Source organism: Panicum virgatum, chromosome 2N (genome assembly GCF_016808335.1).
Source record: "Panicum virgatum strain AP13 chromosome 2N, P.virgatum_v5, whole genome shotgun sequence".
NCBI classification, from domain to species: Eukaryota; Viridiplantae; Streptophyta; class Magnoliopsida; order Poales; family Poaceae; genus Panicum; species Panicum virgatum.
In genome coordinates, this window is record NC_053146.1 from 59,842,653 (window position 1) to 59,904,149 (window position 61,497).

Genomic DNA, 61,497 nt, shown 5'->3' on the forward strand with positions numbered 1-61,497 from the left:
TTGTTGTAAATCGCGAGACGAATCTAATGAGTCTACTTAATCCATGATTTGCAACAGTGATGCTACAGTAACAAACTGCTAATTATTGATTAATCATGGATTAATTAGCATCATTAGATTCGTCTCGCGATTTACAACTCATCCATGCAAAAAATTTTATAAATAGACTTTATTTACTACTTCAAATTGGAAAGATTCCGACGCAAAATTTTTTTACCTTTACAGGCCCGACGAACTAAACACGGCTAAACACACCCATAAAAAAGTGTAAAACTGACGCGGTATACGCCGTGCACGGTAGTCGGGTGGCCAGAGCCCGTCCGTACCCGTCGGATGGATCGAGTCATGGAAAAGCCCGAGGCGAGCCACCGGCGGCTCCTTCCAGAGCACACCTCCCCGCTGACCGGGTCGGGCCTCCTTCCCCTGCAAGTTCCCGCCAATTCGCCTCCCCCCAAAACCTAATCTGACAACCCCCCCAACCCACCCCTCCATTTGCCCGCGACTCCTAACCACCAGCCGCCCAGGGTCCTTTCCTCCCGCGCCGCCGCCTTCTAGTTCTCGCCGCCATGCCGCGCGAAGACGGGAACGCCCCCTCCGGTGAGTCGCCGCCGGACCCAAAATCCCCCTCGCGACCCTAACCTAATCTGACTCCCCCGGAACCCTAACCCCCCTGTCCCCCCCCCCCCCCCGTTTCCTTCGCAGGGTCTAGCCGCCGCCGCCGCCGCCGCCGCGACGAGGAGGAGGACGGGGACGAGGACGAGCTCCCCTCCGACAACACCTCCGACTCCGACTTCGTCGCCGACTCCGAGGATGAGGTGGGAGACGAGGGGTTCGCGCCCGATGAGGACGCCCCTCCCGCGCCAGCGCCCGCGATGGCAGCGACGCCGCCGCCGCCGCCGATGCCGAATCGGGCGCGGAACCGGGGTGGGAGGAGGAGGGGGAAGAAGGCGAGGGACGAGGACCTGCCGCCTCTGCCGTGGCAGGTGTGGGAGGCGGCCAACGAAAAGTGGCTCGACGAGCGGGGGAAGGACGGCGGCCACGGCGAGGTCGCGGACGACGCCGGGGCCGCGGCGGCCGTGCCCACCGCGGACCCGGCCCCGGAGGTGGTGCTCCCGCTCCTTCGCTTCCAGAAGGAGTGGCTCGCGTGGGCGCTGGCGCAGGAGGCCTCCGCCTCGCGGGGCGGCATCCTCGCTGACGAGATGGGGATGGGCAAGACCATCCAGGCCATCTCGCTCGTCCTCACCGCGCGCCACCTCCGCCCCCCTCGCCACCACCACTCCGCGGCATCATCCTCATCCTCAGCGGGGAGCCCGTTGCGCCAGGTCGGGTGCACGCTGGTCGTCTGCCCGGTTGTGGCCGTCATCCAGTGGACCGAGGAGATTGAGCGGCACACTGCCAGTGGCAGCGCGCGCGTGCTAATCTACCATGGCGCCAAGCGGGGCACGCATAAGTTCGACTTCAACAACTATGACTTCGTCGTCACCACCTACTCCACCATCGAGGCGGACTACCGGAAGCACATCATGCCACCCAAGATCCGGTGCCAATACTGCAACAAATTGTTTTACCCCAACAAGCTGAACGTGCACTTGAAGTATTTCTGTGGACCTGATGCCGTGCGCACGGAAAAGCAGGCGAAGCAGCAGAGCAAGAAGTGGGGCGGCAGCAGGGGGAAGGGAACGAGAAGGGGTCATAAGAAGGATGGTGATGAGGAGAATGAGGATTTTGACGAATTGGCTGATGAACCAGTCAGCCAGTCAAGGGGTCAGTCACCTCTGCACTCTGTGCGGTGGGAGCGGATCATCTTGGATGAGGTGATTTATATACCTGTCATGCTTAATTTTAATGTTTTTAGTCGTATAATTTATAGTTGCATTTGGAAAATCTCGTGAAGGGATCAATTTAGCAATGTGGATACGGCGACAATTGCAAACTAGTGAACTGTTTCTTCGATTTGTTTTCTGGAATATGCTAATTGATTAGTTGCCTTAGTACAAGTTACCTACTGATCAGTAGAAAATGGAGGTGACTTTCTACTATTTGATCTGAGGAAAATTCAAATGGTAGCCTCCATGTAAATTTGATATTATAGATCAGGTCAGAAAATGTCACCTTCATAGTATTCACAAGCTATCTGCAACTTACTATTTGTGTGGTTAAGAGTATCTAGTGCTTAGGAGTTAGGAGCCCAGAGCAGTTATTCCAAGTTTCACCAATGCTCAAAAAGTTGGAACATTTGTGTGTGTGACCATAGTACCTAACTCAATTCAGTTATGCTTCCTAACTGGCAATTGTTGGCCCTTTTTTCCTAACTTACTGTCAATCATGCTTTACTGTTATTGTGATGACAAGTGTCGTTTGCCTGCTATAATAACCAATGATTTTCTAGTATGTTTGGATGCCCTGCCCTGTTTCTTTGGAGTTGACATATCCAATAATCCAAACATTTCAGTTTGAATATTTGATTACTGGTTAGATTCAAAAAAATATTATGCGAAAGGTTTTTTTGGCTCATAACACTGTAGCGTACCAAACACATCACATTGCAGGCGTACGGTAATTTCTGCTTGTATGTATTTGTTTGTTAATGTTTGCTGCACCATTTAGATAATGCAGATCAAGAAAATTGAGAAGTTAGTTATGCAAAACCCATAGATTTTCTAGCTCTGCATTTGTCTCCCATGTTTTCTTGTTGCGTCGTTGCTTTATGATGTTATTGAATATCGTTGTCATGTCAACATTTCTTAATACTAGACCAATAGCCTGGTGTCAGATCTAACCATCCATTGGACGTTATCCATAGCCTGGTGTCAGGTCTAACCATTTGTATTCTTTTTTTGAGCATTATGCCTGGTATGGTATACTACCTCTGTTTTTAAATACAAATGACCTGTAGGACAAGCTAATTAGTTCATCTATTACTCAATGTTTGGGGTTAAGTAGTAGTTAACAAACATAATAGATTCTATTGAGTGGAAGTGGATATTTTCAAGTGGGTTCCATTTACTCAATGTTTTTGAAAAAAAATGTACAAATGTTTGTGTTTGAGAAATACACTTTTGTTATAACTCCAGCAGGACATAATATGCTGGCATATTTCTTTAGATGTGTATATCAATATTCTGTATTTATTAATAATTGAACACCTAATGATCCTAATCCTTTTCTTAATGAATTGCTCTTTCTTTCCATTTTGTATGTTCAGGCTCACTTCATAAAAGATAGGCGGTGTAATACTGCAAGGGCTATTTTTGCATTAGAGTCAGAATACAAGTGGGCTCTGAGCGGGACACCTTTGCAGAATCGCGTTGGAGAACTTTACTCACTTGTGCGTACTAATATCTGAACAAACTATAATACCTTCTAGATTATTTGTTCTTACACTCTGCTTTCTCAGATACGCTTCTTGCAAATCTTCCCCTATTCGAACTATTTCTGCAAGGACTGCAACTGTGAGATATTAGATACCAGGTAAGATGTTCAAAGTCTTACTACTTTTCACTAATCTCTTCCAGTGAAGCTAACTACTTTTCACTAATCTCTTCCAGTGAAGCTAACCCCCATGTCATTACCTTTATACAAGTTACGGCAATCATATAATTTAGGAAGAAAGTAGAAAATAAATGTTATTTTCTTGCAGTTATATTGCATAGGCTATGAGCTTTCACTGTCCCCCTTGTTTGTTCCTTTGGATTGAAGACCTGATCATCGACCTACATTCTCCTGCAGTATGAAGAAACAGTGCGACTGTGGTCACTCATCTGTTAGGCATTTCTGCTGGTGGAATAAGGTGAGCTACAGGGTCCGGTAATGTCACCTTAGATTTGTGCGTTATTTGTTGGTCATGTCAGTGTGCTGACAGAAAGCAAATATTTAATAGTACATAGCGAGGCCAATACAATTGGATTCAGCAAGTGATGAAGGCAAAAGAGCCATGATGCTTCTGAAGGAGAAAGTTCTGAAAGGCATAGTGTTAAGGCGCACCAAAAAAGGCCGGGCTGCAGATCTTGCTATTCCACCAAAGATTGTGAGTGCGCAGTTGCTCACATCTTCATTGTTATACCCTTTTATTTTCCTCATTTGCATTCCCTTTATAAGCATTTAAATTTTTACATGATAGGTGACATTGAGGCGGGACTCTTTTGATAAAAACGAAATGGAATTCTATGAAGCTTTGTATACTCAAAGTGTCACACAGTTTGATTCGTAAGTTGTCCCTTCCTACTTGTGCATACAGAGTTACAGACTTAGCAATCATATTTATGTGGTTATAATGGAGATGGTCTTCGAAAATGGGATATTCAATTTGCTCTGAGCAATCATATTTTCGTAAGTTTGATTTTTGCTCTTAAGTCGTCTGTTGATTCAAGCGATCTTTTCCTCCACTTGCTTTTCCATGCAAAAATTAGTGAATTTTTACCTTTACACTTCTTTTCTGCAGATATGTAGTTGCTGGAACACTGATGAACAACTATGCTCATATCTTCGATCTTCTCACGAGGTTGAGACAGGTGAGTTGTACTGAGTACAGGGGTTGTCTAACCTCTGTACTCATTCCTTTCTTCTATCTTAAATGAAATGACGTGCAGTCCTCCTGTGCTGTTCGAGGAAAAAAAGTTGTTAACATTTCTTTATGGACAGGCAAATCTCCTTAAACTCAGAATCCCATGTCCACGCCTCATTCATGTAGAATTGCACCTTTGACTATTTTGATTTTGGAAAGTAACATGTTGCTTGTCCTGGCAAAATTGTAGGCTGTTGATCATCCCTACCTTGTAGCATATTCTAAGACAGCAGGACCTCGTGAAGGATTTAAAAATGAAGGAAATGAGTCCATGGAAAGCCAATGTGGTATATGTCATAATGTGGCTGAAGATGTCGTGGTTAGTAGATTGCCCCTAAAAAATGAGAATAATTAGCAAAGCATATACGCTATTCATTCTTGTTTCGCACTGATCAGAAGCTGACTTTCAGTCTTTCACGCGTTTACTTTTTTTGGTGAAGGTTACCTCTTGCGATCATGCATTCTGCAAGACTTGTTTGATGGACTACTCTGCAACTTTGGGGAGTGTTTCATGTCCATCCTGTTCAGTACCTCTTACTGTTGACTTAACAACAAAAGGTTCAGTTGAAAAAGTAACTCCTAGCGTCAAGCGTCTCAAACGCTCTGGAATACTGAGCAGACTAGCAAGCCTTGAGGATTTTAAGACGAGTACAAAAATTGATGCCTTGGTAAGTTAGACAACTTGCTATTGTATTTTTTGTTCTTTCTACTTGGTTGTATTATGATGCCATGTTTTTATATACGACTCACTGAAGAAACCAAAATATGGTTAGGCATGGCGTAAGCTATGCTCTGTAAGAACTTTGCAGACCTAAAATTTCACTAAATTTGGATCGAGTAGCCACATAGGGAATCACAAGTATACATGATTCTGCAGTTATGACTCAATTAATGGAGTGATTAGTCCGACAATTTTGGTGGTTGTATATTTATGTCTCTTTGGAGTTTAGATGTCATGGGAGCATACAACCTCGAAGTCACTACGGACCTGGAAGTCTACACAGCACATTTTGGCATAATGTAATGGAACTTAGGCTTAATCTCCCTTAGATCTACTACCAATAAATCACTGCTGTGGCTGTTTCTTGCCTCATGGCTCACCAGCAGAGCACTGTAGTGTACCAATCTATGAGTATTACACCAATCACGAGCATGGTATCTTAGTTACTTATTACTGTTTCCATTCACATAAGTTTCTTATCACTGACCTTTTCGTGCAATTATGCAGAGAGAGGAGGTACGAAACATGATTGAGCGTGATGGCTCTGCCAAAGGGATTGTGTTCAGCCAGTTCACATCATTCTTGGATCTGATTCAATTCTCCTTGGAGAAGGTAAGTATTGATAATTTGCATCACAGTCTAAACCCTTGCGGTCTTTTCCATCGACAGTTGAAAATAGTTTAAGATGATTTGGCAGTCTGGCATCAAGTGTGTCCAGCTGAATGGGGCCATGAACATTACCGAGAAGGGAAGAGCCATAGACACCTTCACCAATGACCCAGACTGCAGGATCTTCCTGATGAGCCTGAAAGCTGGAGGAGTAGCTCTGAATCTCACTGTTGCATCTCATGTGAGCTTAGTCAATTCTTTCCCCCTCATTACTTTAAGTTAGCATAGTTCCAAACAGAATTCGGTGCGCCTGTTGTTTTTCTTTTGGTTTTCTGATAGTGGATTTATACCATGCGGATAGGTTTTCCTGATGGACCCTTGGTGGAATCCAGCGGTGGAAAGCCAAGCCCAGGATCGCATCCACCGAATTGGACAGTTCAAGCCAATCAAGTTCAGTAGCATTATCTTTCAATGCTGATTAATTGAATCATTGGTCATGTTTTCTCTGGGCCATATCCAATCTGTGTTTTATAACTACCTTGTGGTTGTGGTACGGCAGGAGCACGAGGTTTGTGATCAAGGACACTGTCGAAGAGCGTATACTGCAACTGCAAGAGAAGAAGCAGCTGGTGTTCGAAGGGTAACAACTAAATCCCTCTTTCCCGTTCAGCATCGCGTACTAATGTTTCTGCAGCCTGCCTGCTGATGTCGGTGATGTCCTTTGTCCTCTCTCTCTGCTGCAGCACCGTGGGCGACTCACCAGATGCCATGTCAAAGCTCACGGTGGCCGACCTCAAGTTTCTGTTCCAGATCTAACCGCCGCTGGACATGAGTAGCGTAGCGTACCCTAGGATCACCGACGTGTTGGAACCCTGAGACCATCCAACGGCAGGGTGGCGTCGGCGCAGGTCGACTGTTAGCATAGCTTGTCGACTGTGAAACTTCAGTGTAACAACTGACAATGGTTAGCGAGCCATCCCCAACAGGCGGGCCAGAGTAACCTTGAGTTTTGGAACCTGGACGGTGGTCGTAGTACCCCTGATCATTGCGCGTACAAGTGGAACGTGCTTGGAGCAGAGCCTGTTGAACCCGTTTGGGAAAGAAGAGGGTGTTATTTGGCCAGATCCTGTGTGCAGGTCGCGATGCCGCTTGCCATTTGCCAGTCCAGTTAAGAGCCGGTGGCGGTGGGGGCATATGTGTTCGGTGCCGCGTGGATCGTGCGTAATCGTGTGCGCTGAGGAGCACCTGAGACCCGCGGGTGCTGTCCGGCGATTGCGATGCAGTACCTGCCTCGCGCAGGCGGGTGCCAGCGTCGCATCAGCCGGCACCCGGCAGGTGATTTGTAGCAGGCGGGCAGACCGGTATCGTGGGGAGCAGCAGTGGGCTGGCCGGAGCTGCCCTGGACCATCGCCTCAAGGCGCGAGACCTGGATGACTCTCTGACTGATACCCGAATCGTTTGCTTGCTCGTCCTCTCCTTTCCTTTGACGGTGGAGGCCGCGAGAGCAGTGGATGTACAGGTGAGGTTAGTACTAGCAGTCTCACAGTCACGCCAGCTCGGCAGCAGGGCTCTTGTCTGCAGACTGCCATGGCAGCCTGAGCAGCCCCTCTGCAGTTTTAGGACGGTGTGGATGGACCTCACAGTCGCTGTGTTTAGATTCGTAAAATGATGGTAAAAAGGATAACATCGGATAATGTAGCACACTGTAGCATTTTCGTTTGTCTGTGATAATTGTTGTCCCACCATGACCTAACTAGGTTCAAAAAATTCATCTCGTCGTGTACATCAAAACTATACAATTAGTTTTTTTATTTACCTACATTTAATGCTGCATGCACGAGGTAAGAGATTTGATGTAATAGGTGAATAGTTGTGGCAGAATCGCCCGACATAAACCGGCTTAAGTGCGCTAACCATCACCGAAACAGTAATTAGGGTTAACACGCACTTAAAACGGAGTAATCCGGCAGTGCTGTCGGGTAAAATCCCGATTAAACCACTTGAAACAAGATCGACAAAGCAGTCCAGAGAATGCAACATTCCACAAATTTTACAACACTGAGTATGAAATTGAATTAATATTACAAACCAAGTTTGAATTTATAAAAGACAACAGAGTTCAAGTTTGACGAAAAACGAACGATAGTCTAACGTCGAAACCAGACGTCATGATGAAGCCCGTACATGACGTCGGCCACATCCTCAGATGTACCACCTGAAAAACAAAGCCACAAGCAAGGTTGAGTATACTAATACTCAGCAAGGCTTACCCGACTAAGGGTATACTTAGCCCTTTATCTAGACATGCAAGGCTTTTGGCTTAAGGGGTTTGTTTGCCGAAAAGCAGTAAAGAGTAGATCCTTAATTTTAGGTTTTAGCTTCCAAATTCTAGTTCCATTAATCATTCTAGGTGAGCATCTATCCAATAGCATACATGGTGGAAACAATTATCTTTCATCAATCAAACATATTCATCATTATCATCAAGTTCCACTTCTTACTCTATGTAGCAGAAGAGTTAAGCAGTCCCATTATCCGTGAGAGACAGACGATTCGAATCGAATTTGTTAACCTTGCAAGGCAGACCTAAACACACGTCACGTGGTTACTCCCAGAGTCACACGTGCAACATTTCCCCTTTCTTTCCGGGTTGTGGATCAGGGTCACCGTCCTCGACTACAGAGTACGACGACTATGCACCCGCATGTGCGCGCATGAGAAACGACGTTCAAAGAAGGTGAGGGAAAAGTCCACTCGCCGGGCCAATCAGGTACTTAAGCTTACCGATTACCATATTCTCAGCATGTGTTTAGTACTTTCAAACGCTTAACTACCACTACCACACACTGCGGCCTTATCAAATTTCACTAAACAAACGGGGCATCACAAGTACCACAGCCCCGCCCGTAGGTCTTATAGTTGTAGCAGGTAGTAAACATCCAACTCCTATAATTCTCGCGAGTGACAGGAAATCACTCTACTTATACCGAACATTAGCATAGCCAACTAGCGACCTACACATACTAGTGTTCAAACATCGGTACCTAGGATTATGCAACTAAGATTCCAGTCAACTCTTGTAAACTTAAATGCACAAATAGATAGGAACAATAATAAGTTGCATAAATTTAAAATAGTAGGACATGCTCCGGGGCTTGCCTGGAAATAACACTAGGTCAGTGTTAGTTAGAGAAAACTCGCTCGGCGAACATCTTCCTTCGGTCGTGCACATCGGGATCCATCCGTCCATCTTCTAGACGTGTCCACCATTCATCGTCTTCCGGCTCGTCTCCGATATCACGTCATTCACGCGGTTCTTCTATCGTACCTAAATGAAATGCGACAATGCATATGTATGAATGCACAGTTTCGAGTTGCTCAACAATGTAGATGTCATTATTTTTCCTTCACGATAAAGTTGTAGTCCAACATGATGTGAGTTTGGAGAGGAAACTTATCAATTAATATTTCCTGGGCAGTCATTTATAGAGTAGTTATTTAACACAACTTAGTTCATAAAATCAAAGTGGGGTTTTCATTATATACCAAAACATACAAAAGTTATTTCTTCTAACAAAACTAAAGATAACATGCTTTGTCCAAAACTATAATTACCCATAGCTCGTGGGGTTGAAATTTTGATGCAAGGAACAAAACTAAAGTACGAACTTACAATAAAATTTTCAGCTATTTTCATGAAGCAGATTAAACATGAACAATAAGTTAAACAACTTTTGCTAGGATAAAGATCTATTTTTACAGGACAAAGTAGGAAGTTATTGATTCTCAAAATTGGCATGCATGTTTATCTACTCAGAACCAAGCTCTAGTAAAACTATGAGATTTTTCTAATGAAGGAAACTAGGGTTTTTGATTTACAAAGTTTATTCATGAATAAAACAAAAGAACTAATTATACATTACTAAAAAAATCCCAAACTTTTTATATAGAATATAAAAACAAAGATAAGACTGCTGTAAAAATTTCAGCTCAAGAAAACTGATATAGAACCATGTGGATTTAATTCTATTTAACATAGGCATAAACCAAGATTTAATGAAACCTATAGCTAGAGTTGTCAAAATGTTCTAAAATTTTTACAGTAAGCTATTCATATAAGGTGTAGCACACTGTCCAAAAACTAGAATTAGTTCATGACTACAAAAGGAGATACATTTGTGTGCTATTTAATCTAATCTTTATCCTAGATTAAAATAGAAGCATAATATGAACATGTGACTGTAACAAAAGTTGTAGGTTTTGATCTAAGGATTCCAAAACATTTTAGTTTGCATTTTTATGATTTTTATAAGATTTTATACGAATTTTTAAAGTTCACTGCTTTGGAAAAGAAAAAGGAAAAATGATCTCTTTTTGCGCAGAGGCCCTGAACTTCTGTTTCTTCTAACTAGAGGTCCCTGGCGGACATTGGAGAACAGAGGAGAGTTTGCGCGGTGTTTTCCGGCGAGGAGAGGCACCGGCGGTGGGGGCTAGGTTGGGGAAAAGGTAGAGGGGACTGAGCCGCACCTCTGGGTACCCGGGATTGGGGTTGGGGCGGCCTGCGTCGGCGTGCCCGCGGAGAAGCAGAGGCGGCGGCGGGTCTGGACCGCGGCGGCGGCGCTCCGGTAGGCCTGGACGGAGGCAAGCGGGCCGGGGAGCTTCGTTGGGGTGAGGTGAAGCCGTTCCCGCGGTCGGTTGGAGCCAAGGAAAAGCGGAGGTGGGAGCTCGATGGTGGCCTATGGGTGGCGGCGGCCCTGCTCACCGACGGCAGCGTTCCGGCGCGAGGGGGCGGTGATGGATGGGCTCGGAAGCTTCACGGGAATAAGAGGGTTTCGTTCCCGGGGTCAGCTCGGGGCGTGGATGGCCGGAGGTGGGGTCTCCGCGGTGAGCCCGAGCTCCGCGGCAGCAATAGCGGCGGCCATGGTCGTGCTTCTGGGCGAACTCGGCTCGGTTTGCTTGAGCCAGAGAGGGAGGGTGGAGAGGGAGGGCGGGAACGCGTGCTGCGCGAGCTCAAGGGAGAGAAGAGGGCCGAGAGCGCAGGGGAGATGGAGAAGTGGCGCACGGCACGGCTCGACGCATCGTCGCCGTGGCGCGTCGAGCGGCCGTCCTCGACGTGCGTGCAGGGAGGTGGCGCCGCGTGGAGGGGCCGAGAGGCTTCGGGAGAACCCAAGGACGGGGAGGGCTGGGGGCGCGACGCGGGAGCGGCGCGTGGCCGACGGCGAGACGGCGACGCCGTCACGGCGGACAATAGAGCAAGGAGATGGACTGAGGGCAAAATAGTAAATAAAACGAAGTTTCAAAACTCCAGTTTATAAACTCAATTTTTCTCCCTATTCTAAAGGTCAAATGAAAAACTTTTGAATACCAAACTTGCTCAAAATTCCGAGATCTACAACTTTCGTTTTAGGCAAAAGTTCATTTGAGGTTTCGTTTAAAAGATAAAAATTGAAACTTGAATGCATTTGGAAATGTCGTATACGCTTCGGAAATCAACTTTTTCTCCCATTTTTGTGTAGAAACTCGCAAAACTTTGAACACGAAAGTTGTTCGTCTTTTGAAAACCTAAAACTTTGGTTTTGGACAAAAATTCATTTGGGCTTTATTTTAGGAATTATTTTTAAAGCATATTTGTTTAAAATTTGCAAGATTATTTAAAACCTCGAATAATATGGTTCATTTGACCTATCATTTTATGTGCAAAAATTTCATATACACATAAACACACATACATACACATGCATGCACACATAAATGTATTCGATTTCAAATTTTCTTGGTTGATTATGCATAAAATCATATTTAATATTTCTTGCTTAGTTTTTAAAACTCTAGGACGTCACAATAGTGAAGTTTGAAGATTGAAATTTTGGAAGTAAACACAGCCACAGTCTCACAGATGTACATTGCGCCGCGTAGGTACGGGTGAGGGCGACAGGCGCGAGCTGCCACCGAAAGGCCGCCGCCGCCCAATCCAGGCAGACCGACCGTGTGTCGAAACGCAGCCAGGCCGCCAGCGGTCTGTTGCTGCGGCGTCCAGAGTCCAGTACTAGCGCTGAAACGGATCCGCGTCCAAACAGCGGCGTCGCATGTTGGCTGTTTCCATCGTACTACCGCAGAGCGGAGCGGAGGCAGGCGACAGCGACAAGCCTGGCCGTCGGCGTCCCGCGTAGAGTACGTCGGGTAGACACAAGACAACGAGTCAGCGAGACACAGACGCCTGCGGCCTGCCTGATCAGATCTCTCTTTGCTTTGACTCGGGTGGGCAGGGCAGTGTTTCGTCGTCCGTAGTGACCAGTGGCGCCCTCGTTGCCCGTCGGCACCGGCACCGGCACTGGCGCGCAGACCGGCAGGCACAAAAAGCACCTCACGTGGACGAGGACGAGCGACTTGTCGAGCCATTTCCGACGACGCAGCGGCTAGGCTGCTCGAGCCGATGCCCACCCACCCCCGTACCCCTTTCGTCTCGCGGCATAAACGCCGGCACCCTGCCAAACAAGAAGCAACATCATTACTGTATAATATATATTATGTTGTATACTACTATATATCCAAGGTGAGTTGAGTTAAATTAATAATTAATTTAATCCCACGGACGGGCCCATCAAGGCGCTCAATTATCGGCGAGGGCGAGTTGCGTGGCGGTGGCGCCGAGCACACCCCCTGCAGTGAAGCGATCGCTCCAAACAAACCAAGTACATACACTCTATACACTGCGTTCGGCTGGTCGCATCCCCTCCCGCGCTACAGTAATTTCCTCTCACGTTACTCCAGCCACCAGCTTCAGCTCCAACCAGCCCAACAATATTTTTCTCTCACAACATTCCAGCTCCAGCCTGCTGAACGCGGTGTATATAAATAATGGCCGGCTGGCCTGCCTAATTAACCGCCGCTCGCGTGAGGCGGAAGGGACCGGCCTGGTGTTGGTTGCTGGGACTGGGAGGAGGCGCGCGCGGAGCCCACGGCGTGTCGCCGTCCCCGCGGCGATTTGTTTTACGAGACGCCGCGGTGGGCACGGTGCGTGTCATCGTTGTTGCTACTGGTACTACTGGGTCTGGGGCTCCCAACTTTTGGGTTCGAGTCCTTCCAGCCCGAACAAAATCCTCGAAACGTTTGGTGATCATCACATCAGATTCCCAGATTCTCGTGATCGGCCTCATCGTCGTCTGAACCCGCCGTCAGATCACCACGCCTCTCCGGCCGCGGCCGGCTCGGCATCCGCCGTGCCGCGTCGCCCTCCGATTCCTCACGCAAGAATCGCGCCCCCACCCCAAGCTCGATCACCACGCTAGATCTGGAGCAACCACAGCATTTTCCTTCTCCGTGTGGGGCCCGGCCTACGGCACCCTATCCATGCATGCATGCAGGTGGTCGGACCGGCGGAGCACTGAGAGTCTGATTACGGTAGGTACGCTTGCCATCAGCCGACGAGCATGGTTGCATGCACGACGCTAGGTGCTCCGTGTCCTTCCTTCAAAAAAAAAAGCTTCTCCGTGTCCGACAAAAAAAATTGCTGTTGTCTTGCGACACAGTGACAGCCTCTCTCTCTGCTCCACCGGCGATTAAAGTGCCGGTGGGCGCCGTCCTTTTCTCCTCGAGCCCTTATTTAGTTGAATCCAAAATTCCAAAATTTTATAAGATTCCTCGTCATATCGAATCTTTGAACGCATACATAAAGTATTAAATGTATCTAGACAAAATAACTAATTACACAGTTTGTCTGTAATTTACGAGACGAATCTTTTGAGCCTAGTTAACACATGATCGAATAATAATTATCAAATACAAACGAAAATACTACAGTATCAAAATTCCAAAAGTTTTTGCAACTAAACAAGACAAGTTTTGGCACGCCCCAGCCGGCCAGAGCGGCGGCGTCCCGTCCAGCCGACGCCACCCTTTCCCGAAAAGGACCCTGACGGTTCCCTTCGGCTTTTCTCCTTACTCCTACCTGCCTTCCGGATTCGGAAAGAAAGGCGGCGAAAACAGCCTAGCAGCCTAGTCAAACCCATATCGACCTCCAGTGCATTATTGTAGTGCTAGTACAGTTCCCGGTCGATGCAAAAGGATATGCTTGCTCATGCCTCATGGTAGAGATGGAGCGTTTCAGGCTTGTAAATTTGTAGCTTCGATCTCCAGCAATTTGTTTCCAACAATGAGTTTCATTTATCCTCGCGATTCTTCCCTGAAGAAGTGATGTATCCAATTAAACTCAGCATGCATACTCTCCAAATTACTAGTATGTAACTTATATCTCTAAAAGAATCATTATTTTGTAATTGTATACGATCTTACTTTTTTCTCTAAAAAATGTTTCTACTCAGTCCCATAGCTAGTCCTTATTAATAGCAAGTTCAACCTACAAAGAAAGCAGCGAGAGGTTTCTTCCCTTCTACTTTTCACTCAAAATTTTTACACCAATTGTAATTGTGGGCCTATAAACAAATATCATAAACTTAAAATGTGATCTAGCAAATTTAAGCAATGCAAGTGCCCGGGCATCTCTTCATTAATGGAAACATTGAAAAGTAGTTTTGATATCCTTCCTAAGAAAACTTTCCATCCACAAATAAATGGATGCCAGCTTTGACTTTTCATCATCTAGAAGATCCTCGAGTAACGCTACGACCACACACTAAAGTTTAAAGCTACGCTTGCTAAAGATTCTATTACACAACTTTTCACTACCACTCTCCTGTATTTCAAGAGGCACGAGCCCAAAATTTTCACGGGTGCAGGGTGGATCCAGCGGTGGGGAGGAAGAGGCTGTAGCACCCTCATGCCAATCACCATCGGACCCATGGAACTCCCCTACATTTTTTTTGTCATGGATGCATTGCTAGGAGATGATAAAGTTGTCTAGAGATGAAAGGAAATCTCTCCTAACAATTATCCTGGATCCGCCACTGCCAAACAACTACCTAAATTTTTTCACATGCTATAGAAACAAATGCCATTTTCTTTATAAATTACTCCCTCCTTCCCCGTTTATAAGGCATGGTGGAACATGACACGGTCTTCTAAACAACACTTTGACCATTTATTTATCATATATTATATCACTTTTGATTATAAACTTATAATCATTGTAAAATATATTTGATTATGAATCCAATCATATGAAATTTGCATTATAAAAATAAAAATTTAATAGTCAAATTATTGGTCAAAGATGACAAGGTTTGAATCTTGATATACGTGTATGCCTTATAAACAGGGAAGGAGGGAGTAGGTTTTCTAACAATTATTTGATGACAGGTTTGTGATATCAAAACTTTCAGATTCGTTTTTGAACTTAGAAGTAGATCCTAAATGGCAGCACCAAATCGACGCTCTCCGCGCACGAACAAGCCCCATGATCCACGCTCATTACTTGGATCTGAAACCCCATTCCATCCAACAACCAGCCGGGACGCGCCCGTGGCCGTGGCCTGCTGCCGTGCTGCGACAGTACCAGAAAAACACCGGCACGCCACCACCCAATGGCCATCCCGACAGGTGGCGCCTGGGCCCCACCGCTGACACGGCCCTGACAGCATGGAGCTAATAATTATTGCAAACTTTTCACCGCAATTTAATGCAATAATGATGATTTGCCAGTGATGCGCAGTAACATTCTGATCGTCGCAAGACTCATTAGGTTCGTCTCGGAAGTAGAAGACGGCGTGGAGTTAGTTTGTACCTTACTTTGATTTAGTATTCTAATTATAGTCAAATTATTGTACTACTGGCTAACTAAACCAAACAAGGCCCGGCGCCAAGCGCGTTTCCGGGGACCCCTGCCATACTCTCCCTCCTCTCCCCTCTCTGGCTCTGCTGCTGCGCTCCCCGGACATGGATTGGAGTACCAGCGATGGATCCATGTCGCACGGAAATCCCCCCGTATGAATCCTAGCAGTGCCAGTGCTCCATGTCGCAGATCTACGCAGGCAGAGGCAGTGGCCCGGGAGCGGGAGCCAATGATTAGCCTCCGCCGGGCCGCTCATCTTTCACGCGCATGCAGAAACTTTTGACATCGATCATCAGGTGTGGTAAAAAAAAACACTGCGACGCTGATGACCATGAGGCCCTGATTGAGCATTCACCGCGCGTGCAAAACTGCAAAGGCATGTCCTCTCCTGGCTCGCGCTGCAGTTTCAGTGAGTGGCCGAAGAGGAGGGGAATAGAGACCAGGCGTTGCAACCAAGCTGCAGCCAGCCCCTGCATTTCCATTTCCACGGTGATAATTGCTGGGGCCAAATGCTCGTGTGTCTGTTTCATTTGGCAAGATGTTGAGATGTACTGGCTTTTTTTTTAATCTCTGGTGATTCTTTTTATAAGAACTACGGCAGTTTCTCTGATATTTGTTTATCGATAATACACGGAGTTACCGGTGTGTTGCACCCTTCTTTGGCACACTGAAACTACTTGGAAATGGATAGCAAAAACCACCGTGTCAAAGTCAATTGCAAGCTCTCCTACGATCTGAATTCCCTAATAATTGGGCTGAGAGGTGCCGCCCACTTGCCAGTTTTTGCACACCAACCAAAGCCTTTCCTGTCACGAGATGGAGGAAGGAGTAATGTAGCTCACCTGCTTGAGCCAAAAATGACAAGAGTAGCTAAAGAGGAATGCTGCATGGCTCTAAACTAGTGCTCCTACTTAAACTGATCACAACTACCAATCCTACCCTCCTGCCAATAGTTAATTGTATTATTCCATCATTTTTCCTCTCTGGATTAGGTATATGACAGTATGACACTTAGTTTGGAAACAAACGTTTTTACAGCTTGTGGAGGTGATTCTCATAGCTAGTTATAACATCCCCCACTGGCTTGAAGTTAACACTCATGCATATAATGCAAATGGAGGCACTTAATAATGAAGTGCACACGTTCCCTAACAGAACGAAGCATGATGGGCCTTGTCTCAAAAAAAAAAAAACAAAGCACGATGGGCCCACCCGAATATCATGCTCGAGTGCTCGACATCTCTTAATCTCTCTCGCTTTTCATCTTTTTTCTCAAATCTTAACCATCATCTCATCTATCTTTCTTAATCATAGCTTCACATTGCCATCACTGCTGCAAATGCTCGTGTAACTCTTGCACTGTCCAACATGATTCAAACACCGGCCTTGTTTATGAATCTCACAACCTACTATTGTAAGGGCCACGACCACTCTAGAAGCACTATATATACCCAATTGTTGGTATGGCTTGTTCCATGGAGCTATACCTGATGTGTTCATTAACAAACAAACTAGAAATGTGGCAATATCTTTACTTTTATATCAAGCATATTTGATGTTTTTTGTTGTTTCTAGATAAGAATTTTTTTTCAATAATTTGTGTATACCTATGTATGCCAGAGGACCTTCTACTTTTACCTATATGGTTCCTTTATGCTTTAATTTTTCATGCAATTTCTAATCATAATTAGTATTTAGAAAAAAATGAGTACCTTTGTTACAACTTATTGTCAAACAATCTTGATTGATGAAATTTTTATGCCAATATTACGACCAAGTTGCCTTAGACGCTACACTAGGGGCACCCTAATTTATCATCAATTGTACCTCAGTGTTACCTTGAACAACTTTAGCTAACACAAAGCTTTGCCATAAACCACACATTGAATCTCATCGCCAGGTTTGCTAGACCAGCATGAATATTAGTATTTACATCGATCTAACCTAGTACTAGACTTGTAATCACTTTATTATACAAATCTTTGCGAAAAATCAAGTTCACTAAAAAAATATTGGCATGAGCATATAAATTGTCGCGCCTTTGTGCCTGGAAATTGACAACCGACATCATGTGCTCGCTAGTCAACAAAAGATTAAAGAAAACGCGATATAAAATCCAAGGAGCCCATACGAAATTTCCTGGTGTAAAGTAAAGCGTGTGCCCCTAGCAGGGCATGTGGGAAAGGAAAAACTGGACCCCGGCAAAGACGGGAATGGATTTATATCGTCGAATAAAAAAGGGCCAGAAATTGTCGTGGTGTCAGAAAAGATCGAAAGCAGGGAGAAAAATAACAGGAGAGAGAAAATGTGAAAGCGACGCGGTCCAGCACCCATGTAGACCTTGCCCATGGACCAAAACCCAAGAAAACACCCTTCAGATCTCTCGTCTCGAGTCCAGGCCTCTTTGGCGCCAAACGGGCTGCTCAAAAACTTGGTTGTGTGTTTGTATTTTTCAAGATAATCAGCTAGAGTTTCCAAGTCTTGGCTCTTGCTATAACTAATTACATGTTTTTTTATTTAGCTATAATACGTGTCTGAAAATTCAAATTGGGGGAACAAAAGATGATTTCTAGTAAAGGCTCCTTCAACTTTGACTATGAAAAATATTGTCCTCCTCGCCAAGAGAATATTTGAGAAGTGTAAAAAGAGTAAAAAAACTTCAATATTTGATTAAGAGAACTAATTTGACACAACAAAATGCTTGAGACATAATAGAAGATTTGCCCAAAAGCGAAAACTAATACCCTCTAGATTTCAATCTGAAAACCACCTGAGATATAAGTTTAGCCAATAATTTTCATGTCCAAAAGATGATGGTTAGCATGGAAGTTCAAAATCCATTAATTTAGTCTTACCCTCTCCATCCAACAATGATCCATGCATAACATAGGGGATCATTTTGTAATGCATCTAAGTTGCCGCAATATCATTTCGTCACCTTGCACATTGCATTTCGCTGGCCCCGCACATCCAGCGTCCCCGTATAATTGTGCCATTCTTGCAAAACCGAGTCATCTCTGCCCCCTTAATTGTGCCATCCTCGCACAATCGAGCCATCTTTTATTTTACCATTAACAAGCTCATTGACAAGTAATGGCAATGCTTTAACGCAGCATGCACACTACAACCTAAAAAGCGGCGTTGTCGGTTCTACATAGATCATGACATCATTAGATGAAGGGAATATCGATAATGGAACATTAAGAAAATCTACAATTTTATGAGTTAACCATTGTCTAACTAGCATATTTATACTTTTCAAATTCTTTTGCTCTTCAAGATGATCAAATTCTTTATGAGTTAACCGTTGTCGGAGCGGATCGATGGCCAGCGTAATTTTAGCTGCTAGTTTATGGTTGTGTCTACCTAGTAGGCTAGGTCTGCTTGCTATCCTTTGATGGTGGCGAAGCTTAAGCTTTCCTGGGGACCCTGTTCCGCTAGGCGCTCGCCTAGGCGCGATTCCGCGTGCCTAATCGCGAGTCGAAGGGTCAGCGCCTCGCCTATGGGGGTAGGCGGACCCATAGGCGTCGGCAGCTCGTCGGCGGCACCGACGGGGGTGGAGGAGCGTCCGGCGGGGGTCGCATGTGGGGGAGGAGGAGCTGCGGGCTGCGGCGGGCGCTCACACGGGCTTGTGCGGGCGATGGAGGGCGCAGGCGCGGGTGGCGGGCGTCCGACGGAGGTCGCCGGTGGGGGAGGAGGAGCTGCGGGCGGCGGCGGACGCTTACACGGGCTTGTGCGGGCGCAGGCTCGGGCGGGGGTAGGCGCAGGTGCAGGCGGCGGCGGGCGCGGGCGTATGCAGCGGCGTCGGGCGAGATGCGAGAGAGGCAGAGGATGCGGGAGAGAGGGTTGAGTGTTTAGTTGGGCCTTCAAATGGACCTTCAAATGGGCCTTTTTCCCTTTCTCCTTTTTCATGACCACTCATCTCCTTTTTTTTCTTTTCTTTTAAGTATTTATACATCTATTATTCATCGCCTAAAAAAATGCTTAGCAACGCCTAGGCGCGATTACTCGCGACTAGGCTCTAGGCTGAGGGTCGGCGCCTAGAATCCGCCTAGCGCCTAGCGGAACCATACCTGGGGATGGCGGTGTTGCTATCCCGGCGAATAAGGAGTCTCGAGGCCTTCCCCGACGATGGCAACAACGGCTGTGGCGTCATCTTCGACGAGAGTCATGCGATCTGCTTGTCTGTTTTATTTCCACTTCGGCGGGCGAGCGAAGTTCTCTGGCATTGCTTGCATGGCCAACAGCTTGGGTGTCTCCTTCTTCTCCGGCAGCGGTAGTGGCGGCGGATGGTTCTTTCCGTCGTCAGTCTTTTTGCCAGCGGCAGCAGATTGTTCTTCTTCCTGGTTCCTACACAAGATGGGGTCAATAGGTATTCGCCTCTAGTAGATGCGAGGCTGCGAGCCTTCTTCTTCAAGGGTGAAGAGCTGGTCGTGGGGTGTCGTGCATGCTTGGAGGCTGGATATGGCTCGACCTTTCCTCGGCGGCGGCAGTCGTCGATGGTGAGTTCGGCGGCGGCAATCGTCGATGGTGAGTTCAGATCCAGGAGCTGGAGGGGTTGGGGTGTGGCTCGATGGGCGATTGCGGACGGCTTCATGTATTTGGACTCATACCAAAGTCAATGTGCGATGGGGCTTCTCCAAATTTTTTTTTTTGAAAAGTTGGGCTTCTCCGGTTCATGGTGGCATTCGATTTCTTCGACGACCAGCGACGAGGATCTAATGGCTTTATTGTAATTTCCCTTTTAGTTAGGAATCTTTACGATGTTTGGCTGAAGCAACTACTTGTGTATCCTTTACGTACGTTTTTGTGTTCATACGTTCATGTGTACGTTTTCCTTACCTAAGTAACTTAGATATGTATTGTAAAAAAATTCAAGTCTACTGTACTAGTCCGCAATAATTTCACACTTCCATGGACCAAGCTCATGTTCTCCCGCCGGAGGAGAGAGAAAGAGAGTGAGAGCCGCAGTGGTTGGTGCAAGTCGCTAGGAGAGAGAAGAGATAGGGATATGGAGAGAGAGTGAGAGACGCAGGCTAGGGAAGAGAGAGAAAGAGAGGTGAGAGACGCAAGCGATAGAATTAAACAAGCAAAAGCAGCCGTAGGAAAGAGAGAGGGAGAAAAAAAAAAAGAAAGCCGAGCGAGAAAGAGAAGCCAAGCAAACCAAACCCCAAGGAAGCCAAGACGCGGACGGCAGCAGGCAGGCAGGCAGCCATACCGCGGTCGCCGTCGCCGTCGCCGGAGAGGCACCACCACCAACCCGCGCGCCGGAGGGTCGGCGCCGCCTCGTCCCAGATGCTCCACCACCACCACCGCGGCGGCCGCTCGCCGTCGCCGTCGCCGCCGCCCCGCCGCTCGCTCCGCCCGCGCCGAGCCGCCGCCGCCTCCTCCCGCCCGCTCGTTGACGACTTCTTCCCTTTCCCCTCCTCGCCGTCGTCTTCGCCCTCCCGCCCGCGCCAGCGGAGGCCGTCGCCGGAGCCGTCCAGCTCCGATTCCGGCGCCGACGGCGGCGGCGGCGGCGGCGGATCCTCGGCCTCCGACCGCCGCCGGCGTAAGCTCAAGCTCGTTGTCAAGCTCTCCCAGCTGCCCCCGGACCAGCAACACCGCCGGGCCCCACCGCCCCCCTCGTACTCGGACGACTCCGACGGGGCTGGGGAGGTGGGCGGGGACGGCAGCGGCGACGAGGAGCAGGTCAAGCCGCCCAAGAAGCGCCGGATCGAGCCGCGCGCCGACAGATCTCGCCATCACGAGGTGGGCCATGCCGACGGATAAGCTGTCAGTCTTGACTTTGCTTCGCCGCGCAGATGCTTACTAACGCCAGATCTGCTCGTCTTGCAGATTGGTGGTGGTGTTAGAAGCGACCCAGCGAGCGCGCCGCGGACGAAGCGGCTCCCAGTGCCAGGTCCGATTTGCTTGCTCGTCGCTCTACCTCAGCTTGTTCGATGATGCGACTTTGGTTTTTGAGCACCTTTTTGTGTGAAGTTTTGATTTATTTCTCTGTTTGCTGGATTTAGGGACTGCGAGGACGACTCCGCTGCCGGACCGGAAGGCGCTGGAGATGATTCTAGAGAAGCTGCAAAAGTTGGTGCTTCACATCTTTTCATTCGACCCAAAATGGGGTTTGTTGCATTGACTTTTAATGAGCTCAATTTTTTCTTCTTTTTGCCACTGTTTGATTCCGCAGAAAGGATACATACGGAGTGTTTGCTGAGCCAGTGGATCCGGAGGAGGTGAGAGTCCTTGTTCATTAGCCATGCTTGCTGGAGTTGCCAATTTATTGGAGTTACTGAGTGGTGATGATGTTGCTGTTGTTGATTGACGCAGTTGCCTGATTATCATGATGTGATAGAGCACCCAATGGACTTCGGTACCGTCAGGAGGAAGCTTGCCAGGAACGCATACCGCTCATTCGAGCAATTTGAGGTCAGATGACTACTTTTTTGTCATATATTGAGCTAGCGAGTTAAAAAGGGAATCATTAATGTCGTATGCCTATTTGTTAGTTCGGTTGTTTGCTTTGATGGATCATGTAATCGCAGGAGAGTCTCACTTTTCAGTTAATTCTATTTTTGTCTCAATTCCAACGATCTCCCAATGCAGCAGCCAATCCGTGATACGTTAGACTTTCCTCTTAGAGAATCATGTTTGTCGTGCAGCTTGACAAAATACAGCGAGTTAGCCATACATCTCCATTTCATCTCACTTGGAACCACGTCTCTAGGTCTTGCCTTTCAAAACAATTTTTAGGCAGGTGGATACTGTCCCCTTTGTCTGTTCGTGCAATAAATTTTAGTGTTGATAGACCAAATACTGCCTCATGCAAATGGTTATGGACCTGAACTATTCTACCATGCAAAAGGCTGTCTTTTTCAAAATAGGCTTTTCAAATTGCTTTCGTCTTTTTTTTTTAATGTTGGTGAAAATAACTGTGTTGCACCAATATTATTCCAATACCAGTGATTTTGTAGAAGTACGTGTACTGTCACTATTGTTCGCTAATGTGATGAGTCCAGGCTATGCGATATACTGGGTCCATTGGACTTGGCAAAGCCCTAAGCATCTCTTATTTGGTATTATTGCATAGAGCCCGGGTACTATACAAGTGTCGGTCCTAATAAAGGATGTATGAATGAAGCTGAAACACCTTGAGAATAGCTTATCACAGTTTGTTGACATTGAGCAATATTCAGATAGCACAGCCTTGTGCTGAATGTAGACTGAGTTGAGCTGATCCATTAGCTTGAAATTCTGGAATGGAATCCCTGAATCACAAGCAAAAGGTTTGATTTAGTTGCGCGCAGTCAACATGTTCAAACTTTGACCATCAAAACCTTTTTTTTAATAATTTTATCGAACTTTGAATAGTGTAATAGCTACGTTTGTTTTGAAATTAGTTTGAAATATTACAACTCTGGTGTTTTTTGCACACAATGTATGCTAGTAATTAGTTATCTACCTATTGGTTGTCCAAACGACTTCACTTTGTGATTAGATGGAACAGTTAGCTAGCTCCATTGTGTTTTGAGAAAACTTGATTTCCTTATGTGAGCAGGTTTGTACCTGCATAACATAGTGCTTACCCTGTATATGCTGGGTTAAACCAGGTGCAACTGTAACCAAGAATTCAGTTCCATCCAACGGACCTGCCCTTGTCCACCCAGGCCTAGTCTCGATGCGGTATATAACTAGCATCTCGTGCAGGTTTGCTGATTACCAAACTATGACCATAGTTCAACTTTTCAAGCAAAATCTTTAAAGAGGATGTGGAATGAAGCACGGAAAACATAATTGAGTGAATGGGACCTGGCCTTCTGTTTACAAATTTATCGAAACACTTTTGGGTTCATTTCTTATTTTCTTCCTTTTGGGAATGACAAGTTTTTTAACATGTCTCATCAAACGATGAGCACCAAAAAGTGCACAAATAATTGATCGGTTTGTGTGAAATGTCTTTTTTTGATTGCAGGATGATGTCTTCTTAATTTGCAGTAATGCAATGCAGTACAATGCACCTGATACAATTTACTTCAGACAGGTATACGGTCACAAAAAGTTTATAGTCCTACAATACTGTAGTTTGAGTTCATCGTTGATCATTTTCATGCTATGCTTGCTCATGTAGGCCCATTCCATACAAGAGCTGGCAAGAAAGAAGTTTCAGGAACTAAGGGATGAGGGCATACCTATAGAAAACCACCACATAAAGATTGAACAGAAAGCCAGACCAAACTCCTGCAATAGAGAACCAGTCAAAAAGCCCGTCTTGCGGTATCAGGATGATGATCTAGACTTCCTGTCCCGCAAAGAGCAAGTTAAGAGACCCAATCCAAAAAATTTGGAAGGTGATATTATCTTTAAAGATCAAGTTAAGAAATCTGGGCTTGGGACACAGGATGAGAGTTCTTTATTCCACAAAGAGCGAGTTAGGAAACCCATCTCTAGGAATTCAGATGATGGTTTAACTTCCTCATTCCACAATGACCGACATAAGAAACTGCTCTCCAAAAATTCAGAGGATGACCTCAGCTCCTCATTTGGCAAAGAGCAAGTTAGGAAAGTCATTTCCAAGAATTCGGAAAATGACGAAAGCTCCACTTTCCACAAACAGCAAGTCAAGAAGACCACCCCCCAGAGCTCAAAGAATGATTTATCATCCCAGAAAAAACATATTAAGAAGCCAGTTTGCTCAAATAGAGAAGATCCAGATTTCTCATCCCGCAAAGAGCGTGTTGAGGATCCCATTTGCACAAATGTGGAAGATGCGGGCTTCTTATCCACGAAAAGGCTGGCAGAGAAGCCCATTAGTCAGAACAGCGAGGACCTGGGCCATTGCGACCAGGAGTCGTCTAAGAAACCTAGTTGCAGAGATGGGCAAGATGATCTAGGTAACTCTTGCGACAAAGAAACTGCTAAGAAGCCAGCTCGTATGAATAGCCAAGACACAATGGGTTCAGATATCTCTGCTGCAACTATTGCTTCTGTGGGAGACGGCTCTAATGGCTTGAGCATGTCGCAGGCTAATACTACTGAACCTGCTGGTTGCACCGTTGCCAATGGGTTTTTGGACAAAGATACCAGCTCTCCATTAGATGAAATAAGATCTGAGAAGACCGGCGATATTTTTGGTACTGTTTTATTTTCTGGTTGTCTTCCTGAACCGTCTACCAAACTGATCAATTAGTTTTAGGACCTGCTTGCTATACTTCGCATATATGCCCATGTCTTGCTGTTTTAAGTTGGAGTTTGGTATACCTATATCGATAAATGGATCAATTCAAGATAATGATATGGGTAAATGTTATGTGACCATCAAATTATAGGAAACTAGTTACCCAGAAAGGTTATGGTTTTTAGGGTAACATATAGACACGAACAATTTACACAACTATCTAGGTGCTCGTATAGAATCTGGTAGGTTGGTCCTTAAGGCTGATTGTAATACGATATCTGGATTTTTAAAGCTTTAATTGAGTTGCATATGGTAGAGCACCATCTGATATACTCCCTCCATCCGCTTTTATAAGCAGTATTTTGATTTGATGTTAATTATATGCATGTTTAGTGTACAAAAGTTCTATCAGTAGGTTAACACTTCAAAGCGCTTTTAATATTATATTGATTTTGTAGCAATTGATGATATTTTTTAACAATGTTAAAATCTATTTTTGAAGTTTTTTTCATTCTAAATGCACACTACAATAATGGATGGATGGAGTTGTTAAAAGGAATACAGTACTTCAATTTATTATTGCTATACAACTAAATGATTGAAAAGGAAACTCAGCTTCACTTTGTTGAATTCTAATGAAATTCTTGTTTTTTCTCCCCAGCTAAGCCTAGCTACAAGTCAATTGTGGTAGATGAGACTAGACGGAAAACTTATGAAGAACAGCCTTCAGTGGAGTTTGACCCAGTTTTTGACATATTCTCGACGGAACCAAAAGAGCTCGTTAATGTATGTTGAATACAGCTGTGGTTAAACTAAAGCTTAAGTTATCTGCAGCTATTGGTCCTTTATTTTTTTACTTTAGGTTAGCTCATCTAGTTAAATGTGCCTTGCAGGTTGGGCTTGATGCTGAACACTCGTATGCATATGCGAGAAGTCTGGCTCGTTTTGCTGGTTCGCTTGGTGCTCAAGGCTGGAGAATCGCTTCTGAGCGCATTCGGCAAGCATTACCTGCTGAAGTAAAGTATGGTCGTGGTTGGGTTGGAGAATATGAGCCTCCATTACCGTCTATTGTGGTTGTGAATGATCAATCTAGATATGTGAAGAGCTCTGAGGCAAATGTGCGAAGGAATACTTCGCTGCCTAGGGATAATGAAAGGCTCAGACCAGCAGAAAGTAATAATCCAAAGGATATGAGTTTGAGTCTACTTAACCGGATAACCACTAGTAGCACAAATGTAGTTGGAGTGCCTGGGCCACTTGAGAGTCCGGAATTTAAGCCAAGAATATTTGGTGTTACTGCTGAGCCCCAACACAGGAGCACTGATGCATTATCACCACATGCAAATCATAGAGCATCTGGTAATGTTGCAAAGACCAAAAGAACAGCAAATGACCAAAAAAGAAAAGGCAACTCATCTTCCAGTGCCCGCCCTATTGAGATGAAACCACAGAAAGAAGCTTCTGGTGCGCCTGATATGCCTGCTCTGAACAGAACTGCTGGCCAGCCTAGACCATTTTTCAAACCAGCAGAATCAAATAGAACTCATCAAATGAGAAAAGTTGACTCATTAAAAAGCAATGCCCCTATTGAAATGGCACCACAGCGGCTTGAGTGTGCAAAAGGTGCTTGTTCTGGTGTGCATGATACGCCTTCCTCAAATGGGCTGCCTAAGCACTTCTTCCAGTCACAAGCAGCAGCAGCTTCTGGTGTGCATGATATACCTTCTTCAAATGGGCAACCAAAGCACTTATTCCAGTCACAAGCGGCAGCAGCTTCTGGTGTGCATGATATACCTTCTTCAAATGGGCAACCAAAGCACTTATTCCAGTCACAAGCGGCAGCTTCTTCTGATGTGCATGTGCCATCAAATGGGCAGCCTAAGCACTTCTTCCAGCCACAGGGACCAGCTTCATCTGGTGGGCATGATATGCCTTCTTCAAACGGGCAGCCAAAACCCTTCTTCCAGCCACAAGAAGCGACTGTACCACAGCCCAGAAATGAAGCGACGTGGGTGTACCATGGACGACCTGGTGATGGGAAAGTTGGAACATCCAACAAAAGCAGACCGTCGACCAGTGCTGGGTTTGTCAATAAAAATCAAGCAGTAAATGCTGCAACTTTTGCCATGAATTTGAATGGGCAAAAGAATGTCAGTGACCATGCAAAACCAGTAGGCTCAACTGCAATGCCTGGCCTCGCAAATATACCAAATAGAGGTCTTGATGCTTCCCGGAACATGTGCTCAGCATTTCCAGCAGCTGCTAGGGAGAATCAGAGCGTTCCGCCAGCTCCATCTGCTCAATCTTGGATCTCATTTGGTGCTTCTACAGAGAACAAACCAGCCATTGTTAGCCCGACTTTCCTTGACAATAATTCTGCTTGGAAAATGCCATTTGCAAATGTTCGCCCTTCTGATGATATGAAAATAAGTGCTGTTCCTCAGTTCTTTAGGCAACCTGTTCAGGTAGTTAGAGAAAGCCCAGTTCAAAACAACGGTTTGGTAATATTTCCCCAGTTGGTCCAGCCGGATTTCATGAGATCGCAGGGCCAACCCCAATGGCAAGGGCTGGTTCCCCACATGCAACAGAAGCCGAGCAAGGACGTACTTCGACCAGACTTGAACATTGGGTTCCCATCTCCAGGTTCGCCACCAGCTCGACAGTCATCTGGCATCAATTTGGAAGCACAACAGCCAGACCTGGCATTGCAGTTATGAGATGGGAACGGACTGAGTACATGAGACTGCTAGTTTTTGTGTCAGAAACACTAGACGTCTAAAGGCATGTGGAGCTCAGGCGAAAACAGCAATGGGACATCCATTACATATACTGGCAACAATTAACCGGGATGGGAAGTTCACATGTAAGCATCATTGCAACTTCATCAGCGCATCCTGCCGCTATACAATTACAAATATATATTAAAAATGGATGGATGAACACTGCTTGGAATCAATCATGTCTACTGGGGACATTTTGACAGGAATTCAGAATCCAGCATTTGTACAAATGCTTTGGTGGAACATATGTAGGTAGCATACTAGCATGTCCATGATCCAGATACTTTGCGCTCCTCTCTGACCACAATACAGGTTTCTTCGATGGAAATTTTGGCACCAGGATTTAGGAGGTAAATTGTTCTTTTGGTAGCGTAGATCTCGTGGTCACCCCTATGTAATGCCCATGACAAAATGTATGTTGTAAATGGTTCGGCATTGAATAGTGTTAGGTAGAGCAGTGGCCTCACCTCTTCTGAATGAAATTGCTTCTTTTGTTCATGATATGTGTAGCAGGAAGCCAGGAACTGGGTTGATCGATTCAGTTCAAATGGCATGCTGAATGCAAAAGTGTTGCAAACCTATAGGAAAATTAATTTCTCTGATTATAGTGAACCGATAAAAAATTTGACACGGCTAGTGCGACATGGAAATAAAATTTGCCTACTGGTTAATTTAGCACTTAGAAATAATTTCCGTGACAACAAACTATAAGGTAGTTATTTCTAACAAAAATATATATGGCACATAAAAGAAATTAGAAATATATAGTACCCTCTCAGTTTATATTTACATGTTATGCCATATTAGGTTTATCATAAGTCAAATTTGGCTAATTTTAACCAAATCTATATGAAAATAGAGCAATAACTATACTAATTTACATATGCACTATTAACACATATTTTATGACGCATTCAATGAAATAATTTGGTATTGTAAATGTTATTGTTTTTTCTATGAATTTGGTTAAAATTGGACAAATTTAAATTAGAACACTTAGTAAAATAACCCAACATTTCATGGTACTTCCCTCGTCCCAAATTATAGTAAAATAACCCAACATTTCATGGTACTTCCCTCGTCCCAAATTATTAGTCGTTTTGGTTTTTCTATATTCATAGACTTTAATCCGCATCTACATTTGTATTATGTCTAGCTGCATAATAAAGTTTATCGATCCGGAAAAACCAAAATAACTAATAATTTGTGACGGATAAAGTAGCTAAGCTACAAAGTTTATATTACAGGTCTCTTCGAACTCAAAACACTTTACATTAGGCGACCGGTTCCACAGTTTCCATCTCTACGAGGACCAATAGTACAAATTTCGTCTAAGAGAGAGTATAAAGATGTGTACTTTTGTAGTGTGTTTTGGAAAAAAAAATGATGGAATAAAAACATTGGCTTGCTTGTAAAACAGCTGCAGGCGGGTTCCTGTAGGTAACGCAAACAGTCTCGACCAAGTCATCCGATCCACACAAAAAGTGCTCATAGGCCCCGTAGTTAAACCAAATCAATAGCTGATTGCCCTTTATTTTATTAATTACAGAAAATTGTAATAATTCAAACAAAAAAATTATTATCCACTCGTGGCAAAGTATTCGCGGCTAATTCTTGCCACCTTAGGGTCTATTTGGAGAGAGCTAAAGTTGAGTGAGCATATATTAGCACTCATATTCAAGGGCGGCTCCAGTGGTGATCTAGATTCCTATAAACAATGGAGTCCTCCTCTCGTCCCCTCCTTTTTTGAGGAGAAAGGAGGAAGAAGGAAGGAAGAAAAAGAAGAAAAAGAGAGGAACAAAATGAGCCCTTTTTTTGATTTCGTGGCTGGCTTCGCTACTGCTCGTATCTTTGTTAAAGTTTTTGAGTCTAGTTAGTCTATTCTATTAGCACTCTTGCTTGAATACATTAGTGCTAAAGTCTAGAACATTTATCTATTGGCATTTGGATCCAAACAGGGTCACTACAAACAATAAATTTGTTCAAGCTAAACAAATTCTTTCGACGAAAAATTCATGCTTATGCCTTGTACGCGGGAAGAGTGTGCAGCACGTCTAGGCCGTAGCTATTAGGCTCTCCGCACTCGTCGTTCTCTAAATTCACTCTCTAAACGGAATATTATGTCCTGATCATCAAGATTCTCTGCTCTATATCTCGTTCTTCCGCACCCATCCACTCTCTATATCTCCTCTCTATATCAACCACCACGCCATGGGACCCACATTTCAATTTTTTTCCACTCCCCATTTTTCCCTCTCCTCCCATCTCTTCTCCCGGCCGGCCTTCCGCCCCCTTCCCTCCCTCTCCGCCACTGCCACCGCCCCCCCCTCTCCGCCACCGCCCCTCCCTCTCCGCTCTCACTCTCCTCCCTGCTACCTCGCCGTGCGGCGGCGGCGGCCCGCGCCCTCCTCCCTCGAGCTCCGGCGCTCCCACCCCCCTCGGCGCTCCGGCACCCCTCCCTCCCTTCTCCCTCCGCCGCAAGCTCGGCCGGCCTCGGGCTCGCCGGCCTGGAGCTCGGCCGGCCTCGGCCTCGGGCTCGCAGGGGCGGCCTTCCTCCCTCCTCCTCGTCGCGCGGCGGCCACGGCGAGGCGGCGGCCCGCGCGCCGCGGCGGCCATGGCGGCGCTCCGAGCTTGGGCCCGTGGCCATGGCGCCCGCGCACGCCCCGCGGGGCTTCCTTCCCCTCCCTCGCGCGCGGGGCCATGGCGGCGGCAGGCGGCAGGCGAGCGCGCATGCGTGCGGGGCCGGTGCGTGGCGGAGGTGGATGACTGGCGGCAGGCGAGCAGGGGCGGGTGCGCGCAGTGGCCGCAGCCCCGACTCCCACCGCTCACGCCGGTCGCGGTGGCGTGGCGAGCAGGGGCGGGCCGCGGCGGCCGGCGGCCGGCGGCCCCGGCTCCTTCCGGTCGCTCCCCGCCCCTCCTCCCGGCGGCGGACGGGCTCGGCGCCCTCCAGTGGCGCGGCGGACGGGACGGGAGGCAGCCGGCGCGGCGAGGCTCCCTGGCCGCGCCTCCCCTGCTTGGCCAGCGGCCCCCGATTCGGCGCGGCGGTGGCTCGATCTGCGCCGTCGTTGCCTCGATTCGGCGCGACAGGGACCACCCCGCGCCGCCCCCTTCCTTCCTCCCTCCGCGAGCAGGGACTGCGGGACGGAGCCCATGGCGTGGCGACCTCCTGGCCTCCTCCCTGCTCCATCCCCTCCCTCGCCTGCGCGCGCCCTCCCTCACCTTCCTCACCGGCCTCCCCATCCCCACCCTCCCTGGCCACCACCCACCCTCCTTGGCGTGTGAAGCTGAGCCGCGGCGGGGCGGGCGGAGCTCGGCCACGGCCACCGGCGGTCATGGCTTCGAGCGCGCCTCCCATGGCTGCGGCCGGGCGGAGGCGGCCGCGGCCGGGCAGCCTTGGTGTGGCGTACGCGGCGGCCGGCGGCGGAGAGCTGCCCGGCGCGGGAGGGAGGCTGGCGTACCGCGCTAGCTTTGGCGTGCGGGAGCCCCGCCCGCAACGATGAAGTTCGGCTTAGAGAGTGCCGCTGCAGCAAAAAAAAAAACGCTATACGTGCGCATTATATCATTTACAGAGTCTTTTACAGACACCACTGCCAATGGCGGGCCTAGGATTTAAATGTTGGGTATTCAAAAATTCAAAACGCAAAGCAAAATAGTTGTTTTATACCTATTATTAGCATATATACATTTGATTATACCTTCAAATATTATAGATCAGCAAAAATGATGGGTATTCAAAGAATACCCATGCATACCAAGTGGGCCCGCCCCTGAAGTCCACTGCAGACAGTCTTAGCTCGCTTGCTATGGCGCGTGGAAGGCGGAGGGCAAGAAATATGCGGGTCGTTCGTTCCGCAAGAAGACCCTGCGGTCTTGCTGACGGACACCTGGAGTGGCGTCATTAGCTCCTAGCCGGCGCCGTGCCGGCGCTGCCGAGGCATCGCCCTGCACCGACGACGTCGCGACGAGCAAGATGATCTTTACTTCTGCGACATTGCCGCGGACGAAGAAAACGTTTTTGATGGATTAGACTGACTAAACCTGATGGGATATGCAAAGCATGAAGCATGATGCATATACAGAATTACAGATTACGGTTACATTATATAGTTGTTCATTTTGTGAGAATTAAGAATATTCAAGTTTAAACTAAAAAAACATAAAATTCATTTTAAGTTAAAAAATACAAAAAGGGTATATTTTTTTAAAGATGTAATCTATCTATTGGTATGATACTGGTTAGTTATTCAGATCCAATTTTTTATGCTCATAATATTTATTTGCTTGTAATTATGCCTATTATTTTCTAATACTAAGATCCAAACAGAGCATAGATAGGTTACATTTTTTTTAAAAGTATTAGTTTCATATTTTTCTGATTTTATTTTTGATTTTTTAGATCTAATTAGGTTTTTTATTTTTTTAAAAAAAATACAAAACCACCCAAGACCAAATTTTCCCGATTTTGACAGTTGGATGGCCTCTATTATCTGGTTTTGTAGTTGTGGTTAAAAGTCAAATTTTTGCGATAGTTTGAAGAGGTAAATCGGACGTTTTCCCATTACATATTCACATAAAGTTGCAATTGCATGTCTTGAGTCTTGTAGTACATAGATGACAGATCAGGGTCCAGGTTTCAACATTTCAGGAGTGGACCGACGACTATTTGAATTCCATGCATAAATCCTAGAGAAAACCGTAGTTTGCAACGAATTCTCTGAGCTACAGTGTATGACTCAAGTTAAGATTTGACCGGCCGCGCTCATAGCCAGATCTTTCACAGCAACAATCTGAGGCAGTTTTTTTTAAGATCTCTTGACAGAAATGGCTAGTTCATCATACAGCATCAATCGTGTCCTACACTAGCCCATGCATCAACATTCAACAAGGTCGCTCAAGCAATAGGAGCACATATTTAAAATTGTAGGGATGATATGCGATACATCCTTGGCGTGAAATTTGGTACATCCTCCCAATGATTATATATAAAAAAGGCTCATCTCAGAAATATAGTGCATAACGTAGCCCTGCTAATGGGTTGGAACCCGCACCATACCCAACCCCACCCAAAATTAACATATTTAGATACCCAACCCCACCCAACCCAATTAGTTAATTTCTCAACTCTAACCAACACGCCCCATTATAAGCAGGTAACCCATAAAAACCCATGGGTTCTACTATGCAGAGGAATTTAGTAATTCTACACTTAATGTGGTGACCACATATATGTCTAGCCACACTACTTTGCACAGAGTATCTGTCAATCATATTGACTCATCTCTAAAAATTTCAGTCAATTTCGATAAAATTTTATAGTGTGAACGCGAGATTTTAATTTTAGGATCCGACTCTTGATATGGAGCCCACGTGTAGTTCTAGCCACGCTGCTTTGCGCAGAGTAGCTGCCAGTCGTACTGAGTCATCTCCAACAAATTTCAGTTAATTTCGATAAAATTTTATAGTGTGAACGCGAGGTTTTAATTCCAGGGTCCGGCTCTTCATGTGGGACTACAGGTAGTTCTAGCCACACTGCTTTGCACAAAATAGCTGCCAGTCATACTGAGTCATCTCCAACAAAATTCAGTCAATTTCGATAAAATTTTCTGATATAAACACGTGGTTTTAATTTCAGAGTCCAACTCTCACATGGGACTCACATTTATATATAGTTATACTATTTTGTAAAAAAAATCCATTTCAACCCACCCCAACCCGCCTCAACCCGCATTTATATAGAACCCGCCCCGACCCACCCCATTAATTAATACAACCCATTTTAACTCATCCAAACACACTCTATTTAAAAACCCACCCCATAAAACCCATTTCAACCCAACCCATTAGCAAGCCTAGCATAACGTTCCGACCCCTGAGCACCCCTGAGCTTTTCCGGGAAACTTAAGCCAAAAGAATAGGGGGCAAATTACAGCATGCGCAGTTCTACTCATTTTTCCTCGCTACCTAAATCGGCTGCCTCGGCCCGCTTCAACTCCGATTCAACAGCCTCTTCAATTCTAGAGGAGCTCATTGCTTCAAACTGGACAATATGCCGCTCCATGCCCAGCACCTGGAGAAGCTCATCCTCACACAAAATCTTTGGAGCCTTGTGTCTCTCCATCAAAAGAACACCCTCAGCCTCCCCCTCATCACTGACATTCACTTCTGATGTACCAGTACCATGAATCAGGTTCCGCTTTCGTAGGCTCTGTTTACCTTGCTCAGCAGCACAGCTTGTAATGAACCTTTCAGTGGTGCTCATTTTGAGATTGTGGGTTGTCGGAATGGAAACAGACTCATTGTTAGCTGGGTAAAAGCACGGCATCCCCAATTCGGATTCGATCCTCTCCTTCAAGAAAGCCATCTGAGGCTTTTCACCATGGACAAGAATTACATGTTTGGGTGAAAGAAACTCTGTCAGATCCATGATCCCTTTGGAGTCTGTGTGAGGACTGAATGCTAGCTGATGGATCTGGTGCACAAATTACGGGAAAAAACAGGTTAGTGTGAGGGCATAGCATATCAGAAGTGAAAAGAACTGCCGGGGTTAATTATCAAGTTTTGAGTAAATTTACAATCCCAGGAGATAAACACTATTGATTAAAAGATTATGCTTAACCATTTTTTGACACCTCGCATTATTTTTTAAAAATTGTACAATTTTCTGTAACATATAAAATGAGCTGAAAAGCAACCTGACATCTGACATCAATATGGGTGTCCTTGTCTAAATCAATCCTCGTAGGTTTCCCAGACATCAACTTATGACCAACGGTTCCAGCAACACAATATCTGCATGGGAAATAGAAAGGTGGCATCAAGGGTAAAGGTCGCAGGTATGCATAAGAATGATTTACCATATTAGAAAAAATGTTGCAAGGAAGAATGGTATGGGGCATACCCTGGAAGTGTGATCAGATTCTTCTCTGATGGTGCCCATTTCTTAAATGCCTCTAGGGAGAATCCACCACTAATCATACCAGGTGTTGTAAAAAGTACACAGGGACCAGGGTTGTTGATGAATGAACGCTCAAAGTGGCAAACTGAAATGTGAAACAAAAAAGCTTCTCTATTATTCAGGTACAAGAGAACTACAAATAATAAATAAAAGACAAAATCTCCTATTTTAACAAAATTGAAATAGCAACAGTTATTCTCAGTATCATGATTGGCTAAAAACATCTTTCATCAGAAAAAAACAATAAAATGAGTAGAAGCACATGGTATTCAATTGTTGTGTAGTTACAAACTATAACAAAAAGTAAATAAATTGTAAGTTTATTTAATAATCTACTGAATATTTAGATGTTTTACCACAATCATATGCACTTTATCTTTATTCTACATAGGTGTGGATGGATTAGCTTTTGATGAACCCAAACGTACCATGCTTGAAGTCAAATGGGTTACGTACTGCATGGCTATCCTTGATCTTTTGGCTAGTCCATCCAATAAGCATCTTGTAGTACATGTTAGCTTGAATGGTTAAACCTATAGAACATATCAACAAACATAACTTCACATAAAGCAGAAAAATAAAAAAATGATAGGGCTTCAACTTTCAAGAAACCACATATACCAGCTGAGAAGTAGATAGGTACCATCAAGTTCATCCTCTCCCAATAGTCATCCAGTAACATACACAGCTCCTGAAATACACAACTGCACAGTGTCACTCCATCCGAAATCGGCATTCAATTTACGAAAAATGTGAACACAGGGCTACTTCTCAGGCCTCCTCCAATAGTTGCATATGAGCTAGCTCATACAATATTTTCTTATATTTTAATAGGAGAGAGAGAATAGCTATCTCTTGATCAAGATATAGTCTCACACACGCACTTCAAGGTTACGTGAGGATGGCATGTGGGTCTTCGTATTATGAGCTATGTTCTAAGATTCAGATCATTAGAAGGGTTGTCTAGTGCTTAGAGTTAGGTACTGGCTTCTACCATTGGAGGCCTCAGAGGAACCGCTTATTTAATTAAACTAGTGATAATAGTTAATCATCACTTTGTCTGTCTCATAAAGTTGAACTAAGATAGAACTACGGTACCTGAGCTCTTCCCAGAGCAAATGTCGGAATCAGAACTTTACCCCCTCCAGAAACACACTTATGTACCTAGAGAAAACATATAATCAGTTAAGCCTTGAAATTCAACATATGTACAGTGCACAGGATTCAGATTAATACAGTCAGAATGATTTTTTTTTGGCCAAAGATAGTATCTTTGGATAAGAGAGTCGGTTAAGAGAGACCTTAAAGATTGGGATATCTCTGAGGAGGTAGCTTTGGATAGGAGCGCTTGGAGACTAGCTATCAACGTGCCTGAACCGTGACCTTTGTGTCTTTTGGGTTTCATCTCTAGCCTATCCCAACTCGCTTCGGACAAAAGGCTATGTTGTTGTTGTTGTTGGCCAAAGATAGTATTCATGGTTTTTCAGGCGTTGCCTAGGCACCCAGGCTTGCCCCTGAGGCCCTCTATAATGTGCTAGTGTTCTTGAAAACCATGGGCCCCAAGGTAAGTAAACAGGCATCAAGCGTTTAGAGCTGCAGCGTGTGAAAAATGGGGCATCGAAGCTATCAGCAAAAGCTGGGACCCACACGAAATAAAATAGCACTTCCTTCCTCCTGACCGTTTCGTCCAAAGTCCAAAATCAGCTCTTCCTCGCTTCTTTCACCAAGAGCACATGAGCATACCCTCCACAAATCTCTACCTTCCAAACAAAATCAAGCTCCCTGCTCCCAGATCCTGTTTCCCTAGCAGTTTTGATTGCTGAGATCTAGCGCCATCAAAAGGAAGAAGTACGGTAACAGGTGTGCGCACGAAGAACAGGCCACTTGCTCAAATGGATGCTTATGGCGCCGACGAGGACAAGCAGCAGTATGCGGAGGTAGAGGTACTACATGGTGAGCGCCGCCTGGACCTGCTCCTCATGCTTGGTTTCTCGCCCTTTGCATCGCTCGACCTTTACTTTGTTGCCGTTGGTTTCTCGCTTCACTCCACTAGCGCGTTCAATTCTGTGGCACCGAGGTGAGAGGCAGTTGGGGTCAGCATGCAAAGACCAACGAAATGAATTTTTTTACTGAATTGGCACCTATGATACGCGGATACTTCGCAAAACTCACGTACCAGTAACGGATACCGTATCGGATACCCGTACTCCACGGATACTTCCGGATACGTATCCCGTAAGTATCAGACTATTTAGGTATTTTCAAATAATAAAAATAAATCGGATACTCGTGGGATACCTATGGATACCTGTCCGATACCTTCAAACCCTAACAACACCACTCAATCGCTTCATATAAAAGTCCTCCATTCAGCTGTGCCACCCTCTCATCCCCATTCGCGCAGCCGCAGGCCCGCAGCAGCCTCGCACGGCTCCCTTGCTGTTACCGCCGCTCGGCCACCCGCCCACGCCTCCTCCTGCTCCTTCCCCGCTGCTCATCGCTCCCTTGCCGTCACCGCCGCCCGACCACCCGCCCGTGCCTCCTCCTGCTCCTTCCCCATCGCTCGTTGCTCCCTTGCCGTCACCTCCGCCCGCCCACCCGTCCGTGCCTCCTACTGCTCCAACGGCTGCGCGGCCTGTCCAGACAGAGGCCCGCACATCTGTTAAAGCACTATTTAGGGTGGTGCTGTGCTGCTGGAGCTCGCCGCTGGCGGGCCGCCACGGCCGCCGGAGCGCGCCTCTGGACGGCCCGCGCGGCCGCTAGAGAGGGATTGGATGAGCCGCGGCCTCCGGAGAGAGAGAGGAGCCGCGGCCGCCAGAGTTGGCCGCTACACAGAGAAAGAGAGAGAGAGAGAGTGCCGGAGGTTGGGGAAGAAGATGACCCCATTCATGGAACAAACGAACAGGTAAGATAAGGTTGGTTCTTTTTTCCTTTGCCCCTTTTCTTTTCTAATAATTATAGAACATATGAATATATGAGTTTATGACGCATTATAGTCCCTGGAACTTCTATTTTCTCACATTCTAGTTCCTGAAACTTTTATTTATTTTTATTTTTTATATATATTGGCGTATCCCCGTATCCTTATATTTGGAAAAATGGCGTATCGGAGTATCCCCGTATCACATACCGGTATCCGTATCCGCGTATCCGGGCAACATAGATTGGCACCGGCGCAAGAACTTGCCACACTCCACATTATTTGGATATTGGTTGAAACTAGCGTCGGCTGTCACAGTGTGAAGTAACGCCCAATTCTCTCTCTTCTCTGGACGACTGGACATCACACTGGACAAACATGTGGAAGGCCTAACACACACCAAAAGGTCCTAGCACCTGCTCGCCTAGTTGCCATCTCAGTGTCCAGGTGTGCATCCAATAAAACAGGACATCACAAAACCTCAAAAACCAATGTTGTAGGATTGAAAAGTTGAGACACTTCCTGACTATTATTGTGCCAGAAGAATCTAAGCATGTACAATAAAAAACTTGACAGTCGACCATTGGAAAAGCAATTATGGCTACACATGCAACTAAAAACGACAAAATCTATATATTGGCAGCAGAGAAGCTCACATGTTCATACCGCTTTTAAGAACTCCCTCTCTCTGGCATGCTTCGAGTCACGTATGGTTTTAGCATATGTGGACCTGCATAAAGAAAAATGCTATTTATGCTTCATGATGTACAGAGGGAAAAAAAACTCAAGACACCAAATGTGCTCTTAATTTGATTATAACGGTAAAACATTAAGATGCCACCATAATTATAAAACAAATGCAGGTTCAATGTACTCTACTTTAGTATCAGAAACTACATTGAACAACATAATAACTGACTATATCGATAATTAACTGCTAGTCAGCTATATCCTAAATGTTAAGGTGAACACACTGGCTAACAACAGGAGAAAAGAAATAGGTTCACAGTGGTTACCAGTCTGGAACATGTCCCCAAGACCTGATATCAACAAATGGAATCACACAACAAAAGTCAAACAAGAACATAACACCCCTTGCCCTTGTGGTGTGAAGACATATGAAAAAGCCCATGGATGTAATGCAGCATAATTCACAACAACATTTGGTTAAAAATCTAAGTAAAGGAAACAACTAAATAGAAAAAACATGTGTATAGTTAGAGGTTGGACCATACTCTGTTATCAAGAGATCCAATTTCAGACGATCAATTTGGGCCACCCCAAGATGTCTATCTGGTGTCATATTGTAATCCCCGGTGTAAACCATAGCGGCATCTCCAGCTTTTGCATAAATCATGGCAGCCCCTAGAACCTTGAGTTTGGAACGATGGTTTTACTAGATTAGAAAGCAGAGGACTAAATCAATACTTCACTTCAAAGAATTTATATAACAGGGAACATACTATGGAATGATTAAAAAAATATAAGGAGCATACATGTCCAGCATAATAGGCACGAATCACAAGGTCTTTATCTACTTGAACAGTCTGCTTCAAGTCCAATGCTATGACTGAAAGGTCAAGTACATTGGCCAAGAGAATTATGATGCATTCCAATTACTTCTGCGCCAGCATCAGTTTGTAAGTTAACAAAGGTTACCTTTCTTCATGCACCTAAGAATATCTTCATAGCTGTATTGCTCCTCCTGCCCTCTCTGATCCATTGTTACTTTCCGATAATCCTCCAGCATAAATGGAGCTAAAGCCTTCGTAGGATACTGCTTGAGGACCATGACAGAAGTTATGGGGTGAATATCGATCGTCAACAGATATAGATGCGCCTTACAGGAACAGGGGAGACAAAGGATGACAAAGAGCCAAGCATATCATAACTCAAAATCTTATGCAAGATTATTAACCGTACCTACGTAACTGAAGGATGGCAAAATCATCAAACTTAATGAATTCGAAACTGACACAGATGGAACACAAATAGCAATGATCTGAGATTCATAAGCAAGCAGTACATTTAGCAAGCAATTAGCAATACTGCCTAGCCCAGACACAGCAAATGCAAACTTCAAAGAACCAATCCAACTTCAAACTCAATTTACTTGAAGTAAACAAGTGCCACACTATATCCCAAGCAACAACCGAATGTTCGTCAGAGCTCACCGTCATGTAGATGGGGCCGTGGTACCCGCAGATCTCGGTGAAGTAAGGCAGCGCCCCGATATGGTCCAAGTGGCTGCACATCGCAAGCTCCTTCAGTCCATAACCAATCGAGCATGACAGCTCAAGAAAATCGCCAGGACAAAAACAAAAGAATAAGACAGGGTGAAGCGTCTATCTGCGTGCGCACAAGTGCGTGACGACGACGCAGGAGAGGGCGCTGGTGAAGTCAGGCGCGCCCCAGGCGGCGAGAGCGCGCGCGAAGTCCGGGTAGTGGCGGCGGTCGTGGTAGCCCATGTGCATGCCGCAGTCGAACATGACGCGCTTCCCGCCGATGGTCGCCACCACGCAGCTCTTCCCCACCTCCTGCCCCGCCCCTGCACTCGCAGCGTCAGTGCGGGTCTAATCGAGCCGTGCCTCTGGAGGAGGAAGGAATCGGAGATGGCGCTGCCGTGTACCTAGGACGAGGCATTCGATTGCCATCGCTCGCCGCCGCCGTGCTTCGCAGAGGGCGGCGCGGTGGCGGGGGTCAGGGCGGCGTCCACGCCACCGGCGGAGGATGGGGATGTGGAGGTGCGGGGACTGCGGGGCCGGTGGCCCGTGGGGCGGAGGCGGGGGATGGCGGTGGAGAGGCTCCGGAGACTGGCCGCCGCCGCCCGCCCGCCTCCTAGTCCTAGAGGCAAGAAGAAGCCGGGGAAGGGTATTGGGCCGGTTAAGGAATTATAGGCAGGTGAGCCGCGTTTTTTTTATTTTTTTTAAACGTTTTTTTACGGAAATATATTTTCGGTTTCATATTTTACAGTTTTGTACTCCTACCGCCCGGCAGGGGGCGGCAGGGACCTACATATAAATAAATATAAATTATTTTTGCGCGAAGGCCCCTGGTGGGAGCCTGCCGCCCCCTGCCGGGCGGCAGCCACCTGCCGCCCGGTGGAGGGGCGGCAGGCTCCCCGCCCAAATATAAAAGCTGGCCAACCATTTGGAGCTGACCAATTTGATACAATGTACGAAATTTAAATTGAACGTTAAACAAGATACCACATAAGATATTACATTGAAGGTTTCATTCATTACAACCAAATTCTATAGAAATACGCACTGCCAACTAATTAAATAAGACATTTAGGCATACTACATACACAATATACTTAGTTTCGTACAAATAAATACATTGGAAGGTGTGTCGTGCACAACTACATGCGGCGAATTCTTGTAGGTGGAGCCGACCCACGTTGGATTCCCGGAAGGTCCAGCCTCGGCAGCAGCAGTGGGTACTGAAAGCTGTGGGCACTTCTTTTAATTGTGACTGTCCGCTCCACACAAGTTGCAACGTTTTTTCTTCATTCCAACCTCGGACTCGTCCATTCCGTTCCGGATACGACGTGTTTGCCGTCGGCCTATGCCCCTCTTCGTAGCTAGATCAGGGATGAGCATTGGATGTGGATTTTTTTGAGTGAATGGGCCTAGAATACCAATGCCGTATATCTCATGACACCAAGTCTGTGCTGCGACTTCTTTTGTAAAATATTGAGAAACATATGACGCAGCATCTAACTCAGATACAGAACAAGCCGCGATGACATAGGAGCATGGTAAGTGATGCACCTTTGGCTTCTGTCATCGGCAGAACACCCTCCCGTCAATGGTTATCAAGACTTCTTGAATTACCCTTTGTCTGCGGACACCCTGTCCGGTCCTGTCCCTGTATGATACCTCAAATCTTTGCTCCTTTGTACCCATCGATATGACTGAGTGAAATCTAATCTTTTCAATTTTTTCCTCCATGTACTCATTGACCCTTCTGCAAAAACGCACTCCTGGATCATGAAGTAAGGAAGCGGCCGATGCGTACCGCTCCCTAAAATACCTTATACATCCATACATGATGAACTCAACAATGCCAATAAGAGGAAATCCACGAACAGGACGCATTACCATATTGTAACACTCAGCATGGTGCATGGTTGGTCGTCTCGATTCCGTAACGCCTCCCATCTGTGTCATACAGAAGTGACCACTTCTCTTTAGGCGCACCATCAATCCACTGTGAAAATGGCTTAGCATATCCAATTACTGAATCTGTAAAACATCTCCTGCTAGATCATGAGGCCTGGCTCTTAAGCAATTCGGCGCTCATATCATCAATTATACCCCACAAAGCATCGAACTTCCTCTGCTGATTCTAAGCGCACAATCGCTTGAACAAATTCATCAGATTCTTGTTCTTGAACCGCTCATAAAAATAAGCAGCCATATGCCTCACACACCACCTACTAACAACATCTGGCCATATAGGAGGTGAAAATGGACTACTTTCTTGTAGCTGCCTTATAGCTGCAAGGAGACCTGCATGTCTATCACTGATAAGGCAAACATTAGGTCTTCCAACAACAACGTGATTCTTCAGATGTTCAAGAAACCAGTACCAGCTTTCTGTATTCTTATTCTCAACAAAGCCAAAGGCGATGGGAACTATCTGCTTATTGCAATTAATTCCGATTGCCGTCAATATTGTTCCCTTATATTTCCCTGTCAGGAATGTGCCGTCAATACACAGAACAGGAAGGCAGTAAATGAATGCCCTCACACATGCTCCAATGCAGAAGAAAGCTCGCAACAGAATGCTTGCCCCCCTGACAAGCTCGGTACACTGTATGTATCAAAAGCACTTTCAGGATTTCTGTGCACAATTGCTTCAAACATACGAGGTAGGTTGTCATATGATGCTTCATAAGTGCCAAACCTCATCTCAAATACTTTTTGTTTAGCCCGCAAGCCTTTGCATAGCTGATCACGTACTGGAAATTCTGTTCAATGTCCCTAATTATCAATGCAGGCTCGTGCGAGACCATGAACAACTCGTGGCTTAATAGGATTGATAGAATACGCATACCAACAAGTTGCAACTTCTTTTCCGGAAGCCGATCTCCAAAGAACTCTGAGGTTAAGCGTGCTTGGCCTGGAGCAATTTGGGGATGTGTGACTGACCGGGAAGTCCTCCCGGGTGCGTACGAGTGATGACAAAGTGTGCAGAAAAGACTTGTGTTGGTTTGTGAGGGCAGTCTACGTCCTATATAAGTTGCCAGATGTAAGCGGGCCCGGCCTCGAGGAGGCGGGACCTTACAGAATGGTATTAGAGCCAACCCTCGCATTTTCACGGGCGCGTGTGGGCCAGGGCGCGGTCATGTGGCGCATGACGCATGTGGGTCCTGCGGGGACACACGGCATGGCACATGTGCCGGACTGGACACACGGATGTGGACAAGAGGGGAAGTTCCTGGCTCGAGTTGATCGATGAGGACGTCGGTCCTCTAAGGGGGGGTGATTGTGAGACCCTGAACAACCCGTGGCTTAATAGGATTGATAGAATACGCATACCAACAAGTTACAACTTCTTTTCCAGAAACCGATCTCCAAAGAACTCTGAGGTTAAGCGTGCTTGGCCTGGAGCAATTTAGGGATGGGTGACTGACCGGGAAGTCCTCCCGGGTGTGCACGAGTGAGGACAAAGTGTGCAGAAAAGACTTGTGTTGGTTTGTGAGGGCAGTCTACGTCCTATATAAGCTGCCAGATGTAAGCGGGCCCGGCCTCGAGGAGGTGGGACGTTACAGCTCGTAATCCATTTTGTCAAGAATCACCCCATACATCTTCTTAGCCACGAAAGTTGATGTGATATTACGATGATGTCCCACAACACCTGTCAATCTACAAGTATGTGGTGTAACAATTGAACATTCCCAGTGTGTCTTGAACTTTCTCTTGTATGCATGCACTCGCCATGTACAGTCTCTATCTGCACACCTCACCTCGTATTCTTTGCTGCTAGACTTCAGTACTCTGAATTCCTTCCTCAGAGATACAGCCCAGAGCTTCACAGCATCCTTCACATCCTCAATGGTACGATACTTTGCCCCTTGTACAACCTCATTCACTCTGTATTCAAACTCCGAACTCATAATATCTTGTACCACTAGATTTCCAAAACCCTCTTCACGCCATTCACCTAGCACTGGGAAGCGCTCATTGTCCTCATCGTCCGATGAGTCCCCACATTGCTCCATTATTCGCGCATCCTGGTCTTCTTTCTCCATGTCCTTCACAATTCCAGGTATCCGCTCACCTTCATCTGCTAAACCTTGTGGTTCTGGTTCTGGAGCTTGCACGTTCTCTTCTTCTTTATCCTCTTCCATCTCTTCATTCCAGTTAGATGTTGTGTGTGTTGACCCTTCACCTAAATCACTGGTCTTCTGGTGAATCTGAATTACCATTGCGAGAGGCCACCCACTTTCAAGAGCTGCGTGCATGTAATGTTGCCATTCTTCCGCACTACTTATAGGCGTCAACTCCCAAAAATCCCCATTAGTTTCCCAGGAAGTCAAGGCATGAACCGTAAGAAAATGGGTCTTTGGATTCACATTGAACTTCCTGTGAAGACATTTCCGTATGGACTCAAAACTCCTCTCTAGGGTTTATCTAGACTGCACTGTCTTCTTTCCAATGCTGATAGATTTACTCCATAGGAATCATGAGTAATTCTATAGAAGTCACCGTAATGAACTTGAAACGTCACCTTGCTCGACATATCTGGACATCTAAAGACTTTATTTTAATTAATCCAATATATAGAAACATGGTATGGCTTCAATTATAACCACTAATCTGAACCCTAAGTGCTTGCAATAATAAAAAATACTAATCATAGAATTAAAAATACAAAAAAAATTCAATGAGAAAGTTGAGAAATATTGGTTACCTGCGGTTCGTATCCAAAATCCGGCAGAGCTTCGTCGGTGGAATTACCTCCCTCACCCCTCCTCTCTCCCTCTCCCCTCTCTGGATCTCGTGGGCAGAAAATGAGGGTGCGAGGGAAGAGGCTCAGCTTTTATATTTGGGGGGTGCCTGCCGTCCCCCTGCCGGGAGGCAGGCTCCCACCAGGAGCTTCCGCGCAAAAACAATTTATATTTGTTTATATGTAGGTCTCTGCCGCCCCCCTACCGGGCAGTAGGGGTACAAAACTGTAAAATGTGAAACCGAAAATATATTTCTGTAAAAAACGTTTTTAAAAAATATAAAAATAAAAAAGCCGCCAGGTGAGCCCGCCGATACTCTCCGCTCTCCGGTAGCGGCCCATCCCCAAGCTTAGAAAGGAGATTTTGGTGTCACGGTTGCTAAGAGTTGGAAAGGAGATTTCCATTGTTTAGTTCATTGCTTGTCTGCTTGCTAGTTGCTGTCTTCCCCGTGTTGTTTCCGTCTCATGTACTGTTAATTGTTTTTAGATGGCCTCGAAATATGAACCTCGCATTCTTTTTGTGTGTTATATTCTCAAGTTCTTTTGTTACAACTATCAAGTGGCCTTTCCAGCTTGATGCTGGTTTCATCTCTGACATAGCTCCAACAATGAGCGCACATTTCCTGAATTTGGACCTGAACCGTGCAGGTTTCTTGGCTCTTTGGATCTCCAGGGACTTGAATTTAGATCAGTATCTGATCGACTTCGAGGTGCCAGATAGGTCTTATGCTGCCTTCCCGGGACGGGATGAAGGTGGCTGTCTGCATACTTGCATAGGCTCCTCGTCAGCAAGCTATGCTTCGGCCTGGTGCTTCTCCTCACTGTGCCGATCATTGTTTTGTTACTGGAAGGAGCCCCACTCCTCAAAATCTTCAGCACAACACCGGAGCAATTAAAAGTTCTCTCTCATGGTAGCCTGAAATATGCATGCTAACTTTTTTTGTCTTGCTGCTTCATTTACCTATTCAAAATCTACTCTGTGTTTGTTGACGTGTTTTTATTCCCCTTGGCATCAGGCATCCTACAGCAGCAGGAGAAGGAACATCTTGGAGATGATAGAGCAAGTCTAACTGGATTTCCAGGTCCAGCTTCCAGGAGCCACACGCACAAAAGTAGGGACAAAGTGAACAAAGGTAATTCCTTATGCAATGTCTTACTCTTCATTTGTTGTCTTTTTCATTTCCTCCACTGCTGTTTCATGCCTGCTGGCTTACCTCAAGCTTACAAGGTCTAACTTCTTAAAAAGGTATTTTAGTTCCATTTTCTCTGTGCATCTTGTTGAAATCTGGAGTTCTTCAAACATATTTTTGTGGATCTCTGTGGATACGTTGTCATTTTGCAGCTCTGTGTTATTGCTTAATCAACCTACTTGAATACTGGTCTTTCCCTTTATGTTCTGTGTAAAATCTTTGTTTCTTAGAGAACAGTGCTAAATCCTCTTCCCCTAAGTAAGAGTACATGAAAGCATTTCCAAATATGCATCATTTTTGTTTTCTGTAGCCATACTGCTTGTTGGATTAATTTCTCATCAAAAACTCGAAATAAGGTTTGACTCAAATTCACGGATAGCTTGTAGCAAATGAAGGGGTTTCATATTTATGCCCCTTGTTCTAGAAGAATTGAATAAAGCAGATGCCAAATTCATAACTTCTTGTTTTTTTTTTCTAAAGAATCAAATTATCGCGAAACCTTCACATAGAAATTATGAGGATTGAAAGACATCATGAACCTGTCATGGGTTAGACAAGGTTGGACGAAAATCCATAACCAGTTCCCTCTAGTGCATGTTTGGTATTGATTTATACGTATGAGCAATTATTGTCCCAAAGCTCTCCTGGAAGCCAACACCGTCTATTCTGAAAAGAAAGTTATGCTACTGATTACTGAACCTTCATGGCTTCATCTACATATCAGGGTATACATTTAAATCTTCTCAATACAAACAAGCCATCCATAACAAAGTAGCCACCATTATTCACCTGACAAGAAGACAGGTCACACATATTATCATTACTAATCCTGGTGAACACAGCATTCCAGATTGCAGTCACAGCTTCGACATCTGATTTCAGTTATGAGTCCTACACCAATATTTTTGTATAGAACCGACACAAAGAAACCCAAAATCATATTGCCATGTACGCTTTAACTAGTGGACAAACAGGTGCTTATGCATACAATAGTTAAGTGTAGTTCTATAGCTACCAAGCCCTGTGCAAAAGGATTTTACACTTGTAACACTCCTCCCTCAATTACTGAAACACCACACTGCGAGTGAAATTGGGACCGGCAGCTGCAGTTGCCTATAGATAACAAGGATGTAATCAGAAACAACCAGCAGTGTACTACGATGCGAAACCCATTCCCTTCCGGATCAAGAGGCCACGTCAGGGGTGGCCTCCCCAAGGGAAATGGAGGACAGCTTCTGTGTCAACATATCAACTAATGAAATCGTAGCCTTGATATTCTGGTGCACAACTGGAATGTTCTCCTTTGGAGTGTCTGCAACCACCACCAAATCAGTCTTGTGAAGGCATGCCTCAGGTTCGGCAACCTTAAGAGGATCTACTTCCACTTGTACAGTTTTGAGGGGTACTGCCTTTGTCACCTTACTCTTGCAAGCACTGATCTCATGAGGTGCTTCTACAGGTTTTGATTCTTGTTGACAAAAGGTAGAAGATGCCTGACAGGTAGGTGTGGCAGGGTGCAATCGCTGGATCTCCTTGAGGGGGAGTTGCACCAGTGCACCAATGTTTTGGTCAATAGACTTCTCCTGAAAATATACACGGCAAGATAGTTAGAAGACTATCGATATAGGACATTTGCACTTCTGCAAGAGGAAAGAAGATACAAAATAAAATGCACATACAGGTTCTTGTTTGGCCACAACTGGACTGCTCTGGTGCATGTAAACTTCAAGCTCGGCCACCTTAGAAGGTTCTGCTTCCATTTCTGCAGCTTGGAGAGACATGACCTTACTTTTGGAAACACTGGCATCACAATGAGGTCCTGCTATAGGTTTGGATTCTTGTTCGAGGAAGGTAGGTAGCAAGCACTGGATCTTAAGGGATTGCAATTGCAGCTGTGGACCAACATTTTGGTCAACAGATATGTCCTGAAGACATGCACAGAAATATAGTTAGAAGGACATTGATATAGGGCATTTCCACTACTGAAAGGGAAAGAACATAAAAAAATAAAATGCACATACAGCTTCAGGTTCGGCCTCGATTGTATCAGTCTGAACTGTGCAGGATTCAGGTTCAGCTACCTTAAAAGGCTCCACTTCCATTTGCGCAACTTTCAGAGGCAGTGCCTTCACCGCCATACTTTTGGAAGGATCATTTTTCACATGAGGTTCTGCGACCAGATTTGATTCCTGTTGAGCAAAGGTAGATGATGCGGCCTTCAAGTTCTGAGTAGGTGGCTGTGATTTCGGTGTGGCAGGTAGCATACACTGCATCTTCACAGGTTGCAGTTGCACCAGTGCACCTAAGTTTTGGTCAATGGATTTTTCCTAAAGACATAACAGAGAGATTGTTAGAAGCACATAAGTAAAAGACATCAACATTATTGCAAGGGAAATAATAAAAAATAAATGCACATACAGCATCAAAGTATCCTAACTTGGGTGTCGGTCTTCGCAGCCCGCTTGGCTTAAAACCTTTTCCACGGTTTGTGTCTGAAGTGGCTTTTAAATAATCAGCACATGCTTCTGTTCCTAAAGAATGTTCCTCTGCCACAAAAGAAGACCTAAGCTTTGGGGTCGGAGGGCAGTCATTGCTCTTCCTGAGGGAGGGGGACAGTGTATTCAAACTCTCGGATGTATGGCTCATCTTCCCTACAGTGGAAGCTGTTGACGCCCCAGATATCACAGAGCTCATGCTGTCCACAGAACTGCAAGGTGAAATGCTTGGGGATGCACGGCCAGCATGACTTCTAGCTGGGAACTTGTTCCCTGATGATCTTGATGGGATAATTTTGCTGATATCAGATTTTGACGATGAATGAACAGGGACCCTCTGGGCAACAATATTCTTGTTGCTTAGGGTTGATTTGGTTTTTCCTTCTAGCCCAGTATCCATAGGAACACCACGGGAAGAAGTTGCTGATGTGAAGGCACCTGATTTCGAGATTGAACTGGACTTCATACCCCCACCAGGTCGCATGCTAGCTGAAGTATTGGCAGTTTTACCAGCTGCTTTCCTGTTAACAGCACCCCCTGATAAAGGAAGTGCATATTATATTAGGCTATGTATATATTAATAATACACAAGAATAAACAATGTATGCCAATTCACGCACCAGTGCTGCTTCTTTTATCTGAAGTTGTGGAAGTGATAGCTGTGTTAGTTGACGACCTCATCATAGCAACTCTTGGCAGAGCCCTAGGAGGTTTTGAGGATATCTTTTCCTCTGCAGCTCCTGGCAAATTCTTCTCAAGCAAAAATAGATAAACATGGAACTAAGATCAGAACATTACAGGAGATGAACTATAAATAAAGCAATCAAGTAGAAAATAGGTATCTCAAAAGAAGCGTCACAAAACTTGGCTGATTCTTGTTATTAGTAATTCAAGTATGTGGAGCTCTATATACTGAACAGGATAGTTAACCCTATTAAAGACAGCAAGAGTCTATCATGGTCATTGAGATTTTAATTCCAAGTGAAGTACATAGTGAGATTTGGTGAGCAATATCACGTCGAAAAATACTAGTTAATGGAATTTTGATGGCATGTTCAGGTACATAGCTCAGACGTTACTTTAAACAGTAATGGCTTTACAACAAGGCAACCTGATGCCTAGCTGGTTCTACTCACAAGAATTTCAGTCAATTTCATAAATCAGGCTATATCATACATTTCCTATGAGCTTTGTATACATTTGTCGAAACACACGTCTAATGGTTGAAAACTGCTGCAGAGGTCATGATTACCGAGTAACTAGAGGCATGGGGCATACCACTCTTGCAGTTGCAGAGTCTTTCACATTAACTTGGGGCCTTTGTTTGGCACCAACTCCTCCTTGGCTTGTTGAAACAGGGTTTCTTATCTGAAGGTGAGCAAATATTAGCAAGCGAATTAGCCACAGAAATTTCAGATTAGATAATTATCAAGTGGGTTACCATACCTTAGACTGAGGCATCCGATCAACCACTTTTCTAGCTGGAAAGAGTAATAGAATAGTTTCATCAGTTACTCAGATAAATCTCACTGAAGTTGCAATCTTAGATGCAAAGATGCACGTTGTGTCAACATTTGAGGTCTGTTACCTGTAATACGAGGCACATTTGCTGTGGCCTTTGGGGGTTTCGAGCTAGCAGCAGGCCCACCTGGAACTTTATTAGGTTTGCCAAGAGACCTTTGGATGGAAGCACGTACATTGTCAAACAGCTCAGTCTCGAGGCTTTCCATCGCCCAAGTTTCACTTTCCAGATTTGAGGATGTTGACTCCCCTGATTTCCTCATTTCCTCTACGATTCCAGGCAGCCTGGAACCCTGCGTCTTGCGGAAGGTGCTGTTTACAATGGCCAATTCTTCAGTGTCCAAAACACCTGCAAAGATGAGGAAAATTAAGAGGTATCTGCATCATCTGAGTTTACTACAAGAGGCAGAGCGAATTCAAAACAAAATGGGGAAGTCAGTATTCAAGACACAAGAGTATATAACAAAAGGTGATAATTACAGAAGAAATATTTGATTCGAGGGTGCTGTGATTGGGGTAACTCCAACTTTTAGCCAGTGAATACGTGCAAGTTTACTACAGCAAGCAGCAAGCAGAATTAGGACAAAATAAAAGTTAACCTTAAGATGTATGATCTTCTAGTGGCAGGACACACAAGTCTGTAACCAGATGCAACAATTATATTCTTGAAAAGAAACATTCGGTCCATGGATGTTGACAGGGATAAAACAGAACCACAGTCCACAGCGAACCTTCACTGGTAAAAAAGGCGCTGTTCCAAGCCAAGCTCTTGCGGAGGTTCGCCCCCGTCTTGGCCTTCCGCTGCTTCGGGGACTCCGCCCGCTCAGGGGCCGCTTGGTCCTCCATCACATCATCGGGATCTGCATCCGTAGAACCGCCGGCGGGGTCCAAATAAGAGGTCGCCTCGGCGGCCACCAGGGACCCTAAAAAGCAAAACCGCCGCCCGTCAGATCCACGAATCGCAACAGCAAACGGCACCATACCCGCGATTCCTCCAAAAGAAATTCTCCCGGAATGGATGGCCGAATAGAAACTCTCACCGGCGTGGGGTGGATCGGGATGACGCGGCGGGGCCTGGGCCGGGGGCGGAGTGGCGAGGTCGAGGAGGAGGTCGTCGTCGGCGGAGACGTCGATGAGGGAGAGCGCCTCCATGGGCGCGGCGCGGAGGCCGGCGGGAGGTCCGGGTCGCCGGAGACCGGTGGGAAACCCTAGATCGCCGCCGGTGCGGGAGAGGATCGGAGAGGAGAGGAGACGATGGCGAGGCGAGCTGGAGAGACGTTGGAGATGGGGATCGAGGGTTAGGCGGCTGGGTACAAAAAAATGTTAGGAGGGGGTTGCTGGCCCGCTGCGAGTGACGCGTCCTGCCTTCTGGGGTGAAACTGACTGATGGGGCCGGGTGATTGTTCTACGAGCGGGATGGTTTGAATTTTCGGGCGTTTGGGCCGTGTTTGCGGCCCAGTACACATGGTTTATACTGTATCAACGGTCTGTTTTTTCTTTTTCCTCTCTCGGGTAGTCTAATGTTCAACAGGAAACCATACATACGTTACTAAAAACAAGTACGATACATACTCTTTAGAATGCATTTTTTCTCATGTATCAGAGCTATGTATCTTTATATTAAGAGAAGAAGAGAATTTGTTACTATGTTATCCCAGGAAAACTTTACAACGCGAAAAAAAATCAAATATGCATTATAAAAAACATAAACCGTGATTGCAATTGTGAGTGTATTATATTGGTCCTTTTTTTGGCATTATTATATTGATCCTAGATTGGATTATTTATATAGAGTAGTATAAGATGACGTTGGATTATGCGCATTCCTAGATGGAAACTTTTGGAGAGATTGCAATCGATCAAGTCTAACAAATTCTATCATATTCTCCCATAACAGCTAGCTTGAATCCTCCCATAATAGTTGGATCCTTCCCTGCATGCACTCGAAAACAGATGCTGTTAAAGTGGTTTGAAATGCTCGTGGCAGACATCCACGCACGGACAAGGCGCCAATGATTTTGCCTTGCAGAAAGCGGGCCACGCGAACACCGGGGATGGGATGCATGCCCCGTGAGGCCATGAAACGACGTCTTCAGCAGGGCAGCAGCGTTAGCATTGCCATCATGCACGGATAGGCCTGCGCAAGAAAAAAAGGATCCATCGATCACACACGCCCGTTCCAATTTATCTTACTTTCCAGGATGTGTTTCCTGCTTCAGGCAGTTCAGAGTTCGTCGAGCTTGTTTTTTTGCATTGCAAATTAAATCGGATCATATTTCTCCTCAAAAACATCCGAAGCATCTATTTCTCTAAACGTCACCGAAATCTTTGCATCAAGCCACACATCCGACAACAGGAAACAGGTTCGGCTGCCTGTAACAGGATAAAATTTGCTTGCACTGAACACAGTTATCATGTCTTTCATTGAGCTAGAGACGATGCCATCAAAATTAAGTTAACCCTCGCCTTCAGTCAACCTTGCCATTCTCTCTGTGATGAGCTTGAGGCCGTTCAGATACGTGTGCTTGGGTAGCAGCCAAGGACACGCAGGAAACTTGCGATTTCCTGCACGTAGCAAACATCTTCAGGTTAAATCGTTAGCGATTCAGACACTAGTAGTGTGATGACCATTTCATTTGAAAATGTTAGCATCGTTCATCTTGAGAAATACGAGTGATTGTCTCCTTTTCACGTCGGTGTCTTTTTCTTCTTTCAGGGCGGAACAGCTTATGTTTCAAGAGAAATATTTTGGGTACAGCTTATGTTTCAGAAGATATAAATCGTAACATGACTCAATTGTGGCTTGCAGATGATAGAACACTAACCTCTAGTTCCTTCAAGGCATTTTGTGCGGGGATCTCAGCCACAGATGCTTCAAAATCAACATAGAAAATGTAATTGAACTGCCTGCGATCATCACACTCGAGTTTAGATTGACGAAGTTGGGAGATGGCACTTATATATCAGATGCGGAGAATCGTGCTTGTTGAATCAGGAAAACTACTTAATAAGTACTACAAGGCACGGTGTTGGCATAAATAGTAGCAGGACAGAATGTTGTTTCAGGTTGGTCTAAATATTGTTTTATCAGAATTAAGCATTCACAGAAACCTGAGTTCTTGGAAAAAAATTTCTGACAGCAGTAGAAACGATCATCACAAAGGCGCAAATAGAAACCATCGTTACTATCTTTTTTCATCAGATTTTTGAGCTGTGGAAGTAATTCTCAATAAGTTCCACACAAATTTTGCATCTGGAAGCAGATAAACACGATTGTCGTCAGTATCAGACAGATGATGATTTAGTTGGTGGAATCCCAGAAAATGAACCAGGGGAAAGAGGATGGAGGGATAACATCTACAGATAGAGCTGAAATAGCATGTCCAAGTAATTATTTCACAGAAAAAAACAAATTTCATGCTGAAAGTATATTAGCGTACTTTTCAGTTCCCAGTGTCCTCATTGGTTTGCCCCTGTTTGGTCTGCTCTCAATCTTCAGGTCAGCAATGGAAAGTCAAGGATTCAGAATTAATTTCAACTCACAAACCAGGAATCCTGAAAGAAATTTGAAAATTCAAGAGAAAGTTGATCCCAAGTATTACCTTTGTCAAATTTAAATCTCTCTTCCAAAATGCCACTAAGGCTTTGTGAAGTGTCCCAGGGCCTTCTTCAAGACCAAAAACGATGCTTGTCTGGTAAATTAACATGGCTAAGTTTCATCATTGAATACTTGATTGAAAAATGCATTTCCCAAGTACCTTATATTGTTCATATTCTTTGGGAATGTTAGCAGTTCTGGCCAATACCAGGTATCTTGTGACATTAGGTGAAGCATCCTGCAAATGTTTGTTTCCTAGTATGTTAAATTTCTGAATGAGGTGAAGCTGAACATGAACCAAAAAAGCAGGCTCGTGATTGATAAGACTTTCTGACAGTATGTTACAGACAAAACCTATTTGTGAACATTGTTGATGATTACAATTTACACCTATGTGACCTAAGTTATGCTAAATCAGTTCCACAAGATAGCTTCCAAGAAATACCAAATATACTAACTGTAACCGTTTGCAGGTTGTGCTTGGATATCAACATTGCGATCAGAAAGGCAGCGCATCTTTATATACTACAAACAGATAACCTGCCAAACTAATATCTGACGAGCTGCCTCTCTGATCATATGAACCAATTTTAAGAATAAACTCAAGTAAACTCTTCTGGCGAAATAATGAATCAGAAAGATAGTTTTTTAAAATATCATAAAGATTTAACAAGAAAAGGACACATTTTGAGGAATGTATACTAATTACACATGTTCAGTTATTCATAAGGGAGAAAGGATCCTAATAAATAAGATGTAGTTTTGAATACCCATCATTATGTACCTCATCTGGCAAAGCAGTAAACTTAATATTAAAAAAAAAGTTTTTACTACCTGAAAGTTGCACTCTAATATGTTAAGCCCATACAATTCTGCTGCTCGAGCACTGCCTATAACTCCAGCACCCCTCAGATTTTGCTTGGATATAATCTGAAGAAGAGTATAAAATCACATATAGGAAAATCCAATAGATGAAAAGGGAGATGTAATGTTTTAACAGGTACCTCAGCACCAGCAGCTCCATGATCTACATTTTTCTTTGAAACACCTAAATTAGAAAGTGAATGCTCGCATTGCGCAAGATCCTGCATACAACACTCACAGCTGATGAGGTGATTGAGATAATATACACATGAAAATAATGTGTTGTCTAATTTTCCTCTGTTTCAGAGTTTTTCATATAAAATGCATATGATTGCGTATTTGGCTACCAAAAAGTTGCCCAAATTCTTCATCTAGTTCAAGGTGATGGTGCGACACAGGTGCCCACACATAAGCCTAACATGGGCAACTGAAACTGCCACTTGCCAAAAAACATCTGAGTGGTCAGGTTTCAGCAGGACCTGTGGATGGCTGAAAATTGTCTGCAAATCGTCCTTCTGCACTCCGGGTAAAGCCAGGAGACATAGCTCTACATCCATATGTACTTCTTGCACAATTTGCAAATTGTGACTAAGAAGCAAGTCATAGCTCTGATGAAAGCTTCCAATGGATGAGTTTTCTATAGTAAGAACAGCTTTATCAGCAAGTGAAGACTGGACAGTCTATCAGTTAGAGAGCGAATTAGAATGGATAGATTATTGAGTTTTTAGGTTACATATGTGTAAAATGACTGAAATGGTGACAACCTCGAGTGCACCTTCAGACCTTTTTTGCGGAGCTGCTATACAATTTGGGAAGGCATTGAGCACCATTGCCTCAATGACTGTACCAGGTGAACCCTATATTCAGGACAAGATGCATGAAAAAAAAATATAAACTGTTAAGGGGAATTATTGCATTTATACCTGATATGTCACACGGACACTAGACCTTTCAGTTTCCAACGACAGATCAGTTGAAACCAATGGCCCTGCATAAAAGATGGGGAATCTCAGATCATGTGTACTTGTATAGACTTGCTATGGAGCACGGATACAGTATATGCTGAATGAAAAGGTTGTTAAATAGGAACCATCCTTTGTTTTTGTCTCATTAAGAATTGAATGCATGTTACTCATCAACCCAAGAAATAAGTTGTGGAAAACTGAATAGTAGATTGATGAGCACTTGAGCACCAAAACTCGTGTTGCCAAGGAAAATTAAAATATCGGAGTGCACATGAAAAAAGGATCTCACAATTGTTAGAGTGGAACAAACTAAAGAATGTAAAAAAGAAATATCAAATCTGGAAATTTATATATAATAGAAAAAGAATCAATGTTTTATTTGTATGTTTAGATAATCATATTGACAAATTTTTGTAGAGAATGTTTAAATAATCAGTCCTCATAATGCTCACATAACCTGGATGAATCTTCCAATGCAAATGATTAGGATCGATTCCTTGCAGCCCAGTAGGGAAAAGAAAATGGAAACGGTGAGATGGAACTTACTACCAACTAAGAGATCATTCGATGCCCACCTCTCCATGGTAGAGCTGAGAAACGGGCAGCCCGCAGCTTAGGAGGTGGGGCCAGGACTATGGCCGGAAGGTAGCAGATCGAGCGTGGGAGGAAGGCAGCCAAAGCGGCGCGGCAGGGCCAGGACATGGAGGGGGAGGCGGCGTCCGGCGGTAGAGCTGGGACTTGAGGCGGGGGACTCGTGGAGGATAGATAATCTTTGACCCAATTAGCTGAGGATAGAGATAAATTTAATGTTCAATATTTTTCTTAAACATATTCAACATTTGATGTTTTAATTAGAAAAATGAAATGTTGAAACTGCAAACATAAAAAATCTATATTCAGAATGTTGAATTAACCGGTTTGGTCTTGGTGGCTGGGTCTTCTTCTCCGGTGGCCTGGGCCTTTCATCTTTGGTGGTCTGGGCGGCGGCGCGTCGGGCCTTTCATCTCCGGTGGCCTGGGCGGCGACGCGCGGTAGGGCTGAGTGCAGAGGACGGGGCCGAGTGTGGCACGGCGAGGCCGCTGGAGGAGCGGCGGCCGGCGGCGACGCACGGCGGGGCTGGGGCGGCGCGTCAACAGCGGGCGGCGTGCTGCAGGGCCGGGGGCAGTGCGTCGGGCCAGCAGCGGCGGGAATGGAGGAGGCAGGGAAGGGCTGTGTTAGGTTTTGATGCGGAATACATTTTGGCAATCGCGCGCTTGTTCGCCATCCAACAATCAAATTGATCCGACCCCACAGCCCCCCGCGAGATCCGGCGCGCGGGAGCGCGCTCCTTCTGTGTGCCGTGTTTAGTTTGCACCGGGTAAACACAAAAACGCAAAATTTTACGAAGGAATCTTATTAATTTGAAGTACTAAATGAAATATATTTACAAAACTTTTTTTTATAGATGGGCTATAAATCGCGAGACGAATCTAATGAGCCTACTTAATCCATGATTTGCAACAGTGATGCTACAGTAACCATCTGCTAATTATTAATTAATCACATATTAATTAGCATCATTAGATTCGTCTCGCGATTTACAACACATCTGTGCAAAAAGTTTTGTAAATAAACTTCATTTAGTACTTCAAATTAGTAAGATTTCGTCGCAAAATTTTTTGCGTTTACACGCCAGGGAACTAAACACGGCCTCTTTTCATGTTCGGTTTTTTGTTTGGCGCAGTTCACCCTCCTGTTTATTTTTCTGCGGCCTATTTTGTTGCTGCGGCCCGTCATCGATTCATTTTTTTCAGCCCATTACGTTGCTAGCGTCGTGACTGCTGGCTCAAGAAGTCGCCCAAGGAAATAGAATCCTCTTCAGACGCGTCTTTAAAACCTTTTTAGCATCTACAAATAATATCCTTCCCCCTTCACGCTCTTTATCATGATGATCGTGGAGCAGTAAACGCAGATTATTTGGTCATGTGCTGTTCTGGGTTTACCTTTGTCTTCTATTTTTCCCTTTTCCACCGGTTGTTCTTCAGATGAGATCCCTGTCGCTTCTATGTCTGGGACATCGTCATGGATTTTTCTTCTATGCTTGTCTTCTTTTTTTGTGGTGCGGAAGATGGATTATTTTGGCCAGGGAGATAGATGGCGGCGGCCGATTTTTCTTCTATGCTTGTCTTCTTTTTTTGTGGTGCGGAAGATGGATTATTTTGGCCAGGGAGATAGATGGCGGCGGCCGCCGGGGTGAAGGCTTTCAGCCCGATCTCGTCTTCCCCTGGTAGGCGGGAACTGGCAGTGGTGGGCCCTACGATGGCGCCCGCGTTCTGTTGTATACCGTGGATAGGATAATATTTTTGTGGGGGCACAAATTGTATTCATAACTTTTTTAACACGCACAGAAGTTATATGGCACAACTTTTCTAAAATTACGTTGATAACTTATACACAAGCTATATAACTTGTATTCTAAATTTTTGAAACTAAATTTTTGCATCATATATAAGTTAGTCGTATAAATTATACACTCACCATTTCTTATTATTTTTAAAAAATTCTCCGCACCTCCATTTATATATATTATGCATATAATTTCTTGTCAATATTTTTTGTTTTGTCTTTCTTCGTTCTTCACCAAGATCATATACTTTTGTATAATGGTTTTTTACTATATACTAAGGATGACATATCATACTGATTAGGATCAATCACGTCATACTGCCATTCTCGTCCTAATTGATTAGGGCCAGTCTTTTTGAACAAGACACAATCGTCCCAACTGGTTAGAGTCAATCTCGTTTAACTTCTTTCCATACTCGTCCTAACTGATTAGTGTCAGTCACGTCATACTGTCATACTCGGCCCAACGAGTTAGGGTGCTCTGGAATTTTTTTAGGGTTCGATTCCACGACCATATACTTTTGTATAATGGGTTTTTACTATATACTAAGGATGACCTGCCATACTGATTAGGGTCAGTCACGTAATATTGTCATTTTCGTCCTAACTGGTTAGGGTCAGTCACGTCATATTGTCATACTCGACCCAATGAGTTAGAGTGCTCTGGATTTTTAAGGGTTCTACTCCATGACCATATAATTTTGTATAATGGGTTTTAACTATATACTAATGATGGCATGCTATACTGATTAGGGTCAGTCACGTAGTATTGCCATTCTCGTCCCAACTGGTTAGGGTGTAGCGAAAATGGCTTCTCATGCCATATTTCAATATAATGTTTTGGCGATTGATGACACACACAACACTTGGACTAATATGATTGTTAAGATGAACATTCACAGGCTTTTAGGTTCAAGTGATGACAAAGAGAAGATCGGCGTAGCTAGGCCCGAAGGGCCGCCCAAGTCAAAACGAACAAGACAGAGACAACTTGCTATCACCGGTTAAACCGATGATGAGCCAATTGTACTCATCGGTGCAATGGTGTTTTGCGCCGGATGAACCGACGATGCCTGAAGACAACTCGTCGGTGCAATGACTTGAAGTGAAGACAAATCAGCAAAGTACACCGGTTGAACCGACGTTAGTTTTGAGAGCGTCGGTCGATTGAAGATTACATGCACCGGTTGAACCGACGTCAGTTTTGAGAGCGTCAGTCGATTGATCAAGTAGCCGTTGGAAGACTGTAACGGCTAGTAGAAGGGAAAGTACACTCACCAGTTAATCCGGTGTTGGCAAAACTGGAGCTTCGGTTTAACCGGCGTTAAGGAATTTGTCAGCTTTTCCCAACAGCTCTTTTGGGGTGTGTGGGCTATATATACCCCCAAGGCTGGGTCATTTGAGGGTGCTGGAGACCAAGGAAATATACAAGAGCCAAAGATCATCTCCAACCACCATAGAACTTCATTGTACATCATATAGGCTTAAGCACACTTGTGAGAGTGTTTAGTGCTTGTTTAGGCTTAGTTCTTGAGAGTGCAAGCTTGAGAGAAGTCTTGCTGCGGTAAGCAATCCTTGTGATCTGTCGTGTGACCCTCCGACTTGGTGTGGAGTGGCAACGACACTTTGTGCGGGGGAAGAGAAGACCCCCTCCTTGGTGGAGAAGCTCCGTAGTGGATTTCGGCCGGGTGACCGAGAGAGACGGTGGCGGTGCACGAGACTCGGTGTCTTGTGGGCACTTGTCTTTGCTTGCCGGCATCGCCTTGGTGGCATAGTGCAAGACAGTGATCGTAAGAGCCTCGGTGTCCCGTGGACGTAGGCGTTTGTGCCGAACCACATTACATGACCGTGTCTACTCGGGAGTTTGCATCTCTCTTGCACTTACCTCTTTACTTACCGTATTACGTTTCCGCATTTACTCTATCTTGCGTACCTTTACTTTCCTAGTTGGTTTGATTAGGGTTGGCTAGGTTGCAAGTCTTTTAGGAGTAAGTAGAGAGTAGCATAGATAAACCTTAGTCATAACTAGCATGCATAGGATGTGTTAGGTTTATCTTATGCAAGTAGTTTGAGCCTTATGTTAAAAAGCGATTAGCGACCCTATTCACCCCTCCCCCTCTAGGGTCGGACACCCCGGTGATCCTTACATAGGGTCAGTCACGTAATACTGCCATTCTCGTCCTAACTGGTTAGGGTCAGTCACGTCATACTGTCATACTCGGCCCAATGATTTAGGGTACTCTGGATTTTTTTAGGATTCGACTCCATGACCATATACTTTTTGTATAATGGGTTTTAACTATATACTAATAGTGACATGATATACTGATTAGGGTCAGTCACGTAGTACTGCCATTCTCGTCCTAACTGGTTAGGGTCAGTCACGTAATACTGCCATTTTCGTCCTAACTGGTTAGGGTCAGTCACGTCATACTGTCATACTCGGCCCAACGAGTTAGGGTGCTCTGGATTTTTAAGGGTTCTACTCCATGACCATATACTTTTTGTATAATGGGTTTTAACTATATAATAATGATGACATGCTATACTGGATAGGGTCAGTCACATAATACTGCCATTCTCGTCATAACTGGTTAGGGTCAGTCACGTCATACTATCATACTCGGCCCAACGAGTTCGGACATATTTGTTTACACATATTTGCCACACCATGTATTCTGATATTTTCTTTCCAACATTACTTTACCATATGTGCCAAAGTATGTGTTTACTGTGTTTACTTTTATGTTAACGGGATGCCCAACTCGGACGTCATAAGTTATACACGGTATCAATATTTTACGTAGCACGACACAAGTTATGCATAAGTTACATACTATACCAGTTTTTCAATACATTTTATCATACATAAAATTTCCAAATGCTTTCACAACTTTTCATGTATACAATTCAAATTTATGTGTACAAATTTTTGTTTTTATTTTTGTCATGAAAAATAAAATATTATTATGTAACAGTAAATTATGTATTATAACAAAGCAATTTTTTATTCCACCAACTTTGCATATCATAAGTTATACAAGGAACCAATAACTTATGCAGGACAATATAAGTTATGCACACAAGGCAGCAAATTTGTCAATACATTTTATCATACATAACTTTTATGTAGACAAACTTATGTATACAATTTTTCTTTTTCTTTTTGTCATAAAAATAAAAATATTATTGTATAATAGTAAATTATGTGTACAAGATATTTTTTATGCCCCCTAACTTGTACATCATTAGTTCATCCAGTTATGCAGCACGACATAAGTTATGCACACAAGGCAGCAATTTTTTCAATACATTTTGTCATACATAACTTTTAACGCATCAAAACTTTTTATGTAGACAAACTTATGTATGCATTTTATTTTTTTGTCAGAAAAATGAAAATATTATTGCTTTATAGTATATTATGTATACAAGATATTCTTTTATGCCCCCCCTAATTTGTACATCGTTAGTTCAACAAGTTATGTAGGACGACATAACTTAAGTACACAAAGGTAGCTACCTTATGTACGTGTCATAAGTTATATGTCATACAAGTTTTCAATAGATTTTGTCATACATAACTTTTAACACATTATATTTTTGGTACTTTTTTTGGTACTAATAATATCGTTTGTTTTTTGTTTTTCAGATATCAAAAGAAATGATGTATTCATGTTGGCATTTCAAAAGAAAAGAACTGGCAGTCTACATCAACGAAACGGATTTAAATAATAAGCTTTTTTAGAATTATGTATTTTCTATGTGGTCTGCGTGTACTTATACATGACATTGTCGCTATTACAAATTTTATTCTCATTAATATCATTTTTAACATTTTTTCCTGACATAATAATTTTTCATTTTTAATAGTTATAATTTTTTATTTACAAAACTTTTTTAATTTGAAGGTAACTTTTATCTGACTCCCCCCACCCTGGTATACTCCCTACATCCCAACGGTCCCGAAAAAAATGGGCCCTCATCTGTCGGCCCATAGTGGCATTTAGTGCGAGCGGCCCAAAAAAGAAAGGGAATTATCTCCATCCTCTTGGGCCGTCAGTCATATTCTGC

The 61,497-nt window shown here is 44.8% G+C and overlaps 5 protein-coding genes and 2 long non-coding RNA genes across 7 annotated transcripts; 3 read left to right on the plus strand and 4 right to left on the minus strand.

The window, feature by feature from the left end:
- Positions 1-457: 457 nt before the first annotated feature.
- On the plus strand, positions 458-7,016 carry LOC120661478 (DNA repair protein RAD16-like). The gene is made up of 15 exons (XM_039940357.1): positions 458-597; positions 703-1,814; positions 3,206-3,328; positions 3,398-3,471; positions 3,730-3,790; positions 3,881-4,027; positions 4,121-4,206; positions 4,442-4,511; positions 4,755-4,883; positions 5,005-5,232; positions 5,793-5,897; positions 5,983-6,135; positions 6,256-6,344; positions 6,454-6,534; positions 6,638-7,016. The coding sequence occupies exons 1-15, from the start codon at positions 567-569 to the stop codon at positions 6,708-6,710; spliced, it is 2,562 nt and encodes an 853-aa protein (XP_039796291.1). The 5' UTR covers positions 458-566; the 3' UTR covers positions 6,711-7,016.
- Positions 7,017-8,918: 1,902 nt separating this feature from the next.
- Positions 8,919-11,015, minus strand: LOC120661479. Its single transcript, XR_005669913.1, has 2 exons — positions 10,422-11,015; positions 8,919-9,222 (listed from the first exon to the last, which is right to left on the minus strand). It is a non-coding gene; the product is annotated as an uncharacterized LOC120661479 (long non-coding RNA).
- Positions 11,016-20,747: 9,732 nt separating this feature from the next.
- Positions 20,748-28,052, plus strand: LOC120661480. Its single transcript, XM_039940359.1, has 9 exons — positions 20,748-21,372; positions 21,460-21,523; positions 21,636-21,702; positions 21,806-21,851; positions 21,946-22,044; positions 23,588-23,656; positions 23,744-24,746; positions 25,452-25,576; positions 25,684-28,052. Exons 1-9 carry the CDS (start codon positions 20,917-20,919, stop codon positions 27,505-27,507), a joined length of 3,753 nt encoding a protein of 1,250 aa, XP_039796293.1. The 5' UTR covers positions 20,748-20,916; the 3' UTR covers positions 27,508-28,052.
- A 5,272-nt stretch (positions 28,053-33,324) lies between these two features.
- Positions 33,325-40,318, minus strand: LOC120661481 (cleavage and polyadenylation specificity factor subunit 3-II-like). Its single transcript, XM_039940360.1, has 13 exons — positions 40,075-40,318; positions 39,807-39,993; positions 39,620-39,692; positions 39,105-39,222; positions 38,942-39,015; positions 38,681-38,817; positions 38,112-38,175; positions 35,624-35,689; positions 35,147-35,216; positions 34,954-35,058; positions 34,469-34,610; positions 34,263-34,359; positions 33,325-34,039 (listed from the first exon to the last, which is right to left on the minus strand). Exons 1-13 carry the CDS (start codon positions 40,097-40,099, stop codon positions 33,515-33,517), a joined length of 1,683 nt encoding a protein of 560 aa, XP_039796294.1. The 5' UTR covers positions 40,100-40,318; the 3' UTR covers positions 33,325-33,514.
- Positions 40,319-44,976: 4,658 nt separating this feature from the next.
- On the plus strand, positions 44,977-45,787 carry LOC120661483. The gene is made up of 2 exons (XR_005669914.1): positions 44,977-45,316; positions 45,422-45,787. It is a non-coding gene; the product is annotated as an uncharacterized LOC120661483 (long non-coding RNA).
- A 589-nt stretch (positions 45,788-46,376) lies between these two features.
- On the minus strand, positions 46,377-50,925 carry LOC120661482. The gene is made up of 10 exons (XM_039940361.1): positions 50,652-50,925; positions 50,343-50,534; positions 49,679-49,960; positions 49,537-49,571; positions 49,369-49,458; positions 48,711-48,840; positions 48,014-48,627; positions 47,617-47,922; positions 47,275-47,520; positions 46,377-47,178 (listed from the first exon to the last, which is right to left on the minus strand). The coding sequence occupies exons 1-10, from the start codon at positions 50,761-50,763 to the stop codon at positions 46,780-46,782; spliced, it is 2,406 nt and encodes an 801-aa protein (XP_039796295.1). The 5' UTR covers positions 50,764-50,925; the 3' UTR covers positions 46,377-46,779.
- Positions 50,926-51,841: 916 nt separating this feature from the next.
- On the minus strand, positions 51,842-56,253 carry LOC120661484 (arogenate dehydratase/prephenate dehydratase 1, chloroplastic-like). Its single transcript, XM_039940362.1, has 12 exons — positions 55,953-56,253; positions 55,614-55,823; positions 54,997-55,061; positions 54,838-54,930; positions 54,553-54,753; positions 54,214-54,294; positions 54,044-54,139; positions 53,370-53,447; positions 53,214-53,303; positions 53,052-53,104; positions 52,437-52,518; positions 51,842-52,176 (listed from the first exon to the last, which is right to left on the minus strand). Exons 1-12 carry the CDS (start codon positions 56,002-56,004, stop codon positions 52,123-52,125), a joined length of 1,155 nt encoding a protein of 384 aa, XP_039796296.1. The 5' UTR covers positions 56,005-56,253; the 3' UTR covers positions 51,842-52,122.
- Positions 56,254-61,497: the final 5,244 nt, after the last annotated feature.

Bases quoted from the DNA above. Each gene is read 5' to 3' on its own strand.
- LOC120661478 (XM_039940357.1), top strand. From the start codon at position 567: ATGCCGCGCGAAGACGGGAACGCCCCCTCCG. The intron at 5,233-5,792 runs GTAAGTTAGACA...GCAATTATGCAG, and splicing joins GTACAAAAATTGATGCCTTG to AGAGAGGAGGTACGAAACAT. The intron at 6,136-6,255 runs GTGAGCTTAGTC...CCATGCGGATAG, and splicing joins ATCTCACTGTTGCATCTCAT to GTTTTCCTGATGGACCCTTG.
- LOC120661480 (XM_039940359.1), top strand. From the start codon at position 20,917: ATGCTCCACCACCACCACCGCGGCGGCCGCTCGCCGTCGCCGTCGCCG. The intron at 21,373-21,459 runs GTGGGCCATGCC...CTCGTCTTGCAG, and splicing joins ACAGATCTCGCCATCACGAG to ATTGGTGGTGGTGTTAGAAG. The intron at 25,577-25,683 runs GTATGTTGAATA...TGTGCCTTGCAG, and splicing joins AACCAAAAGAGCTCGTTAAT to GTTGGGCTTGATGCTGAACA.
- LOC120661481 (XM_039940360.1), bottom strand. From the start codon at position 40,099: ATGGCAATCGAATGCCTCGTCCTAG. The intron at 39,223-39,619 runs GTGAGCTCTGAC...GTCCTCAAGCAG, and splicing joins ACGGCCCCATCTACATGACG to TATCCTACGAAGGCTTTAGC. The intron at 38,818-38,941 runs GTATGCTCCTTA...TCCAAACTCAAG, and splicing joins GTGCCTATTATGCTGGACAT to GTTCTAGGGGCTGCCATGAT.
- LOC120661482 (XM_039940361.1), bottom strand. From the start codon at position 50,763: ATGGAGGCGCTCTCCCTCATCGACGTCTCCGCCGACGACGACCTCCTC. The intron at 49,961-50,342 runs GTTCGCTGTGGA...TCATCTTTGCAG, and splicing joins CGCCTTTTTTACCAGTGAAG to GTGTTTTGGACACTGAAGAA. The intron at 47,521-47,616 runs GTATGTGCATTT...GCATGTCTTCAG, and splicing joins TCGAGGCCGAACCTGAAGCT to GACATATCTGTTGACCAAAA.
- LOC120661484 (XM_039940362.1), bottom strand. From the start codon at position 56,004: ATGAAAGGCCCAGGCCACCGGAGAAGAAGACCCAGCCACCAAGACCAA. The intron at 55,062-55,613 runs GTGGGCATCGAA...TCTTTTATGCAG, and splicing joins CTCAGCTCTACCATGGAGAG to GGCCATTGGTTTCAACTGAT. The intron at 52,177-52,436 runs GTTAGTGTTCTA...TGCTACGTGCAG, and splicing joins ATGCCTTGAAGGAACTAGAG to GAAATCGCAAGTTTCCTGCG.